General features: G+C 41.5%; 1 protein-coding gene and 1 long non-coding RNA gene across 53 annotated transcripts; one reads left to right on the forward strand and one right to left on the reverse strand.

Moving 5' to 3' along the window:
• Positions 1-4756: 4756 nt before the first annotated feature.
• On the reverse strand, positions 4757-41505 carry LOC118388064 (noelin-like). 3 transcript variants are annotated; one of them, XM_052525454.1, is made up of 6 exons: positions 41035-41505; positions 31608-31757; positions 31119-31274; positions 24150-24369; positions 13842-13948; positions 4757-7342 (listed from the first exon to the last, which is right to left on the reverse strand). In XM_052525454.1, exons 1-6 carry the CDS (start codon positions 41098-41100, stop codon positions 6668-6670), a joined length of 1374 nt encoding a protein of 457 aa, XP_052381414.1. In that variant the 5' UTR covers positions 41101-41505; the 3' UTR covers positions 4757-6667. The 3 variants fall into 3 exon arrangements, with proteins under 3 accessions (XP_052381414.1, XP_052381413.1, XP_052381412.1); XM_052525453.1 differs by lacking the exon at positions 41035-41505 and adding an exon at positions 34158-34738; XM_052525452.1 differs by lacking the exon at positions 41035-41505 and adding an exon at positions 33681-33881.
• Positions 24838-27371, forward strand: LOC127931793 (uncharacterized). Of its 50 annotated transcripts, none has more exons than XR_008143080.1 (4): positions 24838-25495; positions 25653-25760; positions 25880-25915; positions 25947-27371. It is a non-coding gene; the product is annotated as an uncharacterized LOC127931793 (long non-coding RNA). The 50 variants fall into 50 exon arrangements; XR_008143052.1 differs by adding an exon at positions 25779-25805 and having other exon boundaries at positions 25653-25715; positions 25862-27371; XR_008143065.1 differs by adding an exon at positions 25779-25805 and having other exon boundaries at positions 25653-25715; positions 25889-27371.
• Positions 41506-72089: the final 30584 nt, after the last annotated feature.

Genomic DNA, 72089 nt, shown 5'->3' on the forward strand with positions numbered 1-72089 from the left:
AGTCTAGCCAGACACCTAGGTACTTATAGGTGTCCACATATTCAAGGTCGGAACCATCCAGTGTGGTGATGCTAGTCGGGCATGCGGGTGCAGGCAGTGATCGGTTGAAAAGCATGCATTTGGTTTTACTAGCGTTTAAGAGCAGTTGAAGGCCACGGAAGGAGTGTTGTATGGCATTGAAGCTCGATTGGAGGTTAGATAGCACAGTGTCCAATGACGGGCTGAAAGTGTATACAATGGATCAGGGAATCGCCCGCAGCAAGAGCAACATCATTGATATATACAGAGAAAAGAGTCGGCCCGAGAATTGAACCCTGTGGCACCCCCATAGAGACTGCCAGAGGACCGGACAACATGCCCTCCGATTTGACACACTGAACTCTGTCTGCAAAGTAATTGGTGAACCAGGCAAGGCAGTCATCCGAAATGAGTGATGGTACAGAGCAGCATACAGTAGATGGTATCGAGTACAGTATATACATATGAGATGAGTATGTAGACAAAGTAAACAAAGTGGCATAGTTAAAGTGGCTAGTGATACATGTATTACATAAGGATGCAGTCGATGATGTAGAGTACAGTATATACGTATGCATATGAGATGAATAATGTAGGGTAAGTAACATTATATAAGGTAGCATTGTTTAAAGTGGCTAGTGATACATTTACATAATTTCCCATCAATCCCATTATTAAAGTGGCTGGAGTTGGGTCAGTGTCAATGACAGTGTGTTGGCAGCAGCCACTCAATGTTAGTGGTGGCTGTTTAACAGTCTGATGGCCTTGAGATAGAAGCTGTTTTTCAGTCTCTCGGTCCCAGCTTTGATGCACCTGTACTGACCTCGCCTTCTGGATGATAGCGGGGTGAACAGGCAGTGGTTCGGGTGGTTGATGTCCTTGATGATCTTTATGGCCTTCCTGTAACATCGGGTGGTGTAGGTGTCCTGGAGGGCAGGTAGTTTGCCCCCGGTGATGCGTTGTGCAGACCTCACTACCCTCTGGAGAGCCTTACGGTTGAGGGCGGAGCAGTTGCCGTACCAGGCGGTGATACAGCCCGCCAGGATGCTCTCGATTGTGCATCTGTAGAAGTTTGTGAGTGCTTTTGGTGACAAGCCGAATTTCTTCAGCCTCCTGAGGTTGAAGAGGCTCTGCTGCGCCTTCTTCACGACGCTGTCAGTGTGAGTGGACCAATTCAGTTTGTCTGTGATGTGTATGCCGAGGGACTTAAAACTTGCTACTCTCTCCACTACTGTTCCATCGATGTGAATAGGGGGGTGTTCCCTCTGCTGTTTCCTGAAGTCCACAATCATCTCCTTAGTTTTGTTGAAGTTGAGTGTGAGGTTATTTTCCTGACACCACACTCCGAGGGCCCTCACCTCCTCCCTGTAGGCCGTCTCGTCGTTGTTGGTAATCAAGCCTACCACTGTTGTGTCGTCCGTTGTGTCGTCCCTTGAAATCCATCCACAGGTACACCTCCAATTGACTCAAATTATGGAAATTAGCCTATCAGAAGCTTCTAAAGCCATGACATCATTTTCTGAAATTTTCCAAGCTGTTTAAAGGCACAGTCAACTGCCGGTCAACTTCTGACCCAGTGGAATTGTGATACAGAGAATTATAAGTTAAATAATCTGTCTGTAAACAATTGTTGGGAAAATTACTTGTGTCATACACAAAATGTATGTCCTAACTGACTTGCCAAAACTATAGTTTGTTAACAAGAAATTTTTGGAGTGGTTGAAAACCGAGTTTTAATGACTCCAACCTAAGTGTATGTAAACTTCAGACTTCAACTGTATATATATATATATATATATATATATATATATATATATATATATATATATATATATATTTATTTATATATGTATATATATATATATAGCCTAGAAAAATAGCAAAGCACCATAAATGAATCATGGTAATAAATGGCTTATCGATAACAGTCATGCTAAAATGTTCATGCATTCCAATGCAAAATGCAACTAGCGGGAGCGCAAGCTAGCTATCAAGCTCAACACAGTAATTGTACACAATAAACCACCAAACTTAGCTCCACATTATATGACACAGATCTCAAGGAACTTACGTTGAGATGCACAAACAATTGAACATCAGACATACAGGGATTCAGTCCAGAGGAGGAAAAGATCAGCAGGAGGGAACATTGTGGAAGTGCTCATCATGATGGGGAAAGCAGGTTTCTGACCACACAGCATGCTGGGGTCATAACTAACTGAAACTGAAGTCCTGGGAATCAAGGCCACTGACAGGCTGAAGGAGATGTGGTGATAAGTATTTGGCGTGACCTTGACCACTAAGACACTAACAAAAGTGTGGGTCCTCTGAATGTGGGGGTCCTGCCTGACTAGAACTAACTGGAAGGGATGGCTAGAATCGGCTGACTGAAGCTGTCTGTTTTAACACTGGTGCTTCATTGTCAAATGAAACCCACTTGCACACTTCCATCTGGTGCAGCCAGGCAGTCCAGAAGTGTTCGTCTGAATCTACATCAAGCCTGGATAACATTCTATTGCAGATTCTTATGGTGCGCGTGGAGCCCAGAAGTCTAGAATTGATTACTTCTCCAATTTACAATGTCATATTGAAAAAATAAGTGACATATCAGACTCTTAAATATATGCATGGTTTTAAAGTGAAACATGGGCTTTAAACCAAAGCCAAGCATTGGGATTCTTTAATCTGCAGGAAGAGAACATCCAATTCTACTTGACCCAGGAGGCTCCACAGATGGTACTGAGAAAACATGAACACCGCTAATCCCCATCAGTCTCTCTGAAAGTTTGATCACATAGAAAGAATCACTATAATTCATTGTTACAACAATAATAATAATAATTTGAAAGGGAAATGTCTTTTGAAATTTTCTGGAATAGTTGGGAATACACTGCGAGATAATTTTTTTTTAAAAAGATGCTTAAAATTATGTCTATTTTTAATAGGTTACATTGTTCTCTGTGATGTTTGATATTATACTTTATTATAACACAATTATGACACATACCGGTAATGATGGTAGATTAGTATTATAAAATACTTGTTTTCCTACTGTGTATTTAATGTGACTGACAGGCAAGCAGATAGTGCATATGAAGCATAATAATCCTCTATTCTGCATCACTTATCCACATACAGGGAGTTATCAACACGAGGTAATGTATATCCAGGGGGTTATCAACACGAGGTAATGTATATCCAGGGAGTTATCAACACGAGGTAATGTATATCCAGGGAGTTATCAACACGAGGTAATGTATATCCAGGGAGCTATCAACAGGAGGTAATGTATATCCAGGGGGTTATCAACACGAGGTAATGTATATCCAGGGAGTTATCAACACGAGGTAATGTATATCCAGGGAGTTATCAACACGAGGTAATGTATATCCAGGGGGTTATCAACACGAGGTAATGTATATACAGGGAGTTATCAACACGAGGTAATGTATATACAGGGAGTTATCAACACGAGGTAATGTATATCCAGGGAGTTATCAACACGAGGTAATGTATATCCAGGGAGTTATCAACACGAGGTAATGTATATCCAGGGAGTTATCAACACGAGGTAATGTATATCCAGGGAGTTATCAACACGAGGTAATGTATATACAGGGAGTTATCAACACGAGGTAATGTATATCCAGGGAGCTATCAACAGGAGGTAATGTATATCCAGGGGGTTATCAACACGAGGTAATGTATATCCAGGGAGCCATCAACAGGAGGTAATGTATATCCAGGGAGCTATCAACAGGAGGTCATGTATATCCAGGGAGCCATCAACAGGAGGTAATGTATATCCAGGGAGCTATCAACAGGAGGTAATGTATATCCAGGGAGTTATCAACAGGAGGTAATGTATATCCAGGGAGCTATCAACAGGAGGTAATGTATATCCAGGGAGCTATCAACAGGAGGTAATGTATATCCAGGGAGTTATCAACAGGAGGTAATGTATATCCAGGGAGTTATCAACAGGAGGTAATGTATATCCAGGGAGTTATCAACAGGAGGTAATGTATATCCAGGGAGCTATCAACAGGAGGTAATGTATATCCAGGGAGCTATCAACAGGAGGTAATGTATATCCAGGGAGTTATCAACAGGAGGTAATGTATATCCAGGGAGTTATCAACAGGAGGTAATGTATATGCAGGGAGCTATCAACAGGAGGTAATGTATATCCAGGGAGCTATCAACAGGAGGTAATGTATATCCAGGGAGCTATCACCACGAGGCAATGTATACCCAGGGAGCTATCAACAGGAGGAAATGTATATCCAGAAAGTAATCTCTCTCTCTCTCTCTCTCTCTCTCTCTCTCTCTCTCTCTCTCTCTCTCTCTCTCTCTCTCTCTCTCTCTCTCTCTCTCTCTCTCTCTCTCTCTCTCTCTCTCTCTCTCTCTCTCTCTCTCTCTCTCTCTCTCTCTCTCTCTCTCTCTCTCTCTCTCTCTCTCTCTCTCTCTCTCTCTCAGTTTGATCTGAAGCAGAATGAACTCATGAAAAGACATGACCTCTCAGTATTATTCTTAGTAATACCCATTATGTGGTATTATGGTCAGTCAAGCACACAAACAAACAAAGACACACACAACAGCCTGACCCTGACAGACATATGCACTGTTACCATAACCAGGGGTCTGCAACCTGTGGTTCTACTGTAGAGCCCCGTGGGGCTCTTTAACTGCCCCTTTGTTGCTCCATGACGATCAATAATTCAAGCTGTGCGAGGAATGAGATTAGAACAAAGATTCTCTGTTTATTGACACAAATCATTAACTATCTCATCTCAGGTACAACACACATCCAGCAAAAGCACAAAAAGAGTGAAAAGCCATTGTCCTCTGAAAGGTTTTTTAAAAACATTTTAAACAGCATTATCCTTTGCTAGCTGAGTGGGAGGGGGAGATACATTTAACAGCATTATCCTCAACTAAAAGGTTAACAGAATAGGGTGATGATAATTCAGTTGAAGAGAGAAGAGCCGTAGGACTGAACCCAGGTCTCCAGGATACATTACTTATATATTCTATTGTTTTGTACTCTTCTGAAAGAAATGAGCTGGATATGAGATAGGTTCCTCCCACACGGTCCAACTAAACATAGACAGAGAAGCAAAGCCGGTGCCAACAGCACGGGGGTGATACAAGAACATTAAAAAAAGCCTCCGACTGGAAAAATAAACGTTCTAAAAACAAACAAGTGAAAAAGCAAACATTTTTGCAACCAACCCCCCCACATCCCTCTCTTTTATAGGTACAGCATCATATAGCAAAAAGACATTCAGAAGGTAGCAGACCAGAATGGTAAAAAACACTCATGCAAATCAAGGCTGTTTTACACAGAGTCACAAACAACAGGAAAGTCTTTGGACGGGATTCAATCCAAGAGGCACGCTGTGGCGCAGTTGACAACACGGCTTTTAAAGCCAATGTTCCCGCGTTTGCAGAGATTGTATTCACTGAAAACGCTGCTGATATTGACTCAATTGGAAATTCCTTTTAAATGTCAAGTGCGCTACTACACAGCTTTGATTGAATACCGACCTACTTCTCGTACAGTACAACAGTGTGCCCCAACAGTCAGTGCCTTCAGGGAGCGTATTCAAAAATCGTCTCAGGGTAGGAGTGCTGATCTCGGATCCGACTTGCCCTTTAAATCATAATGAATAAGAGGGGGAACCTGATCCTAAATCAGTATTCCTACTCTGAGACACTTTGTGAACACAGGCCCAGGTCTTCTCATTGATGTTGATGATGTTGTTGTTAACTTGTTTACAGACTTCTTTATTTGCTACTGAAGGGATAACAGGGATAGAATGTGTGTGTTTGTGACAGACGGTGGTTGTAGGCTCTGTGGTCTTCTGCACACCATATGCTGGTTCACCCCACCATTCTCCAAATAATGTCCCAGTTCTCCCAATTTTACCCCTTATCTGTCCAAAGGGCAAGGTTCTCCCTCTCTCTGTCTGGGGGCCAATGGGGGGTCCTGGTTGGCAAACAGTTTATAACCAATCCCATAGTCCTTTGCTAGGACCCCAATGATCCCCATAGAGTAAAGTCCAGGAGAGAGAAGGGAGGTACTTCCTGACAGTACTTCCAGAGACAGACCCAGAGCCGCAGAGACAATCTTCCATGATGGTTACTAGCCATTATTTAAAAAAGAAAGGCGTGATATTTTTTTGGCATCTGTTATTTTCAGTCCAATATATAGTTTTGAACTCTAGATGTATCATGTTCCCTTCCTTTTTAGTAAACAGTTCTCTTTTTAATTTCAATCGATGTGAACATTAATTCATGTTGTAGTTTGTGGTCCTTCTGTAGCTCAGTTGGTAGAGCATGGCGCTTGTAACGCCAGGGTAGTGGGTTCGATTCCCGGGACCACCCATACGTAGAATGTATGCACACATGACTGTAAGTCGCTTTGAATAAAAGCGTCTGCTAAATGGCATATATTATTATTATTATATTAGTTCCAGTCATGGTTGATGTAATCTCTCTAAAGACAGTCTTATGATATTACATACTACATATGCTGCTCTTTCCATAAAGTCTTTCTCTTCTAGACATACAGTATATTCAAATATAGGATGATCTCTCTCTCTATTCTCTATATAGTATATTGTAAATAGTACTGTCTCCATAGTTACAATTCCTGTGAGCTGATGACATGGAACAGTGTGACATTGTACAGAACCTGGTGTCCATTGTTCCATGCGTAGAGCGCACGGTCCCGAGGGTTGTAGTCAAGCATGGAGATATGGGAGTACTTGTTCTGGAAGGCGATGTCTATGTACTCGTACGTGGAGGAGTTAGTGCTGTAGGCGTAGTACACCTTGGTCCCTCCAGAGTAACCGTTGGTAACATAGAGAGTACCACAGATCATGAAGGCTTCACCGGCGCTCCTCTTGGGGTGGTTGGTGGTCCAGCTCTTGATGATCTGAAGCGTGCTGGGGTTGAGCTTGCTGATGACGATGTTTCCAGCGTTCTGATTGGTGGCATAGACAGCCCAGAGCCCACCCTCGTCCACCATGAGGTCGATGTCGGAGTGGCCGCCCCAGGCATAGTGATACATGTTGTTGTAGCCGGCGTTGTCCAGCTGGCGTGACTTGCTAATGGCGGAGGTCTTGAAGTCAAACTTGATGATGATGTGGCTCTGGAATTTGTTGAAGTAAATGGAGCCGTTGTAGACCACCTGACCCGTCCCGGACCACGGGTGGGGGAGGCGGTGAGACGTGAAGTTGTCCGTCGTCATGAAGTCCGCCATGGACTTGTACTCCCGCACGAAGCGGTTGTTGTGGTAACCGTCCATGTACCACACCTAACAGACGGAGATACAGACGAGTAGAGAGGAGAGAGTAAATATTAACTCAGAGTCAGTAGCAACTTTATAATACAAACAAGATAAAACACACTCTGCAGTCCTGTTAAAACCCTCCTATCAAACTCCTCAATGCACCATTATGTAGATGGGTGTTATATACATGTGGATCACGCATAATTTCAGACTGTAAATCAAATCACACTGTCAACAGAAAGCCTAATTAAATGGGATGCTTGACTCGGAGCAGAGCAGGGAGCAGTGCTCCTGCCTTCTGCTTCAGAATACAAACAGTCAGGAATGACAGGCAGCTGCAGGTGGAGGCAGGCCGAGGCCCAGCCCCACAGGGATAATGCGGATCATCCCGGATAAAAGGCTGCCTAGACCATTTCCTCATTGTTTTTTAAATTCGGCAAGTCAGTTAAGAACAAATTCTTATTTTCATAGACAGCCTACCAACAGTGGGTTAACTGCCTTGTTCTGGGGCAGAACGACAGATGTTTTACCTTGTCAGCTCGGGGATTTGATCTTGCAACCTTTCGGTTACAAATCCAATGCGCTAACCACTAGGCTACCTGATGCCCCATTTGCTCCATCCCCTCTTCCTCCAACCCTCCAACTTCTGACACACCTCAACTTTCCCATTCCCCCTCCTGACAATCTGATTAGCTAATGGATCTTTGAGAGCCCGGATGTAAGGGCCTTAAGGGTCCAGGAAACACCATCACCAACCTTTAATGTTCTCCTCTTACAGAGAGAGAGAGAGACCCACACAAACAGACCCCCCCGAGCCCCAGTCCTAACCAAATTATGAGAAAGCTAAAAGAGAACTATATGACACTGGAAAGAATCAACCAAGAAAGAGCAAACAATAATGCTATCTGGCCCTAAACAGAGAGTACACCGTGGCAGAATAACTGACCACCGTGACTGACCCCAAGTTAAGAAAATCCTTGACTATGTACAGACTCAGTGAGCATAGCCTTGCTATTGAGAGAGGCTCTCGCCATGTGCACACTGCCTACAAAATGAGGTGGAAACTGAGCTACACTTCCTAACCTCCTGACAAATATATGACCATATTAGAGATACATATCAAATGAAACATTGATAAACTCCCATATCTGTTAAGCGAAATACCTCTGTTTGCAATCACAACAGCAAGATTTGTGTCCCGTTACCATGAGAAAAGGGCAACAAGTGGAGCACAAACCACATTGTAAATACAACCTATATTTATCTGTCTTCCTGGTACCATTAGAACACATTACACATGGTCTCATGGATACATGGCACACATGCATAGCACATATTTTACCATCCAGCTTAGCTACCTTGTCTTTAAATGATTATCTTGCCTTACTGTACACTCTCAGACACTCTCATACTACCTTGTATCTCACAAGCAGCATGGTCCAACATTACACAGAGAAACCAGAAGTATAGAGCAATACCAGAGAGACCCACATATGTAACATGTGCAGTTTTCCTTCGATGTACAGATGATATTATGACTATGACAGTCATGTATGTTTATGTTTGTGTGTGCTTTATGTATTTGTACTATAACCTCTAAACCCCAGATCTGCATACATATCCATGTGTACGTTTTAAAGTCATATAAACATTTTGGCTGACAAATAAACATCTTGGCTGACACCATCCCTTCATCAACTACCTTGCTGTCAGGGCTCGGGTGTAAACCATGCATTTATTCTCTGCATTTGCATTTTAATGTGTTTTAGTAATAAAAGCTTTGTCTGTCTATTCCTCCAACAGATGCCCAGCCCAGGAGAGCTAACTCAGACATGGCCGTTTAGTAGAAGGAACGGAACGGACCGACCGGACGGACGGACGGACAGACGGACAGACAGACATCAAAGCTTCTATTAAGGTCAGATTCTGAAGAGGCAACTCTATTATGGGTGTGTCAGGACTCTTAACAGCATGGCCTCTTCAACTGAGTACAATTAGTCATGTGATCTGAGTAATATAGGCTGCATCCCAAAGGGCATTTTGATCTGAGCCCTATGGGCCATGGTCAAAAGTAATGCTAAATATATGAATAGGGTGCCATTTGGGATACAGACAATGAGTATAATGTAAAGCACTTAGTGTGATCTTCCAGTAACTACCGCCCGTAAAACACAGTGCCAAGGTCAGGAAATCATTACCTTAATGTAGCTGGGCTTTAGATGCTACCGAGGTAAGGAAATCATTACCTTAATGTAGCTGGGCTTTAGACGCTATCGAGGTAAGGAAATCATTACCTTAATGTAGCTGGGCTTTAGACGCTACCGAGGTAAGGAAATCATTACCTTAATGTAGCTGGGCTTTAGATGCTACCGAGCTCAGGAAATCATTACCTTAATGTAGCTGGGCTTTAGACGCTACCGAGCTCAGGAAATCATTACCTTAATGTAGCTGGGCTTTAGACGCTATCGAGGTAAGGAAATCATTACCTTAATGTAGCTGGGCTTTAGACGTTACCGAGCTCAGGAAATCATTACCTTAATGTAGCTGGGCTTTAGACGCTACCGAGCTCAGTAAATCATTACCTTAATGTAGCTGGGCTTTAGACGCTACTGAGCTCAGGAAATCATTACCTTAAAGTAGCTGGGCTTTAGACGCTACCGAGCTCAGGAAAGCATTACCTTAATGTAGCTGGGCTTTAGAAGCTACCGAGCTCAGGAAATCATTACCTTAAAGTAGCTGGGCTTCAGACGATACAGAGGTAAGGAAATCATTACCTTAAACTAGCTGGGCTTTAGACGCTACCGAGGTAAGGAAATCATTACTTTAATGTAGCTGGGCTTTAGATGCTACCGAGGTAAGGAAATCATTACCTTAAAGTAGCTGGGCTTTAGATGCTACCGAGGTAAGGAAATCATTACTTTAATGTAGCTGGGCTTTTGACGCTACCGAGCTCAGTAAATCATTACCTTAATGTAGCTGGGCTTTAGACGATACCGAGGTAAGGAAATCATTACCTTAATGTAGCTGGGCTTTAGACGCTACCGAGCTCAGGAAATCATTACCTTAATGTAGCTGGGCTTTAGACTCAACCGAGCTCAGGAAATCATTACCTTAAAGTAGCTGGGCTTTAGATGCTACTGAGCTCAGTAAATCATTATCTTAATGTAGCTGGGATTTAGACGCTACCGAGCTCAGTAAATCATTACCTTAAAGTAGCTGGGCTTTAGACGCTACCGAGCTCAGTAAATCATTACCTTAATGTAGCTGGGCTTTAGACGCAACCGAGCTCAGGAAATCATTACCTTAAAGTAGCTGGGCTTTAGATGCTACTGAGCTCAGTAAATCATTACCTTAATGTAGCTGGGCTTTAGACGATACCGAGGTAAGGAAATCATTACCTTAAAGTAGCTGGGCTTTAGACGCTACCGAGCTCAGTAAATCATTACCTTAAAGTAGCTGGGCTTTAGACGCTACCGAGCTCAGTAAATCATTACCTTAATGTAGCTGGGCTTTAGACGCTACCGAGCTCAGTAAATCATTAACTTAAAGTAGCTGGGCTTTAGACGCTACCGAGCTCAGGAAATCATTACCTTAAAGTAGCTGGGCTTTAGACGCTACCGAGCTCAGGAAATCATTACCTTAAAGTAGCTGGGCTTTAGACGCTACCGAGCTCAGTAAATCATTACCTTAATGTAGCTGGGCTTTAGACGCTACCGAGGTAAGGAAATCATTAGCTTAATGTAGCTGGGCTTTAGAGGCTACCGAGGTAAGGAAATCATTAGCTTAATGTCGCTGGGCTTTAGATGATACCGAGGTAAGGAAATCATTACCTTAAAGTAGCTGGGCTTGAGACGCTACCGAGGTAAGGAAATCATTACCTTAAAGTAGCTGGGCTTTAGACGCTACCGAGGTAAGGAAATCATTACTTTAATGTAGCTGGGCTTTAGACGCTACCGAGGTAAGGAAATCATTACCTTAAAGTAGCTGGGCTTTAGACGCTACCGAGCTCAGGAAATCATTACCTTAAAGTAGCTGGGCTTTAGACGCTACCGAGCTCAGTAAATCATTACCTTAAAGTAGCTGGGCTTTAGACGCTACCGAGCTCAGTAAATCATTACCTTAAAGTAGCTGGGCTTTAGACGCTACCGAGCTCAGTAAATCATTACCTTAAAGTAGCTGGGCTTTAGACGAGCTCAGTAAATCATTACCGAGGTAAGGAAATCATTACCTTAAAGTAGCTGGGCTTTAGACGCTACCGAGGTAAGGAAATCATTACTTTAATGTAGCTGGGCTTTTGAGCGCTACCGAGCTAAGTAAATCATTACCTTAATGTAGCTGGGCTTTAGACGATACCGAGGTAAGGAAATCATTACCTTAATGTAGCTGGGCTTTTGACGCTACCGAGCTCTTTAGACGCTACCGAGCTCAGAAATCATTAGCTTATTGTAAATCATTACCTTAATGTAGCTGGGCTTTAGACGATACCGAGGTAAGGAAATCATTACCTTAATGTAGCTGGGCTTTAGACGCTACCGAGCTCAGGAAATCATTACCTTAATGTAGCTGGGCTTTAGACGCTACCGAGCTCAGGAAATCATTACCTTAATGTAGCTGGGCTTTAGACGCTACCGAGCTCAGGAAATCATTACCTTAATGTAGCTGGGCTTTAGACGCTACCGAGCTCAGGAAATCATTACCTTAATGTAGCTGGGCTTTAGACGCTACCGAGCTCAGGAAATCATTACCTTAAAGTAGCTGGGCTTTAGACGCTACCGAGCTCAGGAAATCATTACCTTAATGTAGCTGGGCTTTAGACGCTACCGAGGTAAGGAAATCATTACCTTAATGTAGCTGGGCTTTAGACGCTACCGAGGTAAGGAAACATTACTTTAATTAGCTTTAATACCGAGCTAAGGAAATCATTACCTTAAAGTAGCTGGGCTTTAGACGCTACCGAGGTAGAGGAAATCATTACCTTAAAGTAGCTGGGCTTTAGACGCTACCGAGTCAGGAAATCATTACCTTAATGTAGCTGGGCGCTACCGAGGTAAGGAAATCATTACCTTAATGTAGCTGGGCTTTAGACGCTACCGCTACCGAGCTAAGCTCAGAAATCATTACCTTAATGTAGCTGGGCTTTAGACGCTACCGAGGTAAGTAAATCATTACCTTAATGTAGCTGGGCTTTAGACGCTACCGAGCTCAGTAAATCATTACCTTAAAGTAGCTGGGCTTTAGACGCTACCGAGCTCAGTAAATCATTACCTTAATGTAGCTGGGCTTTAGACGCTACCGAGCTCAGGAAATCATTACCTTAAAGTAGCTGGGCTTTAGACGCTACCGAGCTCAGTAAATCATTACCTTAAAGTAGCTGGGCTTTAGACGATACCGAGGTAAGGAAATCATTACCTTAAAGTAGCTGGGCTTTAGATGCTACCGAGGTGAGGAAATCATTACTTTAATGTAGCTGGGCTTTTGACGCTACCGAGCTAAGTAAATCATTACCTTAATGTAGCTGGGCTTTAGACGATACCGAGGTAAGGAAATCATTACTTTAATGTAGCTGGGCTTTTGACGCTACCGAGCTCAGTAAATCATTACCTTAATGTAGCTGGGCTTTAGACGATACCGAGGTAAGGAAATCATTACCTTAATGTAGCTGGGCTTTAGACGCTACCGAGCTCAGGAAATCATTACCTTAAATGTAGCTGGGCTTTAGACGCTACCGAGCTCAGGAAATCATTACCTTAATGTAGCTGGGCTTTGACGAGCTCAGGAAATCATTACCCGAGCTCAGGAAATCATTACCTTAAAGTAGCTGGGCTTTGGACGCTACCGAGGTGAGGAAATCATTACTTTAATGTAGCTGGGCTTTTGACGCTACCGAGCTCAGTAAATCATTACCTTAATGTAGCTGGGCTTTAAAAGATACCGAGGTAAGGAAATCATTACTTTAATGTAGCTGGGCGTTTGACGCTACCGAGCTCAGTAAATAATTACCTTAATGTAGCTGGGCTTTAGACGATACCGAGGTAAGGAAATTATTACCTTAATGTAGCTGGGCTTTAGACGCTACCGAGCTCAGGAAATCATTACCTTAATGTAGCTGGGCTTTAGACGCTACCGAGCTCAGTAAATCATTACCTTAATGTAGCTGGGCTTTAGACGCTACCGAGCTCAGTAAATCATTACCTTAATGTAGCTGGGCTTTAGACGCTACCGAGCTCAGTAAATCATTACCTTAATGTAGCTGGGCTTTAGACGCTACCGAGCTCAGGAAATCATTACCTTAAAGTTGCTGGGCTTTAGACAATCATTACCAAGCTAAGGAAATCATTACCTTAATGTTGCTGGGCTTTAGACGCTACCGAAGTGTTAAAGAGGTGTAATTGTATTTTCTCCATGTTCATGGACGGCTGAAATGTGTGTGTGTGTGTGTGTGTGTGTGTGTGTGTGTGTGTGTGTGTGTGTGTGTGTGTGTGTGTGTGTGTGTGTGTGTGTGTGTGTGTGTGTGTGTGTATACCCTGGTATCTCCTTCTGGTGCCGCAGGGTCAGTCATCCAGGATCCGAACCGGGATCCAGACGTCTTGATGGTGACAGGATCACTGATGCCCGTCAACTTCCCACACGCTGTGAAGGAATAACCAACATAAAAATATCTCTCATAGATGCTGCATATCATTCTCATAGATTAAACACTGCATCTGTAGGATTCATATTGGCTAACATGCTCTAATAAATAAATTATATTGTACTTAAACATAATAACATAATTTACAAATTCATATTCACTCAGCCTTCATTCACAAAAGAACAATAGCATGTGTGTATTGTTGTTTGTGTCTATGTCTAGGCCTCCATCTGTCTGTCATCCTCAGAGAATAAAGGTAATGGTCTTGGGTATTCTGTGCATTATGTTTGTATGAGCGATGGAGGGTGAGAGAGAGAGAGAGAGAGAGAGAGAGAGAGAGAGAGAGAGAGAGAGAGAAGAGAGAGAGAAATGGGGAGAAATGAGGAGAGAGAGAGGATGAGAGAGAGAGAGCAAGAGAGAGAGATGGAGAGAGAGGGGGAGAGAGATGGGGGAGGGAGAGAGATTTGATTGTTGTTCCAGGTTATGTAGGATCCACTGAGCTCATGCTGCTGCTGCTACTTGTTCTAGGCTGTTTGAGCTGAGCGTATCGTTAATTAGGCTTGATTGAGGTGTTGATATGAAGTTGACATATCTAGCTCCTGAACGCTGAGCTGCGCCGTGTTCCCTGATGACAGCCAGGTAGTTCGATTAATGGGTTTATCATTATGAACAGATGGTTAACAACCTCGTTCTTGTTGTTAGATCTTAATGTTAACTAACGAACAAACAGCTTTGGTCCCGTCCCCTATTATAGTCTCTCTTCCTCTCTATGCTTTTATCTCTCTTTATGTGATTCTCCCTTTCTCTCATTATCTCTCTGGCACTAATGTGGTTGTGAAATGCAATTACTCATGTCTATCTATCTTCACCCCTCACTCTTTCTCTCATCTATCTTCACCCATCACTCTTTCTCTCATCCATCTTCACCCCTCACTCTTTCTCTCATGTCTATCTATCTTCACCCATCACTCTTTCTCTCATGTCTATCTATCTTCACCCATCACTCTTTCTCTCATGTCTATCTATCTTCACCCCTTGCTCTTTCTCTGATGTCTATCTATCTTCACCCCTCACTCTTTCTCTCATCTATCTTCACCCCTCACTCTTTCTCTCATCTATCTTCACCCCTCACTCTTTCTCTCATCTATCTTCACCCCTCACTCTTTCTCTCATCTATCTTCACCCCTCACTCTTTCTCTCATCTATCTTCACCCCTCACTCTTTCTCTCATCTATCTTCACCCCTCACTCTTTCTCTCATCTATCTTCACCCCTCACTCTTTCTCTCATCTATCTTCACCCCTCACTCTTTCTCTCATGTCTATCTATCTTCACCCATTACTCTTTCTCTCATCTATCTTCACCCCTCACTCTTTCTCTCATCTATCTTCACCCCTCACTCTTTCTCTCATCTATCTTCACCCCTCACTCTTTCTCTCATCTATCTTCACCCCTCACTCTTTCTCTCATCTATCTTCACCCCTCACCCTTTCTCTCATCTATCTTCATCCCCTCACTCTTTCTCTCATCTATCTTCACCCTCACTCTTTCTCTCATCTATCTTCACCCCTCACTCTTTCTCTCAATCTTCACCCATTACTCTTTCTCTCATCTATCTTCACCCCTCACTCTTTCTCTCATCTATCTTCACCCCTCACTCTTTCTCTCATCTATCTTCACCCCTCACTCTTTCTCTCATCTATCTTCACCACTCACTCTTTCTCTCATCTATCTTCACCCCTCACTCTTTCTCTCATCTATCTTCACCCCTCACTCTTTCTCTCATCTATCTTCACCCCTCACTCTTTCTCTCATCTATCTTCACCCCTCACTCTTTCTCTCATGTCTATCTATCTTCACCCATTACTCTTTCTCTCATCTATCTTCACCCCTCACTCTTTCTCTCATCTATCTTCACCCCTCACTCTTTCTCTCATCTATCTTCACCCCTCACTCTTTCTCTCATCTATCTTCACCCCTCACTCTTTCTCTCATCTATCTTCACCCCTCACTCTTTCTCTCATCTATCTTCACCCCTCACTCTTTCTCTCATCTATCTTCACCCCTCACTCTTTCTCTCATCTATCTTCACCCCTCACTCTTTCTCTCATCTATCTTCACCCCTCACTCTTTCTCTCATCTATCTTCACCCATCACTCTTTCTCTCATGTCTATCTATCTTCACCCCTCACTCTTTCTCTCATCTATCTTCACCCATCACTCTTTCTCTCATGTCTATCTATCTTCACCCCACACTCTTTCTCTCATGTCTATCTATCTTCACCCCACACTCTTTCTCTCATGTCTATCTATCTTCACCCTCACTCTTTCTCTCATCATCTTCACAGTTTTGAAAGAAAACTCACATCTTTCTCTCATCTATCTTCACCCCTCACTCTTTCTCTCATGTCTGTGTTTATCTATCTTCACCCATTACTATTTCTAATACCTCCATGGGATTACAGACATCTATTCTGGACCTCGGGAAAGAAAGAGAGATGCACATGAGGTCTAATCTAACCCCTCACTCTTTCTCTCATCTATCTTCATTCTGGAATCACGATTTTGAGGATTATGGAATCAGTTCACTCCTCCTAGTCTGAATTCTCATCATGGAGCAGCCTATCTGAATGTAGACCATTCACTCTTTCTCTCATCTATGAATTAGACCATTTAGATGGAGCAGCCTGATCTAGTTGAATGTCATTCTCATCCTAGTGTATCTTCAGCCTGACCAATCACTCTTAGAGAGGGATCAGCCTGATCTAGTCTGAATGTAGACACATTTTCAGCCTCATCTATCTTAGACACATTCAGCCTCTAGTTGAATCTCATCATTTAGATGGAGCAGCCTGATCTGAATTCTCTCATCTATCTTCAGAATGTCACTCTTTCTCTCATCTATCTTCACCTGATCCTACTCTTTCTAGACACATTTAGATCTTCAGCCCCTACCCTGAATTCTCTCATCTATCTTCACCCCTCACATCTTTCAGCTCATCTAGTGTGAATATCTTCACCCCTCACTCTTTCTCTGATCTATCTTCACATTTAGATGGAGCAGCCTGATCCTAGTTGAATCTCTCATTTAGATGGAGCAGCCTGATCTATCTTGAATGTAGACCATTACTCAGCCTTCTCTCATCTGAATCTAGACACCCCTCACTCTTTCTCTCATCTATCTGTAGACACATTTAGATGGAGCAGCCTGATCTAGTGTGAATGTCTCTCATCTGATCTTCACCCCTCACTCTTTCTCTCATCTATCTTCATTAGAGAGGGACCAGCCTGACTCTTTGTGAATCTCATCTATCTTCACCAGCCTGATCTAGTGTGAATTCTCTCATCTATCTTCACCCCTGACTCTTGAATCTAGACTCATCTATCTTCAGCCTGATCACTAGTGTGAATTCACTCATCTATCTTCACCCCTCAGTGTGAATTTGACTCTCATGTCTATCTATCTTCACCCATTAGTCTGAATTCACATTCATCTATCTAGTTGACCCCTAGACACATTAGAGAGGATTTCTCTCATGTGAATCTTCACCCCTCACTCAGCCTTTCTCTCATCTATCTTCACATTAGAGAGGGATCAGCCTGATCTCATCTGAATCTAGACACCCCTCACTAGTGTGAATTAGACACTCTCATCTATCCTAGTGTGAATTCACCCCTCACCCTTTCTCTCATCTATCTTCACCCCTTGACACTTAGAGAGGGATTTCCTCATCTGTGAATCTTCACCCCTAGACACTCTTAGAGAGGGAGCAGCCTGATCTAGTGTGAATGTAGACACCCTCAGCCTGATCTAGTCTGAATCTTAGACACATCAGCCTGATCTAGTGTGAATGTCTCATCTGATCTAGTGTGAATGTAGACACATTAGAGAGGGAGCAGCCTGATCCTAGTGAGAATGTAGACACATTGCAGCCTGACCCTAGTGTGAAGACACATTTAGAGATGGAGCAGCCCTAGTGTGAATGTAGACACATCTTTCTCTCAGTGTGAATGTAGATCTTCAGCCCCTAGTGTGAATGTAGACACATTTAGATGGAGCAGCCTGATCTAGTGTGAATGTAGACCCATTCAGCCTCTAGTTGAATGTAGACACATTTAGATGGAGCAGCCTGATCTATGAATGTAGACACATTAGAGATGGAGCCCTCTACTGTGAATTAGACTCATTTAGATGGAGCAGCCTGATCCTAGTGTGAATCATTTTGGAGCAGCCTGATCTAGTGTGAATGTAGACTCATTAGAGAGGGAGCAGCCTGATCTAGTGTGAATGTAGACACATTTAGATGGAGCAGCCTGATCCTACTGTGAATTCATTCTCAGCCTTATCTTGAATGTAGACACATTTAGATCTCATGTCTATCTATCTTCACCCCTGACACTCTGAATTCTCTCAGCCTGTCTATCTGAATCTTCACATTAGAGAGGGAGCAGCCTTTCTCTCATGTCTATCTAGAGGGATCAGCCTTCACTCTTTCTATTAGAAAACTGTATTATTGAATGTCACATTTTGACAGTTTTGACACAGTTAAAACAGCCATCATGTGTGAATGTTTTAGAGAGGGATCAGCCTGACTAGTTGATTCTGGCCTTTAAATTAAATGAAATCAGCCTATCAGTGTGAATGTGACATTATGAGACCTCAGCAGGTTAACAGCAGCCTGAGACAAACACAAGGGATCACATGAGCCAACACCACTACTATCAGCACCTGATCCAAGTGTGAATGTAGACACACTAGAGAGGGATACCTCCATGGGATTACAGACTATAGTAATAATCTGTGTTTATTTATTTCCTAGTGTGAATCACCATGTTCCTAGTTTTTGACACATTATGGTCAGCCTGTCTGGACACTAGAGGGATCAGCCTGATCCTAGTGTGAAGAGACACATTAGAGACAGCTGACATGAAGGTCTAATCTAATCTCCTATGAATGTAGACACATTAGAGAGGGAGCAGGCTCCAGCCAGACACCAGAGCTGGAGAGCCTGACAGGGAATCTAACCCCAAAACCATCAGTTAGTCATTCTGGAATGGAACGATGAGTTGAGGATTATGGAATCAGTGAATAAATGTAGACTCATTAGAGAGGGAGCAGCCTGATCCTAGTGTGAATGTAGACACATTTAGATGGAGCAGCCTGATCCTAGTGTGAATGTAGACACATTAGAGAGGGAGCAGCCTGATCCTAGTGTGAATGTAGACACATTTAGATGGAGCAGCCTGATCCTAGTGTGAATGTAGACACATTAGAGAGGGAGCAGCCTGATCCTAGTGTGAATGTAGACACATTAGAGAGGAGCAGCCTGATCCTAGTGTGAATGTAGACACATTTAGATGGAGCAGCCTGATCCTAGTGTGAATGTAGACACATTAGAGCCTGATCCTAGTGGATGTAGACACAGATGGAGCTGATCCTAGTGTGAATGTAGACACATTAGAGAGGGATCAGCCTGATCCTAGTGTGAATGTAGACACATTTTAGAGCCTGATCCTAGTGTGAATGGATCAGCCTGATCCTAGTGTGAATGTAGACACATTAGATGGAGCAGGAGCAGCCTGATCCTAGTGTGAATGTTGACACATTTAGAGAGGGTCAGCCTGATCCTAGTGTGAATGTTGACACATTAGAGAGGGAGCAGCCTGATCCTAGTGTGAATGTAGACACATTAGAGAGGGATCAGCCTGATCCTAGTGTGAATGTTGACACATTAGAGAGGGATCAGCCTGATCCTAGTGTGAATGTAGACACATTAGAGAGGGAGCAGCCTGATCCTAGTGTGAATGTAGACACATTAGAGAGGGATCAGCCTGATCCTAGTGTGAATGTAGACACATTAGAGAGGGATCAGCCTGATCCTAGTGTGAATGTAGACACATTAGAGGGATCAGCCTGATCCTAGTGTGAATGTAGACACATTAGAGAGGGAGCAGCCTGATCCTAGTGTGAATGTAGACACACTAGAGAGGGATCAGCCTGATCCTAGTGTGAATATAGACACATTAGAGAGGGAGCAGCCTGATCCTAGTGTGAATGTAGACACATTAGAGAGGGATCAGCCTGATCCAAGTGTGAATGTAGACACACTAGAGAGGGATCAGCCTGATCCTAGTGTGAATGTAGACACATTAGAGAGGGATAAGCCTGATCCTAGTGTGAATGTTGACACACTAGAGAGGGAGCAGCCTGATCCTAGTGTGAATGTTGACACACTAGAGAGGGAGCAGCCTGATCCTAGTGTGAATGTAGACACATTAGAGAGGGATCAGTCTGATCCTAGTGTGAATGTTGACACATTAGAGAGGGATCAGCCTGATCCTAGTGTGAATGTAGACACATTAGAGAGGGAGCAGCCTGATCCTAGTGTGACTGTTGACACACTAGAGAGGGGGCAGCCTGATCCTAGTGTGAATGTTGACACATTAGAGAGGGAGCAGCCTGATCCTAGTGTGAATGTAGACACATTAGAGAGGGATCAGTCTGATCCTAGTGTGAATGTTGACACATTAGAGAGGGATCAGCCTGATCCTCGTGTGAATGTAGACACATTAGAGAGGGAGCAGCCTGATCCTAGTGTGAATGTAGACACATTAGAGAGGGATCAGCCTGATCCTAGTGTGAATGTAGACACATTAGAGAGGGATCAGCCTGATCCTAGTGTGAATGTAGACACATTTAGTAGGATCAGCCTGATCCTTGTGTGAATGTAGACACATTAGTGAGGGAGCAGCCTGATCCTAGTGTGAATGTAGACACATTAGAGAGGGATCAGTCTGATCCTAGTGTGAATGTAGACACATTAGAGAGGGAGCAGCCTGATCCTAGTGTGAATGTAGACACATTAGAGAGGGAAGGGGACAGATACATATTTCAGGTGTTACATAGAGAGCTGGGCTCAGAGAGAAGAACTATAGGATAGAGAAGGAGGAATGTCTACTGAGATATAAATAAGAGAAGGAGGGAAAGGGAGATGACAGCAGTGATGAAGTAGAACATAGCAACGACGTGACCATCCTCTCCTTTATCTGATCTGATCTCTAAACTCTGAACTCTCCTGCTAGATGACCTCTGACGGCTCCTTTATCTCATCTGATCTCTAACCTCTGTGAACTCTCCTGCTGGGTAACCTCTGACCGCTCCTTTATCTCATCTGATCTCTAAACTCTGAACTCTCCTGCTAGATGACCTCTGACCGCTACTTTATCTCATCTGATCTCTAAACTCTGAACTCTCCTGCTAGATGATCTCTGACCGCTCCTTTATCTCATCTGATCTCTAATCTCTGTGAACTCTCCTGCTGGGTGACCTCTGACCGCTCCTTTATCTCATCTGATCTCTAAACTCTGAACTCTCCTGCTCTGTGACCTCTGACCGCTCCTTTATCTCATCTGATCTCTAAACTCTGTGAACTCTCCTGCTGGGTGACCTCTGACCGCTCCTTTATCTCATCTGATCTCTAAACTCTGTGAACTCTCCTGCTCTGTGACCTCTGACCGCTCCTTTATCTCATCTGATCTCTAACCTCTGTGAACTCTCCTGCTGGGTGACCTCTGACCGCTCCTTTATCTCATCTGATCTCTAAACTCTGTGAACTCTCCTGCTCGGTGACCTCTGACCGCTCCTTTATCTCATCTGATCTCTAACCTCTGTGAACTCTCCTGCTGGGTGACCTCTGACCGCTCCTTTATCTCATCTGATCTCTAACCTCTGTGAACTCTCCTGCTGGGTGACCTCTGACCGCTCCTTTATCTCATCTGATCTCTAAACTCTGTGAACTCTCCTGCTCTGTGACCTCTGACCGCTCCTTTATCTCATCTGATCTCTAAACTCTGTGAACTCTCCTGCTCTGTGACCTCTGACCGCTCCTTTATCTCATCTGATCTCTAAACTCTGTGAACTCTCCTGCTCTGTGACCTCTGACCGCTCCTTTATCTCATCTGATCTCTAACCTCTGTGAACTCTCCTGCTGGATGACCTCTGACCGCTCCTTTATCTCATCTGATCTCTAAACTCTGTGAACTCTCCTGCTCGGTGACCTCTGACCGCTCCTTTATCTCATCTGATCTCTAACCTCTGTGAACTCTCCTGCTGGGTGATCTCTGACCGCTCCTTTATCTCATCTGATCTCTAACCTCTGTGAACTCTCCTGCTAGGTGACCTCTGACCGCTCCTTTATATCATCTGATCTCTAACCTCTGTGAACTCTCCTGCTGGGTGACCTCTGACCGCCCCTTTATCTCATCTGATCTCTATCTCCTGCTGGGTGTGTGTGTGTCTGTGTGTCTGTGATTTTCTGTTTGTGTGTGTGTGTGTGTGTGTGTGTGTGTGTGTGTGTGTGTGTGTGTGTGTGTGTGTGTGTGTGTGTGTGTGTGTGTGCGTGCGTGCGTGCGTGTGTGCGTGCGTGCGTGCGTGCGTGCGTGCGTGCGTGCGTGCGTGTGTGTGTGTTGTGTGTGTGTGGTTGTGGCAGGAGCGGAATATGTGGAATGGTATCAAATATATCAAACTCCGTTCCAGCCATTATTATGAGCCGTCCTCCCCTCAGCAACCTCCACTGGTATGTGTTAAATTATCAAATTCACCTTTGACACATTGGCTAATTGAATAAACAGAGGCAGGCAAAAATATGGAATCATGTTTTTTTGTCAGTGTAAATTGGGATTAAACAAAGGTCGGACTGTATAATATTGAGAAACAGGTGTTTTGAAACAATTGTGAGACATACATGTAATACATGTTTAACTGATAGGCTGTGTAGTATTATGTCTGCTCATGACATCTGGAAAGAAGCTAAGGTGTGTTCCAGTGTGTTGAGAAAGGATTGTGTTTTTCTTTTCAGGTGTTTCATGTGTGTACGTAGTGTATGTAGTGTACATAGTGTATGTAGTGTACGTAGTCTATGTAGTGTCTGTAGTGTATGTAGTGTCCGTAGTGTATGTAGTGTACGTAGTGTATGTGGTGTATGTAGTGTACGTAGTATATGTAGTGTACGTAGTATACGTAGTGTACATAGTGTACGTTGTGTATGTAGTATACATAGTGTATGTAGGGTACGTAGTGTACATAGTGTACGTTGTGTATGTAGTATACATAGTGTACATAGTGTACGTAGTGTATGTAGTGTCCGTAGTGTATGTAGTGTCCGTAGTGTATGTAGGGTACTTAGTGTCCGTAGTGTATGTAGTGTAGGTAGTGTACGTAGTGTATGTAGTGTCTGTAGTGTATGTAGTGTCCGTAGTGTACGTAGTGTATGTAGTGTCCTTCTGTAGTCAGTTGGTAGAGCATGGCGCTTGTAACGCCAGGGTAGTGGGTTCAATTCCCGGGACCACCCATACGTAGAATGTATGCACACATGACTGTAACTTTGATACAAAGTCTGCGCATATATTATGTAGTATACATATTATATTATTATATTATTATATTATTATATTAGTGTATATTATGTAGTATACGTAGTGTACATAGTGTATGTAGTGTACGTAGTATATGTAGTGTACGTAGTGTACGTAGTGTATGTAGTGTATGTAGTATACATAGTGTATGTAGTGTACGTAGTGTATGTAGTGTATGTAGTGTCCGTAGTGTATGTAGTGTACGTAGTGTACGTAGTGTATGTAGTGTCCGTAGTGTATGTAGTGTCCGTAGTGTATGTAGTGTATGTAGGGTACGTAGTGTACATAGTGTATGTAGTGTACGTAGTGTATGTAGTGTATGTAGTGTACGTAGTGTATGTAGTGTACGTAGTATATGTAGTGTACATAGTGTATGTAGTGTACGTAGTGTATGTAGTGTATGTAGTGTATGTAGTGTACGTAGTGTATGTAGTGTATGTAGTGTACGTAGTGTATGTAGTGTACGTAGTATATGTAGTGTACATAGTGTATGTAGTGTACGTAGTGTATGTAGTGTATGTCGTGTATGTAGTGTACCTTGATGTAGAATGTTTCTAAGGTGTGTACTACATGTGCCTGAAGCTTTCACTCTGGTGTGTGTGTGTGTGTGTGTGTGTGTGTGTGTGTGTGTGTGTGTGTGTGTGTGTGTGTGTGTGTGTGTGTGTGTGTGTGTGTGTGTGTGTGTGTGTGTGTGTGTGTGTGTGTGTGTGTGTGTGCGTGTGTGCGTGTGTGCGTGCGTGCGTGCGTGCGTGTGTTAGAGTGTGTGTCAGAAACTTTCTCAGCCTACCTAATTTTTGCATGCATGCTCGGAGTCTCTCCTCAAGACCTGACACTCGGTTGTGGAGTTCCTCGTAGTCATAGGCTCCCATCTCCTCCTGGAGCTCGCTTAGAACTGACGTCAGATTCTGGACCTCCTCCTTAAACTGCAATACCAATTTGGCATCGGCTTTGTACTCCTCCAACACTGGTATCAACGGCCTAATCTCCTCCATTTTCGATTTTATGGCCTGAAAGGATTAAAATAAGCTGGGTTCAGTGTCATGCCTGGAGACAAAAAAAGACTCCCAAAAAGTTTTTTAAAAAGGAGAAAACACCTATCTAGCCCTGACTACCCTAGCCTGGCCTACACTGACATTCTCTCACAGTAACACAATAGCCCTGTGTGTGTGTGTGTGTGTGTGTGTGTGTGTGTGTGTGTGTGTGTGTGTGTGTGTGTGTGTGTGTGTGTGTGTGTGTGTGTGTGTGTGTGTGTGTGTGTGTGTGTGTGTGTGCAGTGTACAGTGTACAGTGTACAGTGTACAGTGTGTGCAGTGTACAGTGTGTGTGTACAGTGTGTATGTACAGTGTGTTTGTGTGTGTCTGAGCAAACAAATCCTGATGTGTGTTCCACCGTATTGGCGAACAAGCAGAGGCTCGGTCCTGATGCAGACGAGCCGGTACGTTATACACAAGCCCTCAGTACACCAGGAAACAATTGGGAAAGCTCTTTATTGGTCATCATTGTTTAAAATGCAACAGAGTTACATGCTTTTACATGTCACACACAACAAAGGGTTTCAGTTTTTATTATCACTAATGTTTATAGGTACGTAGTAGTCTTTAGTAACCAAGTATGCATAGACAAAAACCAAAAGTTAAAAATATTTTATAATAACTGTAAACAACTAATTGTTTTCTTTTGAAAAAGCCTTTTGATGGAAATGTTCTACCAGTAACATGCAGAAATAGATCTGTGGTAGGTAGATAGATAGATAGATAGATAGGTAGGTAGGTAGGTAAAGGTAGGTAGGTAGGTAGGTAGGTAGGTAGGTAGGTAGGTAGGTAGGTAAGATAGGTAAGATAGGTAGGTAGGTACACTCTTAGAAAAAAAGGTGCTATCTAGAACCTTAAAGGGGACTTTGGGTGTCCCCATAGGAGAACCATTTGAATAACCATTTTTGGTTGCAGGTAAAATGCTTTGGGGTTCAATGTAGAACCATTTCTACAGAGGCTTCCCTTTTGGAACCCTTTTTTCTAAGAATGTGGGTAGGGAAGGTAGGTAGGGTTGGGAAGGTAGGTAAGGTAGGTAAGGTAGGGAAGGTAGGTAAGGTAGGGAAGGTAGGTAGGGTTGGGAAGGTAGGTAAGGTAGGTAAGGTAGGGAAGGTAGGGAAGGTGGGTAAGGTAGGTAAGGTAAGTAAGGTAGGTAAGGTAGGGAAGGAAGGGAGTTAAGGTAGGGAAGGTAGGTAAGGTAGGGAAGGTAGGTAGGGTTGGGAAGGTAGGGAAGGTAGGGAAGGTAGGTAAGGTAGGGAAGGTAGGGAAGGTAGGTAAGGTAGGGAAGGTAGGTAGGGTTGGGAAGGTAGGTAAGGTAGGTAAGGTAGGGAAGGTAGGGAAGGTGGGTAAGGTAGGGAAGGTAGGGAAGGTTGTTAAGGTAGGGAAGGTAGGGAAGGTAGGTAAGGTAGGGAAGGTAGGTAGGGTTGGGAAGGTAGGTAAAGGTAGGTAAGGTAGGTAAGGTAGGGAAAGGTAGGTAGGGTTGGGAAGGTAGGTAAGGTAGGGAAGGTAGGGAAGGTAGGGAAGGTAGGTAGGGAAGGTAGGGAAGGTAGGTAAGGTAGGGAAGGTAGGTAAGGTAGGTAAGGTAGGGAAGGTAGGGAAGGCAGGGAAGGTTGTTACGGTAGGGAAGGTAGGGAAGGTAGGTAAGGTAGGGAAGGTAGGTAGGGTTGGGAAGGTAGGGAAGGTAGGTAGGTAAGGTAGGTAAGGTAGGGAAGGTAGGTAGGGTTGGGAAGGTAGGTAAAGGTAGGGAAAGTAGGGAAGGTAGGTAGGGTTGGGAAGGTAGGTAAGGTAGGTAAGGTAGGGAAGGTAGGTAAGGTAGATAAGGTAGGGAAGGTAGGGAAGGTAGGGAAGGAAGGTAGGGAAGGTAGGGAAGGTAGGTAAGGAAGGTAGGGAAGGTAGGTAAGGTAGGAAGGTAGGTAAGGTAGGTAAGGTAGGGAAGGTAGGGAAGGTAGGTAAGGTAGGGAAGGTAGGGAAGGTAGGTAGGTAGGGAAGGTAGGTAGGGTTGGGAAGGTAGGGAAGGTAGGGAAGGTAGGTAGGGTTGGGAAGGTAGGTAAGGTAGGGCAGGTAGGGAAGGTAGAGAAGGTAGGTAGGGTTGGGAAGGTAGGGAAGGTAGGTAAGGTAGGGAAGGTAGGTAAGGTAGGTAAGGTAGGTAAGGTAGGTAAGGTAGGGAAGGTAGGTAAGGTAGGTAAGGTAGGGAAGGTAGGTAGGGTTGGGAAGGTAGGGAAGGTAGGTAAGGTAGGGAAGGTAGGTAAGGTAGGGAAGGTAGGGCAGGTAGGGAAGGTAGGTAGGGTTGGGAAGATAGGGAAGGTAGGGAAGGTAGGTAGGGTTGGCTGGTTGGTTGGTTATTTGGGAAAGGGGTAGGTGTGGTTTCAGGTAGGTAGAGTGGGCTGGTTGGTTATTTGAGAAAGGGGTGGGTGAGGTTTCAGGAATGGTAGAGTGGGCTGGTTGGTTATTTGAGAAAGGGGTGGGTGGGGTTTCAGGTAGGTAGAGTGGGCTGGTTGGTTATTTGAGAAAGGGGTGGGTGGGGTTTCAGGAATGGTAGAGTGGGCTGGTTGGTTATTTGAGAAAGGGGTGGGTGGGGTTTCAGGAATGGTAGAGTGGGCTGGTTGGTTATTTGAGAAAGGGGTGGGTGGGGTTTCAGGAATGGTAGAGTGGGCTGGTTGGTTATTTGAGAAAGGGGTGGGTGGGGTTTCAGGTAGGTAGAGCTGGCTGGTTGGTTATTTGAGAAAGGGGTGGGTGGGGTTTCAGGTAGGTAGAGTGGGCTGGTTGGTTATTTGAGAAAGGGGTGGGTGGGGTTTCAGGTAGGTAGAGCTGGCTGGTTGGTTATTTGGGAAAGGGGTGCGTGGAGTTTCTTAGTAGTAGTACTAATGGTGCGAAAGGTAAATCATGAACGCTCGTAAATCTCGCAGTACTGTGGTAGCCCAGTTCAGGTGGAACATGAGATTGACCTGCCTCTTCTTCTCTCTTTACATGTCCTAAAGTTAGCCCTGCAAGCAAGAAAATAACATACTGTTGACATCTAGCTCACTAACCTATCTAAGAGACACAGAACAACACACACTGGATTAGAGAGTATGTTAAGCATGCTTTGATTTTGCACTCATGATATGAATGTGGGAGGCATGCATTGGAAATGTAGACACTCAGTCAGGGATGCAGGGGGTGGAAATAGTTGTTTTGTGATTGATACTGCTGTTAATGTTGAGACTACAATACATGCTGAAGTTCAGTCTATCATCATTAGACAGGTAACTGGAGAGGAGTGGGAAAATGGATCTACAGTATTTGTCTGAGTGCCAGGAAACTTACATCAATGTGCATGTAGCTTCTGACTATGGGTGTGCTCGTAAATTTAATCTGGAGTGCCAGAGTGCGCTCTGGGCGTTCTTAAATTGAGAGCGTTGTCAGATTGTACATTAGAAAATTCAGAGCGGTTCGCTCTCGGAGCGTTCAGAGCGCACACTGGATGCTCTGGTCGAGGAGTAGGGTTGATCCGAGCGATCACAACGGCAGTCAGGCACCCAAGCTAACTGGCTAACGTTGGATAGCTTGATAGCTACTTCCAGACACACACTAGTCAACACCTCACTCTGACCATTTTACTCGCCCTCGCAGAGCTGTTTAGGCTGTTCACATGTTATCCAGAGTGTTGATGACTGTAACTGTGCGGCTGGCATCAATTTAATTACGCTTTTTTGCCGACGTTTACTGACACCGCCATATTCAACGGGTGTTGAGCTTTCGTAAATTCATCCGTTTTTCTGCGCACTGGCGAGGTGCTCTAAATCGGAGTAGATAGCCAGAGTGAATTTATGCACGCTCCCTATGTGGTTTTAAAAGTTAGTTGTGACTTACTGGTAAATATACTACCCTCTCTCATTGATTAGTTCAATCAATCAACCAATCAACCGATCAACCAATCAATCAATCAAAGAATGTGTGGTGCTAAATTGCCATTGATGATAATAATTCTAAAGGCAGGAGAGCGAGGAGGAGGAGGAAAGGAGGAAGGAAGGTGAGCCAAGCAATGAATGAATATCTGGTTGATGATAGTTTTTGCATGTGCCCACTGAATTGTCCAATATCCCTCCAGCTCATACCCCAGAATGAATTATGGTTACTAGTGTTATTAGTAGTAGTACTAGTGTTATTAGTAGTAGTACTAGTGTTATTAGTAGTAGTACTAGTGTTATTAGTAGTAGTACTAGTGTTATTAGTAGTAGTACTAGTATTATTAGTAGTAGTACTAGTGTTATTAGTAGTAGTACTAGTGTTATTAGTAGTAGTACTAGTGTTATTAGTAGTAGTACTAGTGTTATTAGTAGTAGTACTAGTGTTATTAGTAGTAGTACTAGTGTTATTAGTAGTAGTACTAGTGTTATTAGTAGTAGTACTAGTGTTATTAGTAGTAGTACTAGTGTTATTAGTAGTAGTACTAGTGTTATTAGTAGTAGTACTAGTGTTATTAGTAGTAGTACTAGTGTTATTAGTAGTAGTACTAGTGTTATTAGTAGTAGTACTAGTGTTATTAGTAGTAGTACTAGTGTTATTAGTAGTAGTACTAGTGTTATTAGTAGTAGTACTAGTGTTATTAGTAGTAGTACTAGTATTATTATTAGTAGTACTAGTGTTATTAGTAGTAGTACTAGTGTTATTAGTAGTAGTACTAGTGTTATTAGTAGTAGTACTAGTGTTATTAGTAGTAGTACTAGTGTTATTGTAGTAGTACTAGTGTTATTAGTAGTACTACTAGTGTAGTAGTAGTACTAGTATTATTAGTAGTAGTACTAGTGTTATTAGTAGTAGTACTAGTGTTATTAGTAGTAGTACTAGTGTTATTAGTAGTAGTACTAGTGTTATTAGTAGTAGTACTAGTGTTATTAGTAGTAGTACTAGTATTATTAGTAGTAGTACTAGTGTTATTAGTAGTAGTACTAGTGTTATTAGTAGTAGTACTAGTGTTATTAGTGTAGTACTAGTGTTATTAGTAGTAGTACTAGTGTTATTAGTAGTAGTACTAGTATTATTAGTAGTAGTACTAGTGTTATTAGTAGTAGTACTAGTGTTATTAGTAGTAGTACTAGTGTTATTAGTAGTAGTACTAGTGTTATTAGTAGTAGTACTAGTGTTATTAGTAGTAGTACTAGTGTTATTAGTAGTAGTACTAGTGTTATTAGTAGTAGTCCTAGTGTTATTAGTAGTAGTACTAGTGTTATTAGTAGTAGTACTAGTGTTATTAGTAGTAGTACTAGTATTATTAGTAGTAGTACTAGTGTTATTAGTAGTAGTACTAGTGTTATTAGTAGTAGTACTAGTGTTATTAGTAGTAGTACTAGTGTTATTAGTAGTAGTACTAGTGTTATTAGTAGTACTAGTGTTATTAGTAGTAGTCCTAGTGTTATTAGTAGTAGTACTAGTGTTATTAGTAGTAGTACTAGTGTTATTAGTAGTAGTACTAGTGTTATTAGTAGTAGTACTAGTGTTATTAGTAGTAGTACTAGTGTTATTAGTAGTAGTACTAGTGTTATTAGTAGTAGTACTAGTGTTAGTAGTAGTACTAGTGTTATTAGTAGTAGTACTAGTGTTATTAGTAGTAGTACTAGTGTTATTAGTAGTAGTACTAGTGTTATTAGTAGTAGTACTAGTGTTATTAGTAGTAGTACTGGTGTTATTAGTAGTAGTACTAGTGTTATTAGTAGTAGTACTAGTGTTATTAGTAGTAGTACTAGTGTTATTAGTAGTAGTACTAGTGTTATTAGTAGTAGTACTAGTGTTATTAGTAGTAGTACTAGTGTTATTAGTAGTAGTACTAGTGTTATTAGTAGTAGTACTAGTGTTATTAGTAGTAGTACTAGTGTTATTAGTAGTAGTACTAGTGTTATTAGTAGTAGTACTAGTGTTATTAGTACTAGTAGTACTAGTGTTATTAGTAGTAGTACTAGTGTTATTAGTAGTAGTACTAGTGTAGTACTAGTGTTATTAGTAGTAGTACTAGTGTTATTAGTAGTAGTACTAGTGTTATTAGTAGTAGTACTAGTGTTATTAGTAGTAGTACTAGTGTTATTAGTAGTAGTACTAGTGTTATTAGTAGTAGTACTAGTGTTATTAGTAGTAGTACTAGTGTTATTAGTAGTAGTACTAGTGTTATTAGTAGTAGTACTAGTGTTAGTGGAAATGGTAGTTGCGGTTGTAATAACGGTTACAAGCCAATTTTGTTGTGGAGGAAGAATACTTTTTATTTAGATATTGAATCCAAAACCTTCCTATCAAAAGTCCTAAATCCCGGGTGTTTGGTTAATTCTGATACAGTCCTGATACATTACAACTCAGAGCTGTTCCTAGGGACTATTGAAAACACTCTAGGTGAGGTTGGTGATGCTGAACCATCGAAAAGGAAATATGCAGCACACCTATGGTTCAATCTCAACACTCATTCATTAACCAGTAATTAAATACAGATAATAGATAAGTATTGAAATTGCATTTTTGAGTGCTCTCTGTTAATAATCTGCGAGGATCCAGCATCGAAGTATCTTTTCAAATAACTTTAGAATCAGAATGTTGTTGATTATCATCTGATACTGGACCATATCCTGAGTGGGCCGTGGGCACACACAAAAAGCCATCCATGGAGGGTGGAGGTGGTTGTGTCAGATGAGTGGCAGTGGTCATGGTGATAGCCCCATAGCCCCAGCAGGGTGGGTTTAGGTGTGCTGGGCTGCTGCTGTACCTTGTATTGCTTGGCGATGTTCTGCTTGTGGTTCTCCTCCACCTGTCTGAACTTGGTCTCCAGACCTCTCAGCTGCACCTCCATCTTCTCCACGTACTGCAGGTCTCTCTGGGTCCGCTGGTCCAGCACCTGGATGGACTGGGTCATGTTCTGGACCTATCACAGGGGAGATCAGGGAGACATAGAAATGGGCATGAGTACACTCAATATGGCCACCGATTCATCCATCACAGAACATTAGCTTGAATGGGGATGCCCATTCTAGAAATTATATTTCTATAGCATGGGCTCATAGTCTGTGATGTTGAACAGGTTGAGGCAGGGTGCTGCTCCCATAGCTTGTCTGGTCCGGGGATGCTGTCCATGTGTCTGTGTTTGTGTGAGTGCATGCTTGGGCTGCTGTCCAGGATGGGGGGGGTGGTCGCGGTCTGTGAGGTAAGACGTGACAGGTCATTAGTGTTGCTGTGGACATTATGTCACCATAGTTACCTTCTCCAGTAGCTGCCTCAGCTGTTTGGTGCGGGCGTCTCGTGAACACATGGACTGCTGCGGTGCCACCACAGTGCACACACACCTCCCCTCACTGTCCTGGGCTGAACTGTACACCTGCCATGACTCCTCTGGGTTCGCTGGCAACACCTGGAAGAGAGAGATGGAGGGAAGGATGGACAGAGAAAGGGAAAAAGGGAGCGAGAGATTCAGAAGCAAGAAAGAAAGTCATGTTACATAAAGTGGGAAAGAAGAGGACGAAAGAGAGAGAAAACAGGAGAGTGTTTGAGAGAGGTGAGAGGTGAGGAAGGGATAAAAAGAGATGAGGGGATGAAAGGAAAAAAAACAAGAGAAAACAGATGAGACAAGAGAATAACAAAAGCATTCATCCTATAATCCAATTGTCAGGGATTTGTTGAATAAAGTATTGTACCCCATCCCTCCTCGCCTGCTCTCTGACTGAATAGGCTTATCTTAGCAGTACGTTTCAATCACACGGTGTATGCTTGTGGTGACGTGTCGCACCCGTTGGAGTGGTGGAGTGGAGTCGTGCGTTAAACCCTCACTACTACATAGATACAGCCAGAGCTTACATAATGTCAGTCTGTCTGTGGGATGCACACGCACGCAGGATTGAGCACGGTGCCATCTGGCCATGATGAGAACCATTAAACTCCTCCCGCCCTGCTCCAGCAAATTATAACATGCCATCAGAGGGGAACGGCAGCCTATCGAACTGGTCGAGACTTGTCCAAATACTCATCTATGTACATTATCAAAGTTATTGGTGGCTAATTATAAAACAACACGAATAGAAGGTGTGAGATTGTCAAAACTAAACAATCAACACAGTCCAATCAGTCCACATTGAGATTGGGCTAAGACTGGCTGTAGTGGCTCTTCCCTCCTATTCAGTCTCTTAAGACAGAGAATATCTGCCTGATTCATCTGAAATATTAGCACTTCCATTACCACTGTACATAAACGCCAACAGCATCCTGATCCTGAATCGACACACTCATCCACAATCTATTGTTTCACTGTAGCCTACATCATGACCATCCTATTTCAATAGTGAACATTGATCTAAGTGCATTATGATGTTTTTGGCGCACTACTGAGAGTCATAGGATATGGGATATAGTGCTTGGATACTGTTTTAGTCATCCCTGTACATACTATCCTATAAATTCACCAAAAATGTCACCAATAATGTACTTAAAATGTGGTAAATGAATTGAAAATAAAACTATGTGAATGTTTAAAACCAACTGGAAACCTTCACTTCACAGGGGCATTGAGTGAATATAGTGACAAAGTGGATGATGGATTACTAGGTAGAGTATGTACTGTAGTACTCTACTACACTAGCTTATCCAGTCATTAGGACTATATCACCATGAAAGGCAAATTCGTTTGGAGGAATCTTTTATCAATAATCCCGCGGGAGTACAGATTAGATAGAGAAAGCAAAGCACTCCACCCGACTGATCTTTATTACTATGTAATAACTCAACATTTTATCCATCTGATCATCACATAATAAACTAAAATGACTATGTAGGCACGGGGATCTTTATTCATTATAGTACTGCTTTTAATTTTTTTTTTTTTACCTTTATTTAACCAGGCAAGTCAGTTAAGAACAAATTCTTATAAATTCTTAGTAGTACTGTTTTTTTTATGACTCTATTGAAATAGTATATGTCGTGATACAATAGCTTTGTGCCAAAAATGTAACCCATGAAGGCGTGGGTTTTATGAATGGTTTCATAGTCAACCTTAATACGTAAAATATCTCACAAAGTATGAGACGATTTATATTTCATTATAATCATAACAATTTACTTTGATTAACCAAAAAGTCGGAATGTGCTTGACAAAGACACAAGAAGACAAGATGCAATATGCCCCGCGTAATAAAATGACCTTTTTTTTCTCTGGTGAGCCCTTCATTCGATAATCAGAGACGCCGCTGAGCGGAGGTTGCCTGACTGCCGGGGACAAAGAGGAACCCAGCTGACTTCACTGGAAAGGTCTGGATGCGAAATTTCATTTTCACAAAATGTTTACCTTGCAGCGTTTTATCAATGGCAGCATCCAAACAAACTCATTGTCGCTCTCCGTCTCCACCGCGCGCCCTTGTTCTCCTCCACCTCTCTCAATGCAGCGCGCTCCCACGCCCCTCCTCGAACATACAGTAGGATACAACAAGACTATCTCGCTCCCCGTCTCTATATCTATCCCGCGAGTGATCAACATGAGAGGCGATATTAATCATGCATCTGAAATTCGATTTTCTCTAAGATCTGACAAGCATCCAGGCGCTGAAAACATAAGCAGCACAACATAAATACTAGTGACCCTGTCAAGCAGCAAATATGATATTTTGGTGGAGGCAATAGCCTAGTAGGCCTAAATAAACTTTTAATAATTCATTAACCAACCAAATAAAATCCTCCAGCCAAGTAAAAATTGGTAGCAAAACCAGTAATTGTTTATGCAGACAAAATGAACCCGCGGGAAGCGTAAAGTAGCGGTGCCACTTACTCCGGTGCTCCTGTCCGGGTAGCCTGCCCTCTCCGCGGTGAGCTTGGTGGTATTGAGCCCAACTAGAGAGGGCAGAGTCTGCGACATCCAGTTCGTGATCATCGCCATGGTGCTCAGCACAACGCCGATCTTCAACAACGGCACGGACATCTCTGCACTCTGCGTTTAACCCAAACCAGCTTCATTCTATTGGAGCACAATCCGGCGAGAAACGAGCAGGGCAATCCATGTTGCCTAGTGAAGCCATAGCCTTCTGGTGTACCACCCGTAGCCCCGATTTGGTCGGTTGTTCCTTGGACATCACTGGTGAAAGGCTAAAGGGTTCGGAGTTTGGAAAAAGCCCGCAGGTTTGCAGGTTTGGATCAGATTAATGATAATAAACCCTCGATGTCGAATCTGACAGTCTCGAAAGCCGGGAGAAAGTGTGATTGAGGAGCGGTTCAGAGAGAAAATAAAATGTATCTGGATGGGTATCTCTTTCTCTCTCTGTGCTGTCCCGCGCTCTGGTGGTGTTCCCGTTCTCCGTTCCTCTTTAGTTCACGCCCTCCGTCCGCCTCCTGCCTCGCGCGCTCCTTGATTAAGTGCAGTGAATACACACAGGCTGTTCCAAAAGGCTGAGGGAGGGAGGAGGAGATGCCTACGGATCTATGGGAGCACGAGCAACGCGCAACGGTGATGTCAGCCAGGTTCGTCTTGCCTGCTGCTCGAGACGCCCTTCCCCGTACGTGTCACCGGGGGTCGGTGGCTGCCTGGCTGGTATTATGTCGGATTGCGAGTTATTATCCCCGGGGGGATTGGGCAAAGAGCAGTTTCGGGTAAGGTCGCAAGAAGCTGAGTGCTTAATTTTCCAGGCCGGGCAGGTGATATTTTTCTCACCCCACCCCCGTGGAGCGCGAGCTGTTGGGGTACGGAGAATAACTCAACTTGACGTTAATTTAATGAACAACCCCATGTATTAAAGTCCGTTATTATTTGATTTAATGAAGGTGAGCTAGGCAATAAGGATCATATATAGATATATATGGGGCGGTAGGTAGCCTGGTGGTCAGCCTAGTGGTTAGAGCGTTGGGACAGTAACCGAAAGGTTGGTGCATCGAATCCCCGAACCGACAAGGCACCATCTGTCCTTCTGCTCCTGAACAAGGAAGTTAACCTACTGTTCCTACTGTAGGCCGTAATTTTAAATAAGAATTTGTTCTTCACTGGTTTGCTTTGTTAAATAAAAAATATACACGCATAATAGGGCATGCAATATGGATAACGGAAACGTATCATCCCAAATGCATTAATACACGTCAACAATTTTATGTCTTTATTTAAAAAATCCCGACAGCGCGCACCTGTCATCATCAGCACTGCATTCGAGTATAAAATAAAATTGAAGAGATGTATGGCCTATGTGAAAGACTCTGGCGCCATCATGTGGCTGCTTTCGGTATTGCTTGTAAACCAAAGTGACAGTAGTCATAATATTGTTCGTTAAATAGCCGCGCGACATCACATGAATGTCACAAACCAATTTAAATGTGTTTGAATAAATGCGTCACCAAAGGCTTTCTGAAGGTGTTACACGCAAACACAACAACATTCATGTTCAGCTGGATTATGGATCTCTCTGTCTCTCAACCCACCCATGAGTTTCTGTATTATACTCGGTTTGGAGGATACTGGATGAACACCAGAAAGTGAGAGAGAGACCATGAGAGACTGGAAGAAAGAAGATCAAGAAGAAAAATCACAAGTGAACTCATACCCCTTTAAGAAATCTACCACACCAGAATTGCCATAACACCAAAATGACACACCAGGGCCCATATTCCCAAAGCACTCAGAGTATGAGTGCTGATCCAAGATGACATGGACAGGGATACCTGGCCCTAGGTCAGCACTCATACTCTGAGACGCTTTATGAATATGGGCCCAATACCTGTCCACTTCTTTTCTCCCATCACCTTGTGAATATTTTAAATCCTCCCTTTATTAATTAGAATCATTTTACTCAATACATTTTTGAATTACAAAGCAAAGCAAATCGTTCTCATGGAAAAATTGTGAAGAATCAGAGCCCCGAGCAGTGCACTGAGCAGAGCACTAAGCAGAGCACCGAACAGAGCACCGAAGAGAGCACCAAGCAGAGCACCAAACAGAGCACTAACCAGAGCACCAAGCAGAGCACCGAACAGAGCACCAACCAGAGCACCAAGCAGAGCACCGAACAGAGCACCAAGCAGAGCACCAAGCAGAGCACCGATCAGAGCACCGAACAGAGCACCAAGCAGAGCACCAAACAGAGCACCAAGCAGAGCACCGAACCGAGCACCGAACAGAGCACCGAACAGAGCACCAAGCAGAGCACCGAACAGAGCACCAAGCAGAGCACCTAACAGAGCACCAAGCAGAGCGCCGAACAGAACATTAGAATACTTGTTTAGTTCTCCACCTGTAGGCTTAGCTGTAATACTGTGTATGCTAATATAATGACGTGTATGCTAATATAATGGCGTGTATGCTAATATAATGATGTGTAGGCTAATATAATGATGTGTATGCTAATATAATGATGTGCATGCTAATATAATGATGTGTATGCTAATATAATGACGTGTATGCTAATATAATGACGTGTATGCTAGTATAATGACGTGTATGCTAATATAATGACGTGTATGCTAATATAATGATGTGCATGCTAGTATAATGACGTGTATGCTAATATAATGACGTGTATGCTAGTATAATGACGTGTATGCTAATATAATGATGTGTATGCTAATATAACGACATGTATGCTAATATAATGACGTGTATGCTAATATAATGACGTGTATGCTAATATAATGACGTGTATGCTAATATAATGATGTGTATGCTAATATAATGACGTGTATGCTAATATAATGTTGTGTATGCTAGTATAATGATGTGTATGCTAATATAATGACGTGTATGCCAATATAATGCCGTGTATGCTAATATAATGGCGTGTATGCTAATATAATGACGTGTATGCTAATATAATGACGTGTATGCTAATATAATGACGTGTATGCTAATATAATGTTGTGTATGCTAGTATAATGACGTGTATGCTAATATAATGACGTGTATGCCAATATAATGACGTAAAGGATGTGGTGGATCATCTGATGTGTTTAAGGTAGAACATCTGTCAAGATGTGAGGACGGATGTTGGTTATATTGCCTGAAGAATTGACAGCCAGTGTGTGTGTGTGTGTGTGTGTGTGTGTGTGTGTGTGTGTGTGTGTGTGTGTGTGTGTGTGTGTGTGTGTGTGTGTGTGTGTGTGTGTGTGTGTGTGTGTGTGTGTGTGTGCCTGTCTGTCTGTGCCTTTGTGTGTGTGTCTTTGTGTGGCTGAGAGAAAGTGAGTGTGTACATGAGTGTGTGATGGAGAGAAACAGAGAGAGAGAGATAAAACGACAGAGACAGAAAGATGATGTCCATCATTGTGACTTGTTGTTGTTGTGCTCCAGACCACCTGACACAAATCATCCTCCACAGTTTACAGTAGAAATAATACATTTCATTATAGTGCATACTGCAGACCATGTCTCTCCAACCTGTTTCTGCAGAGCTACAGTCCTGTTGGTTTTCACCTCAACCCTAATCTAGTGCATCTGATTCTAATAATTAGTTGGTTAATAAACTGAATCAGGATACAACTGGGGTTTGAGGGAAAATCTACAGGAGGGTATCTCTCCAGGAAGAGGGTTAGAGAGTCCTGCTGTAGACTAAGGACAGTGAAATAACACAGATTGATCTGTACACTGGCCACCTCAGTGACATCTCCTAAATACTTGTACGTTCTCCCAAAAAAGATTTAGAAAGTGCAAGTGGCTGTTCCACTGGATGTCATAAGGTGTATGCACCAATTTGTAAGTCGCTCTGGATAAGAGCGTCTGCTAAATGACTTAAATGTAAATGTAAATGTAAAATAAAACAATAGCCTGCAGTGGCAATGACATCTGTATCTGTCCAGGCTGTAGGGGTAAAAGTGAAGTGGAGTGACATAAATCATCACCTCTAGAGCAAGTTATGTTGAAACAGAATCTGTTCAATAAATGTGAGTCTGGCTTTGATCACAAAGAAATGTGCTGCACTTTCTATCTCTGCTCTGTTCTCTTTCTCTCTCTCTCTCTCTCTTTCTCTCTCTCTCTATCTTTCTATCTCTGCTCTGCTCTGTTCTGTTCTCTTTCTATCTCTGCTCTGTTCCCCCCCCCTCTCTCTCTTTTGCTCTCTCTCTTTCTTACTATTTTTTCTTTATCTCGCTCTCTCTCTCTGTCCCTCTCACACACTCTCTCTGTCTATCTCCAACCCTTATTTCTCGGTCTTTCTCCCCAATCTCTCTCACTCCGACTCTTTCCAAAACACCCAATTTCCCTCTACCTCGGCATCCTTGAGTGTGATGTGTGTGGTGTTTGATGTTGTAAGGGCTCTGTTGTCGGTTAAGCTATAAATAGTGCTCCACGGTGAGTATTATAGTGGTTCTGATAATGCTGGAGGCCGGTGGAGGTTGAGGCTGTAGCCATGGTGAGTATTATAGTGGTGCTGATAATGCTGGAGGCCGGTGGGGGTTAAGGCTGTAGCCACAGTGAGTATTATAGTGGTTCTGATAATGCTGGAGGCCGGAGGGGGTTGAGGCTGTAGCCACAGTGAGTATTATAGTGGTTCTGATCATGCTGGAGGCCGGTGGGGGTTGAGGCTGTAGCCACGGTGAGTATTATAGTGGTTCTGATAATGCTGGAGGCCGGAGGGGGTTGAGGCTGTGGCCACGGTGAGTATTATAGTGGTTCTGATAATGCTGGAGGCCAGAGGGGGTTGAGGCTGTAGCCACAGTGAGTATAATAGTGGTTCTGATCATGCTGGAGGCCGGTGGAGGTTGAGGCTGTAGCCACAGTGAGTATTATAGTGGTTCTGATAATGCTGGAGGCCGGTGGAGGTTGAGGCTGTAGCCACGGTGAGTATTATAGTGGTTCTGATCATGCTGGAGGCCAGTGGGGGTTAAGGCTGTGGCCACGGTGAGTATTATAGTGGTTCTGATCATGCTGGAGGCCAGTGGGGGTTAAGGCTGTGGCCACGGTGAGTATTATAGTGGTTCTGATAATGCTGGAGGCCGGAGGGGGTTGAGGCTGTGGCCAGATATTGACTGACCTTGTTACAAATTACATCCATCCAAAATGCTCACGCACAGTCACACACTCAAACACACGCATGCAATCATATAAACACACACACACATGCATGTACACACACACCAATGCCATCCAGGGCCACAAACGACAGTGTCAACCAAGCCCCTTACAGACAACATGCAGCACCCAAACTGTATAATGCAGGATGAAGTCCAACCTCGTATGCCTTTTCCTCTTCAATCAAGGAGATCAGAAGGGCAACATGTACAACAGAATCAGCATTACTGAGAGCTCAGCACAGTGTTTGTGTCACAGTGTTGTAGGGAGACTACAGTGATGTGTTGGTCATGGTGAAAGATGCATGGGAGAGATGAGGGCAGCAGAGTGTCTATGTGTTTTGTGGGGTCAGCTATTTCTCTCTGAGGCTGTGTGATGTACAAAACACACACCTCACTTGGCACCGACGTCAGTCCAACAACATCCTCTGAGTTATATTTTTACAGAGCTGGACATTAACATTAATCCAATCTGAAACAAAGTACATGTTGAGGCCTGGGGTTGAATTTGTATTAAAAGGGTTTAAAATAAATAGATAGAATATTGTGTGGTTGATGATTGTACATTGGGAAATAGATTTCCGCATAATGGACATGTTGACCGAATGATTATGTTGAACTAATGCCAATTTGTTTTGATAGCCTGATGTTAGCTTGTTTATGCACAGGGGGACAGGAATGAACAGTATGTCTGTGGGAATGAACAGATACACCTGTAGTTTGGTGAGACCATTTTAAATATATATATATATATATCTTTTTTAATTTAAAAAATATCTGAGCAACCCTTTATGTAAATATTTGTGCTATACTTTTGGGAATGAACTTTGAACTGTAGGGTTAACTGTGCACACCATCGTTTCGCAGATTGCTGGTGATTAAGACATTTGACAATAGAACAGCACTTGACTATATTCTTCAATTACATTATCAACCATTACGGCCTTGGATACTTCTTAGGTGATTGGATTGATATGTCGGGGTGGATAATCGTTCATGCCAGACCAATAAAATGTTATTTGGTTGGTTAGAACAAAGACCTCCTTTCTCGTCTCCATAGTCAAGTTCTCGAGCTCCACAGTCACTTCTCCTTTGGTCTTATTCAAAGGACCATGCTGTGTGCTGTGCTACTTGAAATGGAATAATATTTGACTGCTTGTTATTCGAAACAAACGACACATGCAGAATACCGATACATATATCAGACACATCATAATGATTCGATTTAGAATGAAAAACAATAACCATTCTGACATAATCCTAACCCTCACACAGATGATTTGGTTGGATGGGTTGATTTGTTATTCATTCATTACATTTGCTTATAATTTATACGTGTGTAATATATGTGTATATCTACACATTTGTGTGCATGTAGGATTTTGTACATCTCTTTCCCTGCGCATTACACAGAGCCCCGTTAGAGTTAGGCTATGTGACATTATTTGGGCGCTGCTGGCGCTATCTGCGCCCGTGTAGCATAATGTATCCACATCATCGCCATGTAATCCCACCCGTTAATCTCTTTAAACGCGGAAACTGGCTAATTCACTTTAGCTCTGTCTAGGCTACCGAGAAGACACCGGGTACTAATATTTTATCTCGTGCCAAGTAACTGCTCACCACAGCGTAGCTCTAATACAGTGGGGGAAATGGCGGGTGTTTAAACCTACTTGAGTGAGTTCTGTGCCCATCAACACGAGGACGATAAGACTCAGGATCTTGCTCGAGGGCTGCATCTCTTTCCTCCGGGTGTGTGGAACCAACGCTCTCACATGCAGATCAGTCCCTTTGCGTCCCCCGCACGGAAGTCCTCTCCTCTCCGCTCCCTCGTAGCGCTGAGGTCGCTCGCTCGCTCTTTCCCTCAGCAACCAAATAATAGAAAGCGAGAAATCGGTATTACGGAATCAGAGTCTCTTAGCATATTTATTTCATCTCGGCTCCTCCGTCTTGGTGTTTCTGTTCTTTCTTCTTTTCTTTCTTCCTCTCTAATCGCCACAACGGGTTCTGATAAACATTTGCGAAGGGAAACGTTGGTTTAAAATACGGGAATCAGCACTGGTTACTCAGATATTGCCAAAACTTTGCCTCCCTGCCCGGAGTCGCCGAATAAGCGATGGGTGTAAAATGAGAGAGCGCGGAGCTGTCCGCGGTGCTGAAACAGGAAGTGATGTGGCAGAGCGTGGGAAATTCAAGCGCGCCAGAGAGATAGGAATAATATTTTATGATTTCTATGATTGAAAAAAATATGGCCCTTTTTCAATTCTAGTATTTATACTGAACAAAAATATAAACGCAACACGTCAAAGTGGTTCCATGTTTCATGAACTGAAATAAATGTTCCATATGCACAAAAAGCTTATTTCTCTCAAATGTTGTGCACAAATGTGTTTACATCCCTGTTCGTGAGCATTTTTCCTTTGCCAAGATAATTCATCCACATGACAGGTGTGGCATATCAAGAAACTGATTAACAAGCATGATCATTACATGGACTATTTATTTATTTATTGACCCCCCTCTTGTTTGTTTTTACACTGATGCTACTGGCTGTTTATTAGCTATGCATAGTCACTTTACAAATGACCTCGACTAACATGTAGACACACACATTGACTCAGTACTGGTACCCCCTGTATATAGCCTCATTGTTGTTGTTAAGTAAATTTCTTGTTACTTAAAAAAAAAATATATAAATGTTTTTTATTTTAGTTTATTTAGTAAATATTTCCTTAACTCTATTTCTTAAACTGTATTGTTTGTTAAGGGCTTGTAAGTAAGCATTTCACAGTAAGGTCTAGTACACACATATTGCATCCGGCACATGTGACAAATAACATTTGATTTGAGATGCGCCTTGTACTGGGGACAATAAAAGGCCACTCTAAAGTTTGTCACACAACACAATGCCCCAGATATCTCAAGTTTTGGCATGCTGACTGAAGGAATGTCCACCAGAGCTGTTGCTGGAGCATTGCATTTTCATTTCTCTACCATAAGCCAACATAGTTTTAGAAAATTTGGCAGTAGGTTCGACCAGCCTCATAACCACAGACTACATGTAACCACGCCAGCCCAGGACCTCCACACCCGGTTTAGTCTGAGACCAGCCACACAGACAGCTCATGAAACTGTGTTTGCACAGCTGAAGAATTTCTGCACAAACTGTCAGAAACCATCTCAGGAAAGCTCATCTGTGTGTTCTTTGTCCTCACCAGGGTTTTGACCTGACTCCAGTTCGAAACTTCAGTGAGCAAATGCTCACCTTCGATGGCCACTAGGACACTGGATGAATCCCGGTTTAAAATCTTTAAATGGGGTCATGTTGGGTTAAAAAATGTGTTTAGTGTAATTTATATGTTGGTCACAGCCCTATTAAAATACATCTGGCCTGATTGTGGTCTAGACTAGAGAGACTATTTGGTCCATTGTGCTCTTTGATTTGACTCAAATTCCACAATTATTGTACTGTATTTATTTGACATTCACATACACCTCTGTTCATTGACGATAAAATAATACATGATATATGATGATCAATAAGGCTGGAATGGTGTAATGGTTTCCAAATGGAGAAATTGATCAGCCACTAATGGCAGTAAAAGTGGCTTCATTCTGTGTGGTATATACTGTACTTAAGCAATAAGGCCTGAGGAGGTGTGGTATATGGCCTGGACACAGCCGTGGTATATTGGCCATATATTGCAAACTCCCAAGGTGCCTTAATGCTATTATAAACTGGTTACCAACATAATTCGAGCATAAAAGTAAATGTTTTGTCATACAAATAGTATATGGTCTGATATACCACGTCTGTCAGCTAGTCAGCATTCAGGGCTCAAACTACCCAGTTTATAATTAGCTACAACGACAGCCTGTTCTTGATATGCTTTACCCCACTGCACAATACAGGGATATCTATGTTTATGAAGTTGTCAGCGACCTTAGTTGGGATTGAAAGTGCACATTTTTCATTTGAGTGTCCTCCTCTCCCTGCCCACATGTGCTATACAGTGATATACAGTGCTATACAGAATATACAGTGCTATACAGTGATATACGGTGCTACACTGTGCTTTACAGTGCTATACAGTGATATAGAATGCTATACAGTGATATACAGTGCTACACAGTGCTTTACAGTGCTATACAGTCATATACAGTGATATCATGTACAGTGATATACAGTGCTATACAGTGCTTTACAGTGATATACAGTGCTTTAGAGTGATATACAGTGTTATACAGTCATATACAGTGCTTTACAGTGATATACAGTGTTATAGTGCTGTATAAAACATATATGGCAGCTTGGAAAGGGTTGCACAGCTGAAGGCCAGACGGAAGCCAATCTGAAGTAAAAGGCAAATGACAGCCCCTTTGGAGTTTGCTAAAAGGCACTTAAAGGACTCTCAGACCATGAGAAACAAGATTCTCTGGTCTGATAAAACCAAGATTGAACTCTTTGGCCTGAATTCCAAGCGTCACATCTGGAGGAAACCTGGCACCATCCCTATAGTGAAGCGTGGTGGTGGCAGCATCATGCTGTGGGGATTTTTTTCAGCAGTAGAGACTGAGAGACTAGTCAGGCCCGGGGGAAAGATGAATGGAGCAAAGTACAGAGAGATCCTTGAAGAAAAACTGCTCCAGAGCGCTCACGACCTCGGACTGGGGGTGAAGGTTCACCTTCCAACAGGACAACGATGCTAACCACACTGCCAAAACGACACAGGAGTGGCTTCGGGCCAAGTCTCTGACTCTCCTTGAGTGGCCCAGACAGAGCCCGGTCTTGAACCCGATAAAACATCTCTGGAAAGACCTAAACATAGCTGTGCAGCAACACTCCCCATCCAACGTGATAGAGCTTGAGAGGATCTGCAGAGAAGAATGGGAAAATCTCCACAAATACAGGTGTGCCGAGGTTATGGCGTCATACCCAAGAAGACTCATGGCTGTAATCACTGCCATAGGTCCTTCAACAAAGTACTGAGTAAAGGGTCTGAATACGTACAGTACCAGTCAAACGTTTGGACAAACCTTCTCATTCAAGGGCTTTTCTTTATTTGTACTATTTTCTACATTGTACAACTATCAAATAACACATATGGAATCATGTAGTAACAAAAAAAGTGTAAACAAATTAAAATATATGTTATATTGGTTGGAAATGCATTCCAGGGGAAACTGGTTGAGAGAATTCCAAGAATGTGCAAAGCTGTCATCAAGGCAAAGGGTGGCTACCTTGAAGAATCTCAAATATATTTTTATTTGTTAAACACTTTTTTGGTTATGTGTTCATGTGTTCATGTGTTGTTTCACAGTTTTGATGTCTTGGGGGCCTGTGTTTGGGGGCCTGTGTTTGGGGGCCTGTGTGACTAACTCCATGTACTTTTTCACTTTATTGGAACATTGAACATTCTCTCTCTGTGCCGTGCCCATTTAATTGTGTTCCTCTGTAATGGCCTCTTTTCTCTTTTCCAAAAGTAATGCGTCTGTCAATTGGGTGCCCGAGAAGTCTTTGATGCGATTCCATGGCCGCCAGGCTGCCTGTCTCGACTGAATTGTATTATACACTAATAGCTTAAAGGCATAAAGCCTCAGACACACGCTCCTTATACAGGCAAACAGCTCACAGAGGGACCCAGCTAGCTGTAGCTGGCTAAACATATACACTCAAATCCACTCTGGTTACAAAGTACTGAGCCAAAGAAATACATAGTCTCCGTCCAAATGGCACACTATTCAGTTTATACTCTACTTTTGATCAGTTTCTGGCACTAATTAGGGAATAGGGTGCCATCTGAGATGCACACAGAGATATATTGTACTGTAATTTAATGTGAAGAACAGGCTGCATAGACTGATGATTGTTGTCAATTTTACTACCTGGTAAGGTGGTGAAGTCAGGTTAAAATCCTATTATACTTTAACCCTCTATTGACTTGTGGACAAAATGTTTATTTTTACTGGTGTGCTTTTGAACGGAGACTCTAGCTACAGATGGTGCCCTCAAATTAGCTAAGAGGTTAATGGGAAAATCCTTGAATAAACTGCAGCCTGAAATATATTATTGTTCACAACCAGCAGAACATTTCTGCCGGCATACCAAATGGCACCCCATTCCCTGTAGTGCACTACATTTGACAAGGGCCCATATGACTGTTGTCAAAAGTTGTGCTCTATATAGGGAATAGGGTGCCATTTGTGATGCCCCCACTGTTCAGAGTGGTTGAGCTGCTCCACTATCATTCTCTTAAAAACAGCAATACAATACAGTCAGTCAATCCCTACAGTCTAGATATACCGAACACATTAAATGGACCTCTCACTGTCATGGGACTTGAATAACAGAAAATAGATATTACCAATTTTGCTTCCATTATGTTGTATGTGTGTGTGTGTGTGTGTGTGTGTGTGTGTGTGTGTGTGTGTGTGTGTGTGTGTGTGTGTGTGTGTGTGTGTGTGTGTGTGTGTGTGTGTGTGTGGCCTACAGTATACAGTACTGGATCAGAATGTGATTATGAAGTGTTGAAATTATGATTCTGTAAGTGATGGTAGATCAATGTGCACTAAGAGGATGTCCCAATTGCTGTACAGAGTTTGTTAATGCTCTCCAGTCCACTTGCTTTAGTCTAGCTACCGGTCCAAGACTAATCCCACTGTTACAGGGTGCCAAGACATGATGCATTATTAAAAACCACAGTCATAGCTAGCCACAACGTCCCCCAGTCCATTACGACTGTGTGATGACGATCCAGCCTGGTTAATATGATCCATTATTGAGCAGTTACGCCACAGTCTATTGACGTGAGAAGCGTTTAAGTGTGTGTGTGTGTATAGATATGATCCATTATTAACAGCAGAGATCTCCTTGCGGCACCACAGAGATTCATTAGGACAGATTATTTTTATCCCAGTGTTAAAACACCTCAACCGGTGACGGTTGTGATTAGCGTGAGCTAGTGACCCAGATAGAGTTAGCGACCTGTCTCTTCACAGTCGGTGTCACGGACAAGAATCCACAGCAGGGGGGAGAAAGAGAAGGAGGAGAAAGACTATGAAAGTGAAGTAGAGGAAGATGAGGAGGAAGATAAAATAAGAGGAGGAGGAAGAGGAAGGTGAGGAGGAAAAGGAGGAAGATGAGGAGGAGGAAGAGGAAGAAAGGAGAAACTGAATAATGGGACCACTTCCATGGGAAATGAATAATACAACCTACAGGCTTTGACAGAGTTGGGGAAGAGTTGGAGTGAGTTAAGTGATGGGTTCGATGTCTCTTGAGACAGACCATATATGTAGGCACCAGCGACTCCTGTGGCGGGCCGGGTGCAGTGCACGCTAACCAAGGTCGCCAGGTGCAAGGTGTTTCCTCCAACACATTGGTGCAGCTGGCTTCCGGGTTGGATGCGTGCTGTGTTAAGAAGCAGTGCGGCTTGGTTGGGTTGTGTATTGGAGGACGCATGGCTTTGGACCTTCGTCTCTCGATTAGACAAGATAGTAATTACTAACAATTGGATACCACGAAATTGGGGAGAAAAGAGGGTAAAATGTAAAATAAAATAATTTTTATTTTTTAATTTTTTAAAATACTAAGTATTCCTATCCAAATCTGGTGCAAAATATTCAATATTCAATATTCAATTGCACTATATGGAAGCGAAGCCTGGGGCCCAACCTGTAACTATTTTAAGCATTGGGAGAAAAGCCCAATAGAAAATCTATGAATTCTGCAGAATTGTACTAAATAACCAAAATAAAGCAAAAAAAGTAACCATTTGAAATGAAGCTCCAAAACATCCAAATCAAAGCACTGGAAACCCACGAGCTGAACCCGGAAAAGAGGCCCCTATGTCAGCTGTTAAAAACACTAAACAACACGATTATCCAAACACACAGGGAAATCAATCAAATTGTTACAGCAATGAAAACCTCCTATTTGACAAATTGGGAAAAATAAACAAAAACACAGAATAAACTAAATTGCTATTTGGCCCTCAAATGAGAATACAAATCGGCAGAATATCTCTATTCTGTCCGAGATACAAAACAGAGACAGATCCTGACCAAATACAGGCTCAGCGATCACCAATGAGCTATAGAAAAAGGGAGACAAAAAGACATGGCTACCCAAAGAGGATCGTCTATGTGGTCACTGCACCACAGGGGAGGCAGAGACAGAGATGCACTTTTTCCTCTACTGTGAGAAATACTCCCAAATCAGATCAGATTTTAGCAAGGAAATTGTCACGTATATTCCCTCTCTGTCCTCTAGGTCACCAGACTGCTGATTATTACACACACCTATCACCATCGTCACGCGCACCAGCGCTTATTGACACTCACCTAGACTCCATCACCTCCTTGATTACCTTCCCTATGTACGTCACTCCCTTTGGTTCCTTCCCTATATATGTCACTCCCTTTGGTTCCTTCCCTATATATGTCACTCCCTTTGGTTCCTTCCCTATATATGTCACTCCCTTTGGTTCCTTCCCTATATATGTACCTCCCTTTGGTTCCTTCCTTATATATGTCCCTTTGGTTCCTTCCCTATATATGTCACTCCCTTTGGTTCCTTCCCTATATATGTCCCTCCCTTTGGTTCCTTCCCTATATATGTCCCTCCCTTTGGTTCCTTCCCTATATATGTCACTCCCTTTGGTTACTTCCCTATATATGTCACTCCCTTTGGTTCCTTCCCTATATATGTCAATCCCTTTGGTTCCTTCCCCAGGCATCATTGTTTCTGTTTCAGTGTCATGTCTGTGCGTTGTTCGTGTTTCTTGTTTTCTATTATTTATTTATTTCATTTTTTAAATGATTCACTCCCTGAAGAATTTCTTCCCGACTCCTGACTTCCCGACGTTACAGAAATATCTCAATCAACTCCCAACTTCTGTTCATTGACTAATAACATAAGCTGGTAATTATTCTAGGTGAGGGAGAAATCGCAAATATTACTGCCAGACATGACCATTCATTTCTTGAAGTATTTACATTGTATATAACTGACAGTAATACATAGTGGAACCATCATCATGGACATGTTGTTGTTTACTTATTAGCCATTCTTTCTTTTTCATAATCATATTTTTATTTAATTAAATGTATCGACTGAATATTACACAATACAACAGCAGTAGTGTTGTACCTGTATACATGATTATATGCTCTGTTATTGCTACTAAAATTAACTGTATTTCATTATCCTCATTGCATTTTACTGTATTTACTGAAATGCTGTACCATTATACTGCTTTGGCAATATCTATACATTTCATGCCAATAAAGCAATCTGAATTTGAATTAGAGAACCTTTGTAATTCATGTCCCTCCCTGCCGGGCCGTCGGCCATTACTTCACCCTCCATCACCAACACCTCTCGGAGCTTGGCAGCCCTCTCCACGGAGATTCAGCGACAGATATTCAAAATATGATTCTCAGCTCTTTTATGTCTCTGAGATGTCCCATTCATGTGCCTCTGGTTTTGAGGACGCCCGTCACTTAGGCTCATGATTATTCCTGGGCTGGCAAAGTATGAGAGAGAGGAGAGAGGGAGGAAGAGAGAAAGAAAGAGAGAGGGAGAGAGAGAGAGAAAGAAAGAGAGCGGGAGAGAGAGAGAGAAAAGATGGAGAGAAATTGTGTGTGGCAAACAGACAGACAGACAGACAGACAGACAGACAGACAGACAGACAGACAGACAGACAGACAGACAGACAGAGAAAGTGAGAGAAAGTGAGAGAAAGTGAGAGAAATGGAGAAAGAGAGAGAGAGAGAGAGAGAAAGATGGAGCAAGAGAGCGTGAAAGGGAGGGAGGGAGATAGAGATATTAATAAAATAGAGGGAGAGGGAGAGAGAGAGCTCCAGCTCCATAAAAGTGGGATTGAACAACGGGACTGGACAGAGGGCCCACAGGGGAAGGGCATCTCATGTCTCAGTCCTAATGACTCCACTAATCATTCTCATTTTAGCTGGGCTTCAGAACTCATGGGCGAGAGGATGAAGGAAAGAAGGAAGGGGAAAGAGGAATGGGTTTTATGTCTTTGTTTTTGGCGCTGGGTTGTCTCTATTTTTCTGTCCGTTGGGCAAGTTTAATAGGCTTGTTGTTGTTGGATTTTTACACAGCAGAGGACATTGGGGGAAATGAGAGCTCACTAGGTCATAGGACAGAAGTGTTGTTGACAGTTTATGAGGCTGATTATGTTGTGCTCTGGGCTGTTTGTAGAGGTGTTGATGACAGAGATGTTTATGAGGCTGGTTATGTTATGCTCTGGGCTGTTTGTAGAGGTGTTGATGACAGAGATGTTTATGAGGCTGGTTATGTTATGCTCTGGGCTGTTTGTAGAGGTGTTGATGACAGAGATGTTTATGAGGCTGGTTATGTTATGCTCTGGGCTGTTTGTAGAGGTGTTGATGACAGAGATGTTTATGAGGCTGGTTATGTTATGCTCTGGGCTGTTTGTAGAGGTGTTGATGACAGAGATGTTTATGAGGCTGGTTATGTTGTGCTCTGGGCTGTTTGTAGAGGTGTTGATGATAGAGATGTTTATGAGGCTGGTTATGTTATGCTCTGGGCTGTTTGTAGAGGTGTTGATGACAGAGATGTTTATGAGGCTGGTTATGTTATGCTCTGGGCTGTTTGTAGAGGTGTTGATGACAGAGATGTTTATGAGGCTGGTTATGTTATGCTCTGGGCTGTTTGTAGAGGTGTTGATGACAGAGATGTTTATGAGGCTGGTTATGTTGTGCTCTAGGCTGATTGTAGAGTTGTGGTCACACTCAAATGGAAGAGGCATTTACTCTCAGACAGAAGCATTAATCTCTCTCTATCTATCTATGTATATCACTCACTATCACTCTCTCTCACTCACACACGCATGCACGCATACACAGCTACACACACACACACACACACACACACACACACACACACACACACACACACACACACACACACACACACACACACACACACACACACACACACACACACACACACACACACACACACACACACACACACACACACACACACACACACACACACACGCTCTAGCAGTCATTGACAATGATAGCGGTGCTGTTTCTCTCTTTCACTGTGCGTGGTGCTTGCTGTCGTCTGTGCTGAACACAAATGGCTTATTTACAAACAAACACAAAGTTTAGTTTCGCAAGTCAGACAATGAAATTTTAAATATTACATGTACCCCAAGGCAGCGTGAGAAAGTAAGGCTGGTATTGGGGCTACACATGGTTAGTAGTCATTATAAATTGGGTGGTTCGAGCCCTGAATGCTGATTGTCTGACAGCTGTGGAATATCAGATCGTACACCAGGGATGTAACAAAACGTTTATTTTTAATGCTCTAATTAGGTTGGTAACCAGTTTATAATAGCAATAAGGCACCTCAGGGGTTGTGTCGTGCCTAAGAATAGACCTTAGCCGTGGTATGTTGATCATATACAACACCGTCTTGGGCCTTATTGCTTAATTAACACACACATGGTTGGTAGTCATTAACACACACATGGTTGGTAGTCATTAACACACACATGGTTGGTAGTCATTAATACACAGATGGTTGGTAGTCATTAACACACACATGGTTGGTAGTCATTAACACACACATGGTTGGTAGTCATTAACACACACATGGTTGGTAGTCATTAACACACACATGGTTGGTAGTCATTAATACACACATGGTTGGTAGTCATTAATACACACATGGTTGGAATTCATTAATACACACATGGCTGGTAGTCATTAATACACTCATGGTTGGTAGTCATTAACACACACATGGTTGGTAATCATTAATACACACATGGTTTGGTATTCATTAACACACACATGGTTTGTAATCATTAATACACACATGGTTGGTAGTCATTAACACACACATGGTTTGTAATCATTAATACACACATGGTTGGTAGTCATTAACACACACATGGTTTGTAATCATTAATACACACATGGTTGGTAGTCATTAACACACACATGGTTGGTAGTCATTAACACACACATGGTTGGTAGTCATTAACACACACATGGTTGGTAGTCATTAATACACACATGGTTGGTAGTCATTAACACACACATGGTTGGTAGTCATTAACACACACATGGTTGGTAGTCATTAATACACACATGGTTGGTAGTCATTAATACACACATGGTTGGTAGTCATTAACACACACATGGTTGGTAGTCATTAACACACACATGGTTGGTAGTCATTAATACACACATGGTTGGTAGTCATTAACACACACATGGTTTGTAATAATTAATACACACATGGTTGGTAGTCATTAATACACACATGGTTGGTAGTCATTAACACACACATGGTTGGTAGTCATTAACACACACATGGTTGGTAGTCATTAATACACACATGGTTTGTAATCATTAACACACACATGGTCGGTAGTCATTAAACACACATGGTTGGTAGTCATTAATACACACATGGTTGGTAGTCATTAACACACACATGGTTGGTAGTCATTAACACACACATGGTTGGTAGTCATTAACACACACATGGTTGGTAATCATTAATACACACATGGTTGGTAGTCATTAACACACACATGTTTGGTAGTTATTTACACACACATGGTTGGTAGTCACTAACACACACATGGTTGGTAGTCATTAATACACACATGGTTTGTAATCATTAATACACACATGGTTGGTAGTCATTAACACACACATGGTTTGTAATCATTAACACACACATGGTTTGTAATCATTAATACACACATGGTTGGTAGTCATTAACACACACATGGTTTGTAATCATTAACACACACATGGTTTGTAATCATTAATACACACATGGTTGGTAGTCATTAACACACACATGGTTTGTAATCATTAACACACACATGGTTTGTAATCATTAACACACACATGGTTTGTAATCATTAATACACTCATGGTTGGTAGTCACTAATACACACATTAATAATTAACACACACATGGTTGGTAGTCATTAACACACACATGGTTGGTAATCATTAACACACACATGGTTGGTAGTCATTAACACACACATGTTTGGTAGTCATTAACACACACATGGTTGGTAGTCATTAATACACACATGGTTGGTAGTCATTAACACACACATGATTTGTAATCATTAACACACACATGGTTGGTAGTCATTAACACACACATGGTTGGTAGTCATTAACACACACATGATTTGTAATCATTAACACACACATGGTTGGTAGTCATAAATACACACATGGTTGGTAGTCATTAACACACACATGATTTGTAATCATTAACACACACATGGTTGGTAGTCATTAATACACACATGGTTTGTAGTCATTAACACACACATGGTTGTAGTCATTAATACACACATGGTTGGTAGTCACTAACACACACATGGTTTGTAATAATTAATACACACATGTTGGTATTCATTAACACACACCTGGTTTGTATTCATTAATACAGATGGTTGGTAGTCATTAATACACACATGGTTGGTATTCATTAATACACACATGGTTGGTATTCATTAATACACAGATGGTTGGTAGTCATTAATACACACATGGTTTGTAATCATTAATACACACATGGTTGATATTCATTAATACACAGATGGTTTGTAATCATTAATACACACATGGTTGGTAGTCATTAATAAACAGATGGTTTGTAATCATTAACACACATGGTTGGTGGTCATTAATACACAGATGGTTGGTAGTCATTAATACACAGATGGTTTGTAATCATTAACACACACATGGTTTGTAATCATTAACACACACATGTTTTGTAATCATTAATACACAGATGGTTGGTAGTCGTTAATACACAGATGGTTTGTAATTATTAACACACACATGGTTGGTTGTCATTAACACACACATGGTTGGTAGTCATTAATACACACATGGTTGGTAGTCATTAACACACACATGATTTGTAATCATTAACACACACATGGTTGGTAGTCATTAATACACACATGGCTGGTAGTCACTAACACACACATGGTTTGTAATAATTAATACACACATGGTTGGTAGTCACTTACACACATGGTTTGTAATAATTAATGCACACATGTTGGTATTCATTAATACACACATGGTTGGTATTCATTAATACTCAGATGGTTGGTAGTCATTAATACACACATGGTTGGTAGTCATTAATACACACATGGTTGGTATTCATTAATACACAGATGGTTGGTAGTCATTAATACACACATGGTTTGTAATCATTAATACACACATGGTTGATATTCATTAATACACACACAGATGGTTGGTAGTCATTAATACACACATGGTTTGGTTGGTTTGTAGTCATTAATACACACATGGTTGGTAGTCATTAATACACACATGGTTTGTAATCATTAATACACACATGGTTGGTGTCATTAATACACAGATGGTTTGTAATCATTAACACACACATGGTTGGTAGTCATTAATAATCATTAATACAGATGGTTTGTAATCATTAATACACACATGGTTGGTCATTAATACACACAGTCATTAATACACACATGGTTTGTAATCATTAATACACACATGGTTGGTAGTCATTAATATACAGATGGTTTGTAATCATTCATGGTTTGTAATCATTAACACACACATGGTTGGTAGTCATTAATACACAGATGGTTGGTAGTCATTAATACACACATGGTTTGTAATCATTAACACACACATGGTTGTTAGTCATTTGTCATTAAAACACACATGGTTGGTAGTCATTATCATTAACACACACATGGTTGGTAGTCATTAACACACACATGGTTGGTAGTCATTAATACACAATGGTTGGTAGTCATTAATACACACATGGTTGGTAGTCATTAATACACACATGGTTGGTAGTCATTAACACACACATGGTTGGTAGTCATTAACACACACATGGTTGGTAATCATTAATACACACATGGTTGGTAGTCATTAACACACACAGTCATTAACACACACATGGTTGGTAGTCATTAATACACACATGGTTGGTAGTCATTATGGTTGGTATACACACATGGTTGGTAGTCATTAACACATGGTTGGTAGTCATTAATACACACATGGTTTGTAAGTCATTAATACACACATGGTTGGTAGTCATTAACACATGGTTGGTAATCATTAATACACACATGGTTGGTAGTCATTAACACACACATGGTTGGTAATCATTAATACACACATGGTTGTAGTCATTAACACACACATGGTTGGTAGTCATTAATACACACATGGTTTGTAATCATTAATACACACATGGTTTTGTAATCATTAATACACACATGGTTGGTAGTCATTAATACACACATGGTTTGTAATCATTAACACACACATGGTTTGTTCATTAATACACACATGGTTGGTAGTCATTAACACACACAATCATTTACACACATGGTTTGTAATCATTAACACACACATGGTTGGTAGTCATTAATGGTTTGTAATCATTAACACACACATGGTTTGTAATTACACACATGGTTGGTAGTCATTAACACACACATGGTTTGTAATCATTAACACACACATGGTTTGTAATCATTAATACACACATGGTTTGGTAATCATTAATACACACAGTAATCATTAACACACACATGGTTTGTAATCATTAATACACACATGGTTGGTCATTAACACACATGGTTGGTAATCATTAACACACACATGGTTGGTAGTTTGTAATCATTAATACACACATGGTTGGTAGTCATTAAACACACACATGGTACACACACATGGTAGTCATTAATACACACATGGTTGGTAGTCATTAACACACACATGATTTGTAATCATTAACACACACATGGTTGGTAGTCATTAACACACACATGGTTGGTAGTCATTAACACACACATGATTTGTAATCATTAACACACACATGGTTGGTAGTCATAAATACACACATGGTTGGTAGTCATTAATATACACATGGTTGGTAGTCATTAACACACACATGATTTGTAATCATTAACACACACATGGTTGGTAGTCATTAATACACACATGGTTGGTAGTCACTAACACACACATGGTTTGTAATAATTAATACACACATGGTTGGTAGTCACTAACACACACCTGGTTTGTAATAATTAATGCACACATGTTGGTATTCATTAATACACACATGGTTGGTATTCATTAATACTCAGATGGTTGGTAGTCATTAATACACACATGGTTGGTAGTCATTAATACACACATGGTTGGTATTCATTAATACACAGATGGTTGGTAGTCATTAATACACACATGGTTTGTAATCATTAATACACACATGGTTGATATTCATTAATACACAGATGGTTTGTAATCATTAATACACACATGGTTGGTAGTCATTAATAAACAGATGGTTTGTAATCATTAACACACATGGTTGGTGGTCATTAATACACAGATGGTTGGTAGTCATTAATACACAGATGGTTTGTAATCATTAACACACACATGGTTTGTAATCATTAACACACACATGTTTTGTAATCATTAATACACAGATGGTTGGTAGTCGTTAATACACAGATGGTTTGTAATTATTAACACACACATGGTTGGTTGTCATTAACACACACATGGTTGGTAGTCATTAATACACACATGGTTGGTAGTCATTAACACACACATGATTTGTAATCATTAACACACACATGGTTGGTAGTCATTAATACACACATGGCTGGTAGTCACTAACACACACATGGTTTGTAATAATTAATACACACATGGTTGGTAGTCACTAACACACACATGGTTTGTAATAATTAATGCACACATGTTGGTATTCATTAATACACACATGGTTGGTATTCATTAATACTCAGATGGTTGGTAGTCATTAATACACACATGGTTGGTAGTCATTAATACACACATGGTTGGTATTCATTAATACACAGATGGTTGGTAGTCATTAATACACACATGGTTTGTAATCATTAATACACACATGGTTGATATTCATTAATACACAGATGGTTGGTAGTCATTAATACACAGATGGTTTGTAATCATTAACACACACATGGTTTGTAATCAATAACACACACATGTTTTGTAATCATTAATACACAGATGGTTGGTAGTCGTTAATACACAGATGGTTTGTAATCATTAACACACACATGGTTGGTTGTCATTAATACACAGATGGTTTGTAATCATTAACACACACATGGTTGGTAGTCATTAATATACAGATGGTTTGTAACCATTAATACACAGATGGTTTGTAATCATTAACACACACATGGTTGGTAGTCATTAATACACAGATGGTTTGTAATCATTAACACACACATGGTTGGTAGTCATTAATATACAGATGGTTTGTAATCATTAATACACATATGTTTTGTAATCATTAACACCCACATGGTTGGTAGTCATTAATACACAGATGGTTGTTAGTCATTAATACACACATGGTTTGTAATCATTAACACACACATGGTTGTTAGTCATTAATACACAGATGGTTGGAAGTCATTAAAACACAGATGGTTGGTAGTCATTAATATACAGATGGTTTGTAACCATTAATACACAGATGGTTTGTAATCATTAACACACACATGGTTGGTAGTCATTAATACACAGATGGTTTGTAATCATTAACACACACATGGTTGGTAGTCATTAATATACAGATGGTTTGTAATCATTAATACACATATGGTTTGTAATCATTAACACACACATGGTTGGTAGTCATTAATACACAGATGGTTGGTAGTCATTAATACACACATGGTTTGTAATCATTAACACAGAGATGGTTTGTAATCAACACACAGATGGTTGGTAGTTATTAATACACAGATGGTTTGTAATCAACACACACATGGTTGGTAGTCATTAATACACAGATGGTTGGTAGTCATTAATACACAGATGGTTTGTAATCATTAACACACACATGGTTGGTAGTCATTAATACACAGATGGTTGGTAGTCATTAATACACACATGGTTTGTAATCATTAACACAGAGATGGTTTGTAATCAACACACAGATGGTTGGTAGTTATTAATACACAGATGGTTTGTAATTAACACACACATGGTTTGTAATCAATAACACACACATGTTTTGTAATCATTAATACACAGATGGTTGGTAGTCGTTAATACACAGATGGTTTGTAATCATTAACACACACATGGTTGGTTGTCATTAATACACAGATGGTTTGTAATCATTAACACACACATGGTTGGTAGTCATTAATATACAGATGGTTTGTAACCATTAATACACAGATGGTTTGTAATCATTAACACACACATGGTTGGTAGTCATTAATACACAGATGGTTTGTAATCATTAACACACACATGGTTGGTAGTCATTAATATACAGATGGTTTGTAATCATTAATACACATATGTTTTGTAATCATTAACACCCACATGGTTGGTAGTCATTAATACACAGATGGTTGTTAGTCATTAATACACACATGGTTTGTAATCATTAACACACACATGGTTGTTAGTCATTAATACACAGATGGTTGGAAGTCATTAAAACACAGATGGTTGGTAGTCATTAATATACAGATGGTTTGTAACCATTAATACACAGATGGTTTGTAATCATTAACACACACATGGTTGGTAGTCATTAATACACAGATGGTTTGTAATCATTAACACACACATGGTTGGTAGTCATTAATATACAGATGGTTTGTAATCATTAATACACATATGGTTTGTAATCATTAACACACACATGGTTGGTAGTCATTAATACACAGATGGTTGGTAGTCATTAATACACACATGGTTTGTAATCATTAACACAGAGATGGTTTGTAATCAACACACACATGGTTGGTAGTCATTAACACACTCATCCATTAGCAGCAGACTCTTCCCATGGTGGTTGTGTCTGTAGGCCAGCCCTCAGGCCCTGTTCAACTGCCTAACTGCTGTGATTTACTCTAACTAATGTAGGCATTTATACTAATGCACTCAACCTCTCACTAACAGAGTCACACACACACACACACACACACACACACACACACACACACACACACACACACACACACACACACACACACACACACACACACACACACACACACACACACACACACACACACATTGTCATAAATACTTTTCTTTGTCATAAAAAAGCAGAGGCAGTCCTGTTCACTGGCAGTCACACAAACACCAACACAGACCCAGAAAAGCAGCCCAAAGCCTCCCCTCTAATCCTCTGAATGGCCATTATGTGGCCACTACTATCATAAATGGTCTCTGTGTTGGGATAATTTGGTCATTTATGAAGGACTATAACCCATCTGACTGGTGTTAGAGTAGCAGCTTAACATGCTGTTTTTTAACTGAAGCTTGCACCTTCACTCACTCTTTCTCTCTCTCACTCTGTATCCCCTCGTGACGATCCATTCCACTCCACTCCCCTTCCATTTTATTATCTTTCTATCCATACATTTGATCTCCTCTTTGCTAGACATGCTTAAGACCATTTCTCCAGACCATTCTGTTTGTCCGCGAACATTTATAATTTGTGTTTGAACAGGGATCTGTGTGTGTCTTTGTATGGATGACGTACTCTGTGTGTGTGTGTGTGTGTGTGTGTGTGTGTGTGTGTGTGTGTGTGTGTGTGTGTGTGTGTGTGTGTGTGTGTGTGTGTGTGTGTGTGTGTGTGTGTGTGTGTGTGTGTGTGTGTGTGTGTGTGTGTGTGTGTGTGTGTGTGTGTGTGTGCGCATCTATCTATTTCTGTGTGTTTGTTAACCAGCATCCAGGAAGTGAGTAGCAGTGAGAAGCAAGGGGACCTCCCTTACATACAGATCACTGCATAATCATCCAAATATATGCAATATTGATGAGATGGGGGTATGTAGGTCAGAATAGAATAATGCAGGAAACAAACAAAAATATAGAGAGAGAAACAGACAGAGATAGAAAACGAGAGAATGAGAAAGAGAAAGAAACAGACTAGAATAGACAGAGGCATAAACAGAGAAAGAGGGGGATAAATAGAGGAAATAAAGTAGATGTGTGTGAGAGAGAGTGAGAGCGAGAGAGAGAGAGTTAGAGTGGTTCGGTGATGCTGGCTCTCTCTCTCCTTCTCTCTCTCTCTCTTGTCTTTGTGTCAAAGCTGATTACATATCTGTGTCTGTGGTTGGGAGACATCTCTATCATTTAGAGGCGAGAGCTGCTCTTTCTTTGCCTATGGACTTACAACCCCCCTGCGTTGCCAGATATGCACATTTATTAATCATGGCCCATGAGCTCTGAGCTCTGCCACTCTGCCTGCATTTCCTGCTCAACCCATTGGGTTGCCAGATTCTCAGATCTCTTAATTACTCCTGCATAGCACAGGACACAGACACAGACGGCTCTTATCATAGAACTGAATGTGTTCCATTTAAAGTGTTGGTGTAATATCAGGTGCTGTTTATGATTGCTTACTGGGTTGGAAATGACTTGCAGTCTTGCTTGGTGAAGTCTTGGTTGCTGTCCATATTGCTCATTTAGTACAGTATGTGATCCATGTGATGGGTTTCAAAGTCATTACATTCCCTATGTGTTTTCTATTGCATGTGTTGGCTTTACGAACATTGAAGTTGTGGCAGTGCTCCCCCTTCTTGCCTTTATACAATGCCAGCCTGCTACTTAGACACACAAGATAACGCACTACTTGTCATGACAAACAAATAGCTTTCTCAATCAGTTGTGATCAGGGGTGGGGATGGAATTGGTTTTGTGAGGCTGTTATATTCCCACTACTCTATGCATACATCACACAATTATTAAACCATAGCGTACGCTGCCCATGATTTAAATTATTATTATTATTGCATTTTTTTATTGGTCACTCGGCCAGCTATCAAAACTTGTAGTAAGCATGGTTGAATTACCAACCAGGGTGGGGCCCATTGATCATCAGTTATCATATTAAAAACTACAAACATTTGCTTCGAACCTATCGCAAATGTGTAGAATTGCAGGAAATTAGCTGCAAAACTGTGAATTTTTGTCTCCACCTCAAGGCTAAATGAATTACATGAAATTAGTTATAAAATGTATAATGTTTTATTTTACCTTTCCTTCTTTTTTCTACATTCCACAAAAAAAACAGAGACAAACTTAATCATACGAACGACTGTAAGGGTTTTCCTGTGGTGAAGGAGAGGCGGACCAAAACGCAGCGTGGTGGTTCTTTAATAAAGGAACTAGACATGAAATAACTAAAAAAACAATAAATGTGCGAAAACCTAAACAGTCCTATCTGGTGCAAACACAGAGACAGGAACAATCACCCACAAACACACAGTGAAACCAAGGCTACCTAAGTATGATTCTCAATCAGAGACAACTAATGACACCTGCCTCTGATTGAGAACCATACTAGGCCGAAACAGAAATACCCAAAACCTAGAAAAACAAACATAGACTGCCCACCCAACTCACGCCCTGACCATACTAAATAAATATAAAACAAAGGAAATAAAGGTCAGAACGTGACAACGACAACTCACAGATACCCACAAATAATGACCACATCTCCTCTGCCCAGACCCACATGCTCACCTCCCCATCCCTAGTGTCTGCATTATTGTTTGCCACTTGGTCTTAAATTGTACCAACTTGTTTTTCTCAGTCGCCCATGCTATTTCAATATTTCAATAATACATCATCAGATGTTTCCATTGTGTCGTTGATGGCGGATTGATTGACTTCCAAGATCTCGTCACGGTATCTCTGTGCATTCAAACTGCCATCAATAAAATGAAATTGTGTTCGTTTCCCTTCGCTTATGCCTGCCCATACCATAACCTCACTACCACCATAGGGTGCTCTGTTCACAACGTTGACATCAGCAAACCGCTCACCCACACAATGCCATACACGTGGTCTGTCATTTTGAGGTCGGTTGGCGAGTTATGGTAGAGAAATGAACATTAAATTATCTGGCAACAGCTCTGGTGGACATTCCTGCAGCCAACATGCCAATTGCATGCTCTCTGCATTGTATTTTGTAACAAAATCTCATTTTATAGTTGCCTGTTTTCACCCCCAGCACAAGGTGCACCTTCGTAGTGATCGTGCTGTTTAATCAGCTTCTTGATATGCCACTCCTGTCTGATTATCTTGTAAAATGAGAACTGTTCACTAATAAGGAAATAAACACATTTGTGCACCAAATTTGAGAGAAATACGCTTTTTGTGAGTATGGAACATTTCGGGGATATTTTATTTCAGCTGCTGAAACACTTTACATGTTGCGCTTTTATTTTTTTCAGTGTATTTGAAACTACCCACATTGGTCAGCCCAAAATTACTTTTTAATTATGTAATGGAAATAAATGTATTTGCTCTTACCAAGTCATTTATGGTTTCTATGCCTTTAGTTTTTCATGTGGGACAATTTAATTCTGAAAAGCTATCCAAGGATTATTCCGTAAGGTTGTGTTTCTATGGAGGGATATTTGTTTTTGTAAAATACGTTTCATTTTCTTCTATATCGTTATAATATTCTATGACGTTGTTAATGTTCTTAGCGTAAAAATAGACAGCTAAAAATATTCTGGGTATGAGCATGCACATCTTCAATATATACCCATACACCCATATTCCTCTTTAGTTCATTCAAATATATGTTGCAAGTAAAAGCCTTGGGTAGTGAGTTGATACAATTTCAAATCTGGAAGGTTAAAACCACCCTCAGATTTAGGAAGACGTAAAACTTTCCTTTTTATTCTATTAATTTTATTAGCGTGTATTATTACCAGGACGTAAATTATTACCAGGACGTGTATTATTACCAGAATGTGTATTATTGCCAGGACGTGTATTATTACAGGACGTGTATTATTACCAGGACGTGTATTATTACCAGGACGTGTATTATTACCAGGACTTGTATTATTACCAGGACTTGTATTATTACCAGGACGTGTATTATTACCAGGACGTGTATTATTACCAGGACTTGTATTATTACCAGGACGTGTATTATTTGTATTATTACCAGGACGTGTATTATTACAGGACGTGTATTATTACCAGGACGTGTATTATTACCAAGGACGTGTATTATTACCAGGACGTGTATTATTACCAGGACGTGTATTATTACCAGGATTATTACCAGGACTTGTATTATTACCAGGACGTGTATTATTACCAGGACGTGTATTATTACCAGGACTTGTATTATTACCAGGACGTGTATTATTACCAGGACTTGTATTATTACCAGGACTTGTATTATTACCAGGACGTGTATTATTACCAGGACGTGTATTATTACCAGGACTTGTATTATTACCAGGATGTGTATTATTACCAGGACGTGTATTATTACCAGGACGTGTATTCAGAGCGTTAGTGGAACATGAGTGGAACAACTGGCAAGTGTCTTCACTGACATTCTCAACCTCTCCCTGTCCAAGTCTGCAATACCAACATGTTTCAAGCAGACCAACATAGTCCCTGTGCCCAAGAACCCTCAGGTAACCTGCCTAAATTATTTGATTTGATTTATAGTGATATCAGAGAATGGTCCGATATCACTATATCATTAATTTTTGTATTCAGTAAATTATTGTGTACTAATAATTTGGAAATAAAATTGTAGTCAATTCTTGAATAGCTTTCTTACTTTGAGAAAAAATAATAGTATTTTGTAGTTGGGAATAGTAATCTCCAGGTGTCCTGTAGATTATCCTGTAGATTATTTGTAGAGATGACATTTATCAGCCTCTTTGGAGGCTCTCTAAATGTGCCTTTTTTTACTACGTCTGTCTGTCCTGTCAAATGTGTGATTTTGGTCACCTGCTAAAATAATACTTTCTGTCTGGATTTGATCTAACATAGCTTGAATTCTGTCTAAAAACATCACATTTGCTCCTGTTGGGATGGTCAATGAAATCAATATGTATTTTTCATCATGTAAGGTACAATTCAACATCAGAAAATGGCATTCTTGATATATATTCTAGGATATAAGGGAAAACGGTGTATTCTTATTTATAAAATATATATATATAAAGCAAAGTACACCTGTAGTTGAGGCGCCATGCCTTTTAATGGCCTTTAACTCCAACTCTTATCCTAATGTACCAAAGACTATGGGTGCATACAGTACATTGTACATACTTTTACATACATTGTACAGTCATGGCCAAAGGTTTTGAGAATGACACAAATATACATTTTCACAAAGTCTGCTGCTTCAGTGTCTTTAGATATTTTTGGCAGATGTTACTATGGAATATGGAATATAGTAGTATAACTACAAGCATTTCATAAGTGCCAAAGGCTTTTATTGACAATTATATGAAGTTGATGCAAAGAGTCAATATTTGCAGTGTTGACCCTTCTTTTTCAAGACCTCTGCAATCTGCCCTGGCATGCTGTCAATTAACTTCTGGGCCACATCCTGACTGATGGCAGCCCATTCTTGCATAATCAATGCTTGGAGTTTGTAAGAATTTGTGGGTTTTTGTTTGTCCACCTGCCTCTTGAGGATTAACCACAAATTCTCAATGGGATTAAGGTCTGGGGAGTTTCCTGGCCATGGACCCAAAATATTGATGTTTTGTTCCCCAAGCCACTGAGTTATCACTTTTGCCTTATGGCAAGGTGCTCCACCATGCTGGAAAAAGCATTGTTCATTACCAAACTGTTCCTGGATGGTTGGGAGAAGTTGCTCTTAGAGGATGTGTTCTTTATTCATGGCGGTGTTCTTAGGCAAATTTGTGAGTGAGCCCACTCCCTTGGCTGAGAAGCAACCCCACACATGAATGGTCTCAGGATGCTTTACTGTTGGCATGACACAGGACTGATGATTGCCGCTCACCTTGTCTTCTCCGGACAAGCTTTTTCCCAGATGCCCCAAACAATCGGAAAGTGGATTCATCAGAGAAAATAACTTTACCCAGTCCAATCTCTGTACAGCAGTCCAATCTCTGTACCTTTTGCAGAATATCAGTCTGTCCCTGATGTTTTTCCTGTAGAGAAGTGGTTTCTTTGTAGCCGTTCTTGACACCAGGCCATCCTCCAAAAGTCTTCACCTCACTGTGCATGCAGATGCACTCCCACCTGCCTGCTGCCATTCCTGAGCAAGCTCTGTACTGTTGGTGCCCCGATCCCGCAGATGAATCAACTTTAGGAGACGGTCCTGGCACTTGCTGGACTTTCTTAGGCGCCCTGAAGCATTCTTCACAACAATTGAACCGCTCTCCTTGAAGTTCTTGATGATCCGATAAATGGGTTGATTTGGGTGCATTCTTACTGGCAGCAATATCCTTGCCTGTGAAGCCCTTTTTGTGCAAAGCAATGATGACAGCACGTGTTTCCTTGCAGGTAACCATGATTGACAGAGAAAGAACAATGATTCCAAGCACCACCCTCCTTTTGAAGCTTCCAGTCTGTTATTCGAACTCAATCAGCATGACAGAGTGATCTCCAGCCGTGTCCTCGTCAACACTCACACCTGTGTTAACGAGAGAATCACTGACATGATGTCAGCTGGTCCTTTTGTGGCAGGGCTGAAATGCAGTGGAAATGTTTTTGGGGGATTCAGTACATTTGCATGGCAAAGAGGGACTTTGCAATTAATTGCGATTCATCTGATCACGCTTCATAACATTGTGGAGTATATGCAAATTGCCATTATACAAACTGAGGAAGCAGACTGTGTGAAAATGTATATTTGTGTCATTCTCAGCACTTTCGGCCATGACTGTACATACTTTTGATAATCTATCCCATAACTCTTATTCATTTTACCATTGGTTTATAAGTCCTAAAAAAAATAGTTATATTGTGGTATCATTAAGTCCTTCCTTCTCTCTTCCAAGCCAAATCCATCCCTCTCCACCACCCCTTCTCTGTTCTCCCCCCTTTATTCCACCCAATCCAAGCTTATCCCCACCTCCCATCTTTACTCACCCTTTTCCCCCAAAGCCAAGCCTGTCCCACCCTCCCATCCTTGCCCCCCCATCACCACCACCTCACCTCCTTACCCTCATTTACTGTTAGAGGAATTTAGTTCTTATGTGTTCATTAACCAATTCAATTTAAACACTCTGTCCATTTCTAAGAACTTGTAAGGTTCTTATTTGCATGAAATGGACAGAGACCAGCCAACAAAATTTGCAAATAGCGTTTATTCTCAAGAGGTCTGGTCATAATTCCATGTACATTGGTTTCTATACCTCACATTTCGTCATAAATATCCCTCCTCCTCTCAGATACAATGGCAATATAGTTCACAAGCCTTCTCACATTGTCTGCCACCTGTTAAACAATCTACTACAAGCCCAAGGTTTCTCCCCTCCCTGGGTGGGGACAGAATGTCCTGTAAGGAACACAGCATTCCAGCCAGTCTGATGATAGCTCCATTAGTTTCTAACAAGGAACAGAAAGTCCTTGTTCTAATTCAGAACTAAAACTACACACATTATATTTAGTGTTATGATTCTAATAAGATTCATACAATCATACAGTGACAGGGTAGTATTCGTTTATTTATATTTCTATGTTAAATGTATACATAATTTATTCATTATTCATATAAATCCCACAACATTTACCCATGCAGGCACAGGTAATACCAAACCTCCATCTTTCCCCCCTCCTACACACATCCACATTCACCCTCTCTCACTCTCCCCTTCATATACACCAAGACATATCCACACATACTGTACACCCTCTCTCACTCTCCCCTTCATATACACAGACACATATCCACACATACTGTACACCCTCTATCATTCTCCCCTTCATATACACAGACACATATCCACACATACTGTACACCCTCTATCATTCTCCCCTTCATATACACAGACACATATCCACACATACTGTACACCCTCTATCATTCTCCCCTTCATATACACAGACACATATCCACACATACTGTACACCCTCTATCATTCTCCCCTTCATATACACAGACACATATCCACACATACTGTACACCCTCTATCATTCTCCCCTTCATATACACAGACACATATCCACACATACTGTACACCCTCTATCATTCTCCCCTTCATATACACAGACACATATCACACATACTGTACACCCTCTATCATTCTCCCCTTCATATACACATACACATATCCACACATACTGTACACCCTCTATCATTCTCCCCTTCATATACACAGACACATATCCACACATACTGTACACCCTCTATCATTCTCCCCTTCATATACACCGACACATATCCACACATACTGTACACCCTCTATCATTCTCCCCTTCATATATACCAACACATATCCACACATACTGTACACCCTCTATCATTCTCCCCTTCATATATACCAACACATATCCACACATACTGTACACCCTCTCTCATTCTCCCCTTCATATACACAGACACATATCCACACATACTGTACACCCTCTATCATTCTCCCCTTCATATACACAGACACATATCTACACATACTGTACACCCTCTATCATTCTCCCCTTCATATACACAGACACATATCCACACATACTGTACACCCTCTATCATTCTCCCCTTCATATACACAGACACATATCCACACATACTGTACACCCTCTATCATTCTCCCCTTCATATACACCAACACATATCTACACATACTGTACACCCTCTATCATTCTCCCCTTCATATACACCAACACATATCCACACATACTGTACACCCTCTATCATTCTCCCCTTCATATATACCAACACATATCCACACATACTGTACACCCTCTATCATTCTCCCCTTCATATACACAGACACATATCCACACATACTGTACACCCTCTATCATTCTCCCCTTCATATACACCAACACATATCCACACATACTGTACACCCTCTATCATTCTCCCCTTCATATACACAGACACATATCCACACATACTGTACACCCTCTATCATTCTCCCCTTCATATACACAGACACATATCCACACATACTGTACACCCTCTATCATTCTCCCCTTCATATACACAGACACATATCCACACATACTGTACACCCTCTATCATTCTCCCCTTCATATACACAGACACATATCCACACATACTGTACACCCTCTATCATTCTCCCCTTCATATACACAGACACATATCCACACATACTGTACACCCTCTATCATTCTCCCCTTCATATACACAGACACATATCCACACATACTGTACACCCTCTATCATTCTCCCCTTCATATACACAGACACATATCCACACATACTGTACACCCTCTATCATTCTCCCCTTCATATACACAGACACATATCCACACATACTGTACACCCTCTATCATTCTCCCTTCATATACACAGACACATATCCACACATACTGTACACCCTCTATCATTCTCCCCTTCATATACACAGACACATATCCACACATACTGTACACCCTCTATCATTCTCCCCTTCATATACACAGACACATATCCACACATACTGTACACCCTCTATCATTCTCCCCTTCATATACACAGACACATATCCACACATACTGTACACCCTCTATCATTCTCCCCTTCATATACACCAACACATATCCACACATACTGTACACCCTCTATCATTCTCCCCTTCATATACACAGACACATATCCACACATACTGTACACCCTCTATCATTCTCCCCTTCATATACACCAACACATATCCACACATACTGTACACCCTCTATCATTCTCCCCTTCATATACACAGACACATATCCACACATACTGTACACCCTCTATCATTCTCCCCTTCATATACACCAACACATATCCACACATACTGTACACCCTCTATCATTCTCCCTTCATACACAGACACATATACACAACACATATCCACACATACTGTACACCCTCTATCATTCTCCCCTTCATATACACAGACACATATCCACACATACTGTACACCCTCTATCATTCTCCCCTTCATATACACAACACATATCCACACATACTGTACACCCTCTATCATTCTCCCTTCATATATACAGACACATATCCACACATACTGTACACCCTCTATCATTCTCCCTTCATATACACAACACATATCCACACATACTGTACACCCTCTATCATTCTCCCTTCATATACACCGACACATATCCACACATACTGTACACCCTCTATCATTCTCCCCTTCATATATACCAACACATATCCACACATACTGTACACCCTCTATCATTCTCCCCTTCATATACACCAACACATATCCACACATACTGTACACCCTCTATCATTCTCCCCTTCATATACACAGACACATATCCACACATACTGTACACCCTCTATCATTCTCCCCTTCATATACACAGACACATATCCACACATACTGTACACCCTCTATCATTCTCCCCTTCATATACACAGACACATATCCACACATACTGTACACCCTCTATCATTCTCCCCTTCATATACACAGACACATATCCACACATACTGTACACCCTCTATCATTCTCCCCTTCATATACACAGACACATATCCACACATACTGTACACCCTCTATCATTCTCCCCTTCATATACACAGACACATATCCACACATACTGTACACCCTCTATCATTCTCCCTTCATATACACAGACACATATCCACACATACTGTACACCCTCTATCATTCTCCCCTTCATATACACAGACACATATCCACACATACTGTACACCCTCTATCATTCTCCCCTTCATATACACAGACACATATCCACACATACTGTACACCCTCTATCATTCTCCCCTTCATATACACAGACACATATCCACACATACTGTACACCCTCTATCATTCTCCCTTCATATACACAGACACATATCCACACATACTGTACACCCTCTATCATTCTCCCCTTCATATACACAGACACATATCCACACATACTGTACACCCTCTATCATTCTCCCTTCATATACACAGACACATATCCACACATACTGTACACCCTCTATCATTCTCCCCTTCATATACACAGACACATATCCACACATACTGTACACCCTCTATCATTCTCCCTTCATATACACAGACACATATCCACACATACTGTACACCCTCTATCATTCTCCCCTTCATATACACAGACACATATCCACACATACTGTACACCCTCTATCATTCTCCCTTCATATACACAGACACATATCCACACATACTGTACACCTCTATCATTCTCCCCTTCATATACACAGACACATATCCACACATACTGTACACCCTCTATCATTCTCCCCTTCATATACACAGACACATATCCACACATACTGTACACCCTCTATCATTCTCCCCTTCATATACACAGACACATATCCACACATACTGTACACCCTCTATCATTCTCCCCTTCATATACACAGACACATATCCACACATACTGTACACCCTCTATCATTCTCCCCTTCATATACACCAACACATATCCACACATACTGTACACCCTCTATCATTCTCCCCTTCATATACACAGACACATATCCACACATACTGTACACCCTCTATCATTCTCCCCTTCATATACACAGACACATATCCACACATACTGTACACCCTCTATCATTCTCCCCTTCATATACACAGACACATATCCACACATACTGTATACCCTCTATCATTCTCCCCTTCATATATACCAACACATATCCACACATACTGTACACCCTCTATCATTCTCCCCTTCATATACACAGACACATATCCACACATACTGTATACCCTCTATCATTCTCCCCTTCATATATACCAACACATATCCACACATACTGTATACCCTCTATCATTCTCCCTTCATATACACAGACACATATCCACACATACTGTACACCCTCTATCATTCTCCCCTTCATATACACAGACACATATCCACACATACTGTACACCCTCTATCATTCTCCCCTTCATATACACAGACACATATCCACACATACTGTACACCCTCTATCATTCTCCCCTTCATATACACAGACACATATCCACACATACTGTACACCCTCTATCATTCTCCCCTTCATATACACAGACACATATCCACACATACTGTATACCCTCTATCATTCTCCCTTCATATACACAGACACATATCCACACATACTGTACACCCTCTATCATTCTCCCTTCATATACACAGACACATATCCACACATACTGTACACCCTCTATCATTCTCCCCTTCATATACACAGACACATATCCACACATACTGTACACCCTCTATCATTCTCCCCTTCATATACACAGACACATATCCACACATACTGTACACCCTCTCTCATTCTCCCCTTCATATACACAGACACATATCCACACATACTGTACACCCTCTATCATTCTCCCCTTCATATACACAGACACATATCCACACATACTGTACACCCTCTATCATTCTCCCCTTCATATACACAGACACATATCCACACATACTGTATACCCTCTATCATTCTCCCCTTCATATACACAGACACATATCCACACATACTGTACACCCTCTATCATTCTCCCCTTCATATACACAGACACATATCCACACATACTGTATACCCTCTATCATTCTCCCCTTCATATATACCAACACATATCCACACATACTGTACACCCTCTATCATTCTCCCCTTCATATACACAGACACATATCCACACATACTGTACACCCTCTATCATTCTCCCCTTCATATACACAGACACATATCCACACATACTGTACACCCTCTATCATTCTCCCCTTCATATACACAGACACATATCCACACATACTGTATACCCTCTATCATTCTCCCCTTCATATACACCAACACATATCCACACATACTGTACACCCTCTATCATTCTCCCCTTCATATACACAGACACATATCCACACATACTGTACACCCTCTATCATTCTCCCCTTCATATACACAGACACATATCCACACATACTGTACACCCTCTATCATTCTCCCCTTCATATACACAGACACATATCCACACATACTGTACACCCTCTATCATTCTCCCTTCATATACACAGACACATATCCACACATACTGTATCATTCTCCCCTTCTATCATTCTCCCCTTCATATACACAGACACATATCCACACATACTGTATACCCTCTATCATTCTCCCCTTCATATACACAGACACATATCCACACATACTGTCCACACATACTGTACACCCTCTATCATTCTCCCCTTCATATACACAGACACATATCCACACATACTGTACACCCTCTATCATTCTCCCCTTCATATACACAGACACATATCCACACATACTGTACACCCTCTATCATTCTCCCTTCATATACACAGACACATATCCACACATACTGTATACCCTCTATCATTCTCCCCTTCATATACACAGACACATATCCACACATACTGTATACCCTCTATCATTCTCCCCTTCATATACACAGACACATATCCACACATACTGTACACCCTCTATCATTCTCCCCTTCATATACACAGACACATATCCACACATACTGTACACCCTCTATCATTCTCCCCTTCATATACACAGACACATATCCACACATACTGTACACCCTCTATCATTCTCCCTTCATATACACAACACATATCTACACATACTGTACACCCTCTATCATTCTCCCCTTCATATACACAGACACATATCTACACATACTGTACACCCTCTATCATT

Source organism: Oncorhynchus keta, chromosome 9 (genome assembly GCF_023373465.1).
Source record: "Oncorhynchus keta strain PuntledgeMale-10-30-2019 chromosome 9, Oket_V2, whole genome shotgun sequence".
In the NCBI taxonomy this organism is placed as follows: domain Eukaryota; kingdom Metazoa; phylum Chordata; class Actinopteri; order Salmoniformes; family Salmonidae; genus Oncorhynchus; species Oncorhynchus keta.

Excerpts from the sequence above, each read along its gene's own strand:
- LOC118388064 (XM_052525452.1), bottom strand. The coding sequence starts at position 33,869 with ATGTTGATCACTCGCGGGATAGATATAGAGACGGGGAGCGAGATAGTC. Across the intron at positions 31,758-33,680 it reads CATTGATAAAACGCTGCAAG|GTGTTGCCAGCGAACCCAGA; the intron begins GTAAACATTTTG and ends TCTCTCTTCCAG. Across the intron at positions 31,275-31,607 it reads TGAGGCAGCTACTGGAGAAG|GTCCAGAACATGACCCAGTC; the intron begins GTAACTATGGTG and ends CCCCTGTGATAG.